Source organism: Nerophis ophidion, linkage group LG17, assembly GCF_033978795.1.
Source record: "Nerophis ophidion isolate RoL-2023_Sa linkage group LG17, RoL_Noph_v1.0, whole genome shotgun sequence".
NCBI classification, from domain to species: domain Eukaryota; kingdom Metazoa; phylum Chordata; class Actinopteri; order Syngnathiformes; family Syngnathidae; genus Nerophis; species Nerophis ophidion.
In genome coordinates this window covers 37,825,943-37,898,031 of record NC_084627.1, presented here as the reverse complement: position 1 = coordinate 37,898,031, position 72,089 = coordinate 37,825,943, and the positions used below count along the sequence as shown (strand labels likewise).

The 72,089-nt window shown below is 41.0% G+C and overlaps 3 protein-coding genes across 4 annotated transcripts; all 3 read left to right on the top strand.

Annotated features, from left to right (window-relative positions):
• The first annotated feature begins 16,384 nt into the window (after positions 1 to 16,384).
• Positions 16,385 to 24,048, top strand: LOC133536406 (uncharacterized). 2 transcript variants are annotated; one of them, XM_061876898.1, is made up of 4 exons: positions 16,404 to 16,477; positions 22,330 to 22,442; positions 22,595 to 22,762; positions 22,924 to 24,048. In XM_061876898.1, exons 3-4 carry the CDS (start codon positions 22,712 to 22,714, stop codon positions 23,593 to 23,595), a joined length of 723 nt encoding a protein of 240 aa, XP_061732882.1. In that variant the 5' UTR covers positions 16,404 to 16,477; positions 22,330 to 22,442; positions 22,595 to 22,711; the 3' UTR covers positions 23,596 to 24,048. The 2 variants fall into 2 exon arrangements, with proteins under 2 accessions (XP_061732883.1, XP_061732882.1); XM_061876899.1 differs by lacking the exon at positions 22,330 to 22,442 and having other exon boundaries at positions 16,385 to 16,477.
• A 2,260-nt stretch (positions 24,049 to 26,308) lies between these two features.
• On the top strand, positions 26,309 to 30,868 carry LOC133536408 (uncharacterized). Its single transcript, XM_061876900.1, has 4 exons — positions 26,309 to 26,852; positions 29,732 to 29,830; positions 30,392 to 30,450; positions 30,625 to 30,868. The coding sequence occupies exons 1-4, from the start codon at positions 26,405 to 26,407 to the stop codon at positions 30,715 to 30,717; spliced, it is 699 nt and encodes a 232-aa protein (XP_061732884.1). The 5' UTR covers positions 26,309 to 26,404; the 3' UTR covers positions 30,718 to 30,868.
• Positions 30,869 to 40,182: 9,314 nt separating this feature from the next.
• taf1c (TATA-box binding protein associated factor, RNA polymerase I subunit C) lies at positions 40,183 to 65,538 on the top strand. Its single transcript, XM_061876897.1, has 15 exons — positions 40,183 to 40,545; positions 44,937 to 45,048; positions 47,945 to 47,994; positions 48,081 to 48,176; positions 51,358 to 51,425; positions 51,500 to 51,747; positions 53,437 to 53,568; positions 53,653 to 53,770; positions 53,835 to 53,906; positions 54,007 to 54,142; positions 55,921 to 56,049; positions 58,604 to 58,790; positions 58,939 to 59,076; positions 60,962 to 62,412; positions 64,313 to 65,538. The coding sequence occupies exons 1-15, from the start codon at positions 40,429 to 40,431 to the stop codon at positions 64,499 to 64,501; spliced, it is 3,243 nt and encodes a 1,080-aa protein (XP_061732881.1). The 5' UTR covers positions 40,183 to 40,428; the 3' UTR covers positions 64,502 to 65,538.
• The last annotated feature ends 6,551 nt before the right edge of the window (positions 65,539 to 72,089 follow it).

Below are 72,089 nucleotides of genomic sequence, written 5' to 3'. Positions count from 1 at the left end.
ATATTCGTAGACACCGCAATGGCTGCTGGGGCGGCAGGAAATTGAGCAGCCATCTTGAAAGGGGCATCTACTCGTAGTTCATAAACTGTAAAAAAATGCAACAATGCAATATTCGGTGTTGACAGCTGGATGTTTTGTGGACATGTTCCATAAATATTGTTAAAAAATTCTCTTTTTGTGAAAAAATGTTCAGAATTAAGTTCATGAATCCAGATGGATCTCTATTACAATCCCCAAAGAGGGCACTTTAAGTTGATGATTACTTCTATGTGTAGAAATCTTTATTTATAATTGAATCACTTCATTTTTCAACAAGTTTTTAGTTATTTTTTATATCTTTTTTCCCAAATAGTTCAAGACCACTAAAAATGAGCAATATTTTTGCACTGTTATACAATTTAATAAATCAGAAACTGATGACATAGTGCTGTATTTTACTTCATCTGTTTTTTTTCAACCAAAAATTATTTGTTCTGATTAGGGGGTACTTGAATTAAAAAAATGTTCACAAGGTTTATACATCACTGAAAAAAGGTTTAGAACCACTGCCATATACCATCAGTATGCTCAAAAGCAGTGGTCCCCGACCACCAGGCCGCAGAATAATTTTTTATTCATTTTTATTTAAAAAAAAAACGTTTTTGTTTTTATTAAATCAACATAAAAAACACAATATACACTTACAATTAGTGCACCAACCACAAAAACCTCCCTTTTTCATGACAAAGGAAAAAAAAAAAAAGGATTTCCCCGGGACAAATTATGCGTTGACCGGTTCGTGGATACAAAAAGGTTGGGGACCACTGTTCAAAAGTGCTGCAGTATTTACATAAGTGTGTTAATTCCCACACAGCAAAAACACCCGCGCTTTCCGGAACAGACCCGCAAAACTGGACCTGCATCGGGATCCACCTGTCCTCAGGAACTGATTCGCCACGGAGGCAGGTCGCGGACCCGCTGTGGCTCCGAGCTGGATCCGCTCCGCATCCATGATCAGAGCCTTACCTCCGCGGTGGGTGTGCTTGAACCCGCACATACATCCACCACTTGGGGCGGCATAGCTCGGTTGGTAGAGTGGCCGTCCCAGCAACTTGAGGGTTGCAGGTTTGATTCCCGCTTGTGCCATCCTAGTTACTGCCGTTGTGTCCTTGGGCAAGACACTTTACCCACCTGCTCCCAGTGCCACCCACACTGGTTTAAATGTAACTTAGATATTGGGTGTCACTATGTAAAGCGCTTTGAGTCACTTGAGAAAAGCGCTATATAAATATAATTCACTTCACTTCACCACGGACCAGCAATAGGCTCATAAAAACCCTGGCTCTATAGTGTTAGTTTACTATTTTATCCTAGTGATATATCACTAGGCCCTACTACAGCAATATAGGCCTAAGCTTATAAGCTTAGGCAATGCATATTTATAAATATGCATTGCCTTGTATTTTTAAACTAAAAATATTGTCAATAGGCAGAAACAGAAAAACGGTCAATTCACTCTATAAAGTAAATATATAAATATATAAACAGTAAATATAGTACATATAAATATTTAATCTATTAGGCTACAATTTAAAAGCAATTTTTAAGCACAGCTAACATATCGGAAAATTAATAACTGTTGAATGACAAGTTCAATAAAAGGTTTTTTATTGATACATATTTCTATTCCTCTGTCTGTGGAGGTGGAGGCGGGACTCGTCTCCTCGCTGCCCGATCCGCCGCCAGGTTGAACCACCTGATCGCGTGTTTGGTGACCTCAGCGTCTGTGGCTGACCACATTTTTTCTCACATCACCTGTAATCAAACAAGATTACAAGACAAAAACGTTTGTTTATGGTACGTTGCATCCAAAGCAAAGTATGCTTACACAATACAAAATATGAGATAGGTATTAAGGAGATTACATTTGAAAAAGAAACATGACTTAGTTACAGGAAGTGGTTAAAACAAGAGGTGCGTAAACTGAATTTGTGATCAGGGTTTAGGTGTGCAAGACATCGAAAATGTTCAAACAATATCGTTATTTGGTTTCTTGTGTATGTGGATAAATCTGGGAAGTCGACATTGTTTTCTTAATATATTTCTACGATCATTCTATGTTTGTATTCGTGTAGGTTTATTAACGAGACCTCACATCATAAAAAAAGCCGAGTGCGGACCCGAACACACGACACTGAACTTGTAACCAATAGGAACCATTCCGCTGTGAAGAGGGGTTGGCGAGCCGGTTGCAGTCACAGGCCGCACTGTCTCACACTACAAAAGGAACCATAGACAAGGAACGCCTCCTGAAAACTTGCTCCCGCGATGTAATGCGGCAGGAGTGCCCATTACGTCGATCGCGATCGACTGGTCGATCTCGGAGGGTGTGTCAGTCGATCTCAAGCCAGGTATTAAAAAATAAACATAAAAATTAGCAATCGTCAATCATACCAAGACTTCACTTTCGTCAGTTGTTTGACATTCTCGGCACCCGAGGATCTTGTGAGATGACGCTGGCTGCTGCGAGCTCATATTTAAGAAAAAAATCACCAACAGGGCGGACGCAGAGAAACACATTTTATTTCTAGAGACTCCGTACCTACTGTCAAAACTCTAAAGACCGACAGCACAGTTCCTGTCTTCACCATAAAAGACCTGTTTCATCCTGCCTGTGCTAACAAAATAAAGAGTCTCAGAAAGCTAGCGTGCACAAGCTACGGAGTTTGATGCCATTGTATTTCTCCCCCGCCCTCAGCGACCGCTTTCTCACTTGCTTGCCCACCCGCACAGTCACTGACGTCACTCACCTGCTGCCAGACATTAAAGGGCCACATACATATGCTACTCTCATAACAAAGTGTTTAAAAACGAGTATGCAAGTTGGACAAATGAGATGCCAAATCCAACCACTTTCATGTGGTATTGGACAGAAAGGAGGACTTTTTTTTTTTCCTCCATTTGAAAATGCGGACGTTATCAGCACCACTGTCTAATTCCAATCAATGCAAGTCATCACAATCAAATACACCAACTTATATTCTTGTCTTCATGAAAGAAAGGAATCTATGTGTGTTAAACATGCTTGTATTATCATTAAACACCATTAACTTGTTAACAAAAATGTCTTTCATAAATAAATAAATATAAATTATAAATAGGAATGAGGTAGATCTCCTCGACTTGGTCAATTGAAAAGTAGCTCGCCTGCAGAAAAAGTGTGAGCGCCCCTGGGTTACGTGATATGGTGGCGACACTGACGTCGGCTTAGAAGTCGGACACAATTTTTCAACTCCGAACGTTTCACGTTAGGTAACCAGCAGCGAACGAGGCAACGTGAACAAGTCCAATTAACTACTCAATTAGAGGCGGAGAGAATCGCGGCCATTGTCAACGCCGGTTACAGTGCCAGCGACAAAAGGAATCGAAAGGAGGGAGTCTCACAGCAAAGTGCATGTTGTCAGAAAGGTAGCATTTTTGTTGTTATTATTCAGATAGTTAAAGGGGAACATTATCACCATTTTAGAAGGGTTAAAACCAATAAAAATCAGTTCCCAGTGGCTTATTATATTTTTCAAAGTTTTTTTCAAAATTTTACCCATCACCCAATATCCTGAAAAACGGCTTCAAAGTGCCTGATTTTCACCATCGCTATATCCACCCCTCCATTTCCTGTGACGTCACTGCGTGATAACAATACAAACAAACATGGCGGATAGAACAGAAAGATATAGCGACATTAGCTCTGATTCAGACTCGGATTTCAGCGGCTTAAGCGATTCAACAGACTACGCATGTATTGAAACGGATGGTTGGAGTGTGGAGGCAGATAGCGAAAACGAAAATGAAAAAGAAACTGAAGCTATTGAGCCATATCACGACAGACAGCGGCAACGAGGACAAATTCGGCGAGCGCCTTCGAACCAACGCTTGCATCTTTTGACCACTTGTGCAACTTAAATCCGTCGATTGGTATGTGTTTGTTTGGCATTCAATGTGGGTGGAGGGAAAGGCTGGATTCAAATATAGCTACAAATGAGGCACAGTATTGCAATATGTACATACAGCTAGCCTAAATAGCATGTTAGCATTGATTAGCTTGCAATCATGCCGTGAGCAAATATATCTGATTATCACATAAGTCAATAACATCAACAAAACTCACCTTTGTGATTTCGTTGACTTTATCGTTGGAAATGCATCTGTTTTGAGTGTCGCAGGACATCCACACATCTCTGTGCAATCTCTGTTGTAGCATCGCTATCGTCAAAGTGTGCAGAACAAAGGAGGGACTTTCGCATCTTTTGACTGCTGGTGCAACTTGAATCCGTCGATTGGTATGTGTTTGTTTGGCATTAAATGTGGGTGGAGGGAAAGGCTGGATGCAAATATAGCTACAAATGAGGCATAATGATACAATATGTACATACAGCTAGCCTAAATAGCGTGTTAGCATCGATTAGCATGCCGTGACCATTGATATGTCTGAATAGCACACTCCACGTAAGTCAACTTGAACCCGTCTCTGTTCGTGTTGTTACACCCTCCGACAACACACCGACGAGGCATGATGTCTCCAAGGTACGAAAAACAGTCGAAAAAACGGAAAATAACAGAGCTGATTTGACTTGGTGTGCGTAATGTGTTAAAGGGTTAAAGGTCATTGCTCTGAAAGGCGTTTCAATCGCCAAATTCACCCTTTTAGAGTTCGGAAATCGGTTAAAAAAACAGTCTTTTTTCTGCAACATCCAGGTATATATTGACGCTTACATAGGTCTGCTGATAATGTTCCCCTTTACCTCATGATTTTGTATTACTTTATTTCAGTTTTTTTTTACGGTGTCGTCAGTGTTGAACATGCAAAGAAACGCAATAAAGGAAGTCGACAAACATCAGTTGTAGCGTTACGTTAATCCGACCAAGAGAATAAGTTTGGGAGCAGCTACAGGTATGATGGTTGTTACGAATTTTAAGGCTGCCCCCACTATTGACTTTGAACGTATGTAATATTACTTTGAATTATATACGTACTGAAAAGCAAGGTCTTTGTTGCCATCCCGCTAAAGGTCTTTTTGTTGTTGACACCCTTCCAATTGATCTGATGTGAAACGTCATCTGTGAAGATCCTGCCCAGGAAGTTCCAGGTCTCCCGCTTTACATCCTAGCCTCCAAGGGTGGCCAAAGAAGAAATCTAAAAGCCATAGACATCTCTTTAAACAAGCAGGTAAACATTTTTAAGCTTAAGTTGCATTTAAAATGTTTTTGTTCCTGTTGAAAGCGTCCTGAAATGTAAAAAAAACCGGAACCTGTTCTCTTGGCTCATGGACCTAAGCTACCTTTACACACGATGTCAAACCAGGCAGATTGTGGCTCACTGACATCATCTTACCACTGGGAAAAGGCGGTTCAGGACAGGCCTGGTTGTCAGGGCTGACAGAAGGGCTGTCAGGGGTGTCAGAAGTGACTCAAATGCCTCCAACTGTTCCAGTGGAAACTGGATATTGGCCGGCATTTCCACTTCTGGCCCCGGGGTACTGGTCAACCTGCTGGTTAAGAAGTTGACCTTCACCATCAGCTGGTCTTGGGTGTGTTTAATAGTTTCCAGCAGGCTAAGGATCTGGACTTCAGCCGCTGTTGACAAACAGCAATGTTAGTTAATGACAAAAGTTATTGACAAAATTTGTAGAAAATATGTGATTGGTTGTGAATTTGAATGCCATCCATCCATCTTCTTCCGCTTATCCGAGGTCGGGTCGCGGGGGCAACAGCCTAAGCAGGGAAACCCAGACTTCCGTTTCCCCAGCCACTTCGTCTAGCTCTTCCCGGGGGATCCCGAGGCGTTCCCAGGCCAGCCGGGAGACAGTCTTCCCAACGTGTCCTGGGTCTTCCCCGTGGCCTCCTACCGGTTGGACGTGCCCTAAACACCTCCCTAGGGAGGCGTTCGGGTGGCATCCTGACCAGATGCCCGAACCACCTCATCTGGCTCCTCTCGATGTGGAGGAGCAGCGGCTTTACTTTGAGTTCCTCCCGGATGGCAGAGCTTCTCACCCTATCTCTAAAGGAGAGCCCCGCCACACGGCGGAGGAAACTCATTTCAGCCGCTTGTACCCGTGAGCTTATCCTTTCGGTCATGACCCAAAGCTCATGACCATAGGTGAGGATGGGAACGTAGATCGACCGGTAAATTGAGAGCTTTGCCTTCCGGCTCAGCTCCTTCTTCACCACAACGGATCGGTACAACGTCCGCATTACTGAAGACGCCGCACCGATCCGCCTGTCGATCTCACGATCCAATCTTCCCCCACTCGTGAACAAGACTCTTAGGTACTTGAACTCCTCCACTTGGGGTAGGGTCTCCTCCCCAACCCGGAGATGGTACAGAATGACCATTTGTCAGTTATTGCTCACCAGAGCAGGAAATGTCGGCCATTCTTCCCCGATGCCATGTTTGCCTGTAAGCCAGGCGGGATCCAGGATCCTCTGTCTGCCACATGTTGAGGGAGTCGAAGAGGGACTGCTGTTCCTAGTGAGGCGGGCATTGTGAGAGAGTCATCAGTTAACCATGACTGATAATAAACAAGGGGCCTATCTAATATTTCAGAGATAAGTCCCTACCTTGTGTAACTCTCTGCATGTTTAATACAGGTGCTGGTGAAGGCATATGAATACGTCCTCCCCCATGGTGAGGTGCTAAGGGAAATAAATTGGTATTAAGTGTTGTGACCTGTTAACCATGGTTACTGGATGCTGAGATATTATTTCGGAGATCAGTCTTTACCTAGAAAGTTATCTCCAGTTGAAAAGTTGAGTTGACAAGTACCGGTACTAATGACTCTTGCTGGCACTCGGCGAGACGGTGGAGCTGAGAGAAGGTATATAAGGAGAGGGGAATATCTTTGGCACTAAGAATGTTAACCGTATCTTTAATATTAATGTAGTGGTTTCATTTTTTAGATGTTAAGAGATTATTCCTTACATTGCCTGTGCAATTGGCTTGACAACCCCAGAGATGCAAGGTCACCATTTCCTGGGTCTTCTTTGCTATCATCAGAGTCCCCGAGACGATGGCTTTTGGGTAACCATATCATTAGGATTATTGCGTTACCAAAATTGCCAAATATACATATAGTACAAGCATCTCTAGTCTATTTTTGAATGCTACCGGAAATAACCTTCCTATTACTGTAGAAACATGACAAAAACAAGACAGAACACACCTGTTCCTTTTTTCTGGCAGCTCTTCATTCTCTGCCTCAGATTGCAGGTCTGAGGTGTTGCAACCCTTTCCACCAATCCATCCATTTCCTACCGCTTATTCCCTTTTGGGGTCGCTGGCACCAATCTCAGCTACAATCGGGCGTAAGGCTGGGTACACCCTGGACAAGTCGCCACCTCATCGCAGAGCCCTTTCCATATTGTTGCATTATTTTTAATGCGTCTTTGTAGTTGTCTAAAATTGAATATGTTAATATGAACATGAGTTTCAAATTAGCTGTAGAGCTGAACAGAATACTATTATTATTGATGATGTATCAGGTCTCTCTCTTACAAGAGACCTGGTCAGAACATAGACAGAATAGGTTATTCCAAGCAGAAAGAGAAGCAACTATGACATTTTTTTTAAACAAGAAATTTATGAATTTGCATACCACAAGTTCGGACAACAGAAACGTCATATCTTGGCCAGCCTTTTTTGAACGTCTACACGTGTCCTTTGTCTTAAGGTTGATAAAGAGACAGGCACAGTCTTTCTATTCATGTTTGCACTATAAGTAAAGTTTATCATTGATCATTGTTTCTAATGTTATATTTAAATAAATACATTGTTAAATGATGGTGCTGTCTGTTTCATTGCTACAAACTAGACAAGATATAGGGCAACGTTAAATTGATTCAGCCCCATGAATATGCCAAGAGCTGCGAGAAAAATGTGTAAGCAACATTACATTTTAACAAACCAGAAAGTATCTTACTTGATTAAGCGAACACACCAGGAACAACTGTAGGCAAAAATCCAGGCAATAGATGATGCTGCAAAACACACAATTGAAGATGGGTCCAAGTTCCATACAGTAGCATAAGAAATGATGAACAGGCGCAAAATACATTAGTTGTCTGAACCGACGTAAACAATGATTAAAATAATTAATTTCTAATTCATTCATTTTAATTATAAAGATTGCAGATAGACACTTTACTTTATACATTATATATGTGACAGTCACTGTTCTGCGTTGTGTCCTTTATAGCAGTGGTTCTCAAATGGGGGTACACGTACCCCTGGGGTACTTGAAGGTATGACAAGGGGTACGTGAGTTTTTTTCATGAATCCATATGGATCTCTATTACAATCCCCAAAGAGGGCACTTTAACTTGGTGATTACTTCTATGTGTAGAAATCTTTATTTATAAGGGAATCACTTTTCAACAAGTTTTTTTTAGTTATTTTTATATCTTTTTTTCCAAATAGTTCAAGAAAGACCACTACAAATGAGCAATATTTTGCACAGTTATAAAATTTAATAAATCAGAAATTGATGACATAGTGCTGTATTTTACTTTATCTCTTTTTTTCAACCAAAAATTATTTAGTCTGATTAGGGCAGCATTTCTCAAAGTGTGGGGCGGGCCCCACCTGTGGGGAATAGAGACATGACAGGTGGGGCGCGAGGAACGGGAGGGAATTTCACTTAAAAACATTTTTATTATTATATTCTTGAGGCGGCAATGACCAAGAAGAACACGGGGTTGGAATATAATTACAACACTTTATGTACATATTAATATACATATTTATGTAATATGCAACTACAAGCTCCATTCACAGACAGAGTCCCACTGCTTTTATGAGCGGTCAAGCGAGTCAAAAGCCAAAAACATTTTTAATTTTTTATTTGTGGCGGCCGTAATTCTTTCGTGGCGAGCCGCCACAAATAAATGAATGTGTGGGAAACCCTGACTTGAATGTTACTTGATGTTCAATAAATTTGAAAATGTTAAGCTTGGCATTAGCGTTCTGTTGTGGCGATGGGAGCAGGTGGGGCTTGAAAACTCCCCCTTGTCCAAAGTGGGGGATGACAAAAAAAGTTTGAGAACCACTGGATTAGGGGGTACTTGAATTAAACAATGTTCACAGGGTGTACATCACTGAAAAAAGGTTGAGAACCACTGCCATATAGCATCAGTACACTCAAAAGTGCTGCAGTATTGACGTAAGTGTGTTACTTCTGGAACAAAATTAACAGCAGTGAACATTTGCTTTCGGTAGATCGACAGTAGATAAGCTGGTGAACATATCACAATGTAACCTATTAATACAGTGCAATGTTACAAATCAGGTTATTTTCTTCTTCTCTTTCTAATATATATATATATATATATATATATTAGATAGATATTTTTTTTTTGTTTTGTTTTAGGGCAGCGATCCGCTTACACCCTTTACAATCAATTATAAATTGAGGACTTGCCTCGGCCTTATGACACGTCCATACCTTGTGCGTTGGCAAGGCTCGGTGTGAGCAGGTTCACACACAGAACTGGTGTGATTATGTTGCACACCTGGGTCCACTGGTGTAGTGTTGGAGTCATCATAGCTGACATCCGTCTGCTATGTGATGGGTGTGTGGTTGTCTAGCAGGTGCCGTCGGTTGCGTCTGAATGACTGTCCATCGGCATTCTCGATGTGGTAGCTCTGCGGTGTCTCAGCTGGTGGGATGATTGTCGCTGGTTTTCACGTGCCATCACCCTGCTGGAAATGGATGGGTGCTTTATTAGATAAATAGTTAGCGTTGACAGCGGTCTGGTAGATCTGTCGTACTGTTGTTTCTGGTGCTGCTGGCAGTTCTTTCTCTTTGCACGTACAGTAGCCTTGGGGGTCACCTGAGGTCGAAGTTGTATTGCTGTCGTGGCCAGGATGGAGCGCAGTTTGCGGCTCATCAGGATCTGTGCTGGGGATTTTAGTCCGTCAACTGGTGTGTTCCTATACTCCAGAAAACGGAGATAGGGGTCTTTCTTGTCCTCTTTGGCCTTGGTGAGGATTCGCTTTGCAGTTTGAACAGTCTTTTCTGCTAAGCCGTTGCTCTGCGGGTAATGCGGGCTCAAGGTGATGTGCAGGAAACATCAAGACTCTGTGAACTGCTTGAATTCACTCGAGTTGTAACATGGCTCGTTATCACTGACGAGTCGGTGGGCGATTCCTTGCCTCGAAAACACCGCCTTCATTTTGTGAATGACAGCGGCTGTGGTGATGTTATGCAGGCGCTCAAACTCAAAGTATCTGCTGAGGTAGTCACAGATGATGATATAGTTCTCAGAGTTCCATGAGAATAGATCTGTTGCTACAGTCTCCCATGGGGTCTCTGGGATGTCATGTGAGAACATGGGTTCTTTGGTGTTGGCACTACAATGTGATTGGCATGTGTCGCATCTTTGGACTGTTTCCTCAATCTGTTGACCCATGCCAGGCCAAAACGTTATGTCTCTTGCCCTGTGTTTGCTCTTCTCAACTCCTAAATGTCCTGTGTGGATGCATTTTAACATGTATGGTCTGAGCTTGTGGGGAATGATTATTTTCTCACCCTCTAGGAGGGTCCCATCGGCTTCTGTGATCTCGTCACGGTGGTTCCAGTAATCGCTGACGAGTGGGTGACATCGTTTTCGTGTCTCCGGCCAGCCTGACCGGATGACTTGCTTTAGCTTGGAGAGCTGCTCGTCCTGAGCAGTCTCCATTTCGATGTTGTCCAGCTTGTCAGTGCTCACTGGGGCTGTGCTAATGACAGTATGCACTTGTCTCCATATCCTCGGATAGAGACTCGTCCTCTTCATCCATAGATTTTCTCGACAGTGTGTCGGCTACAGGGATTTCTTTTCCTGGTCTGTGGGTGAGAGTTATGCGGTATTTTTGCAATGCAAGCATCATGCGCTGTAAACACAGTGGAGCAAGGGCTAGGGGTTTGCGTAGAATGGTCTCTAGCGGTTTGTGGTCTGATTCCACAGTTATGTTTTGCCCATAGAGGTACTCATGGAACCTGTTACACCCATACAGGACTGCATACAGCTCCTTCTCCATTTGGGCGCAATTTTGCTCTGTGCTGGTGAGCAGCTTGGATGCATATGCTACAGGTCTTCATTCCTGCACAATGGTTGCACCCAGGCCGTATTTTGACGCATCTACTTGCAGTGTCACTTCTTTTTCAGGATCAAAGTAAGCCATCACTGGCCTTGGCTCTACTGTGATGATCTCTTTCATCTTCTGGAACGCATTATCATGAATAGTGCCCCATATGAACTCTATGTCCTGTCTTGGCAATAGTCTGAGTGGTGCACACACCTCAGCTAGGTTGGGTGCACATCTTGCTAGGTAGTTGACCATGCCTAGCACAGTTTCGAGCTCTGCCTCACTTGTTGGCGGTGGCATGTCTCTGATGGCTCCCACCTTAAGTGGGTCTGGTTTCAAACCATTGGCTGTGAGCTTGTGGCCAAAGTAGCCCACCTCAGAAACACAAATGCGACATTTATCTGGATTCAGGCGTATGCCTCTCTCTCTGGTGCGGTTGAGCATGGCCCGGAGATTGCTTTCGTGTTCCTGCTTGTTTTTCCAAACATGACGATGTCGTCAACGGTGCCAGGTACTCCTCTCAGGCCTTCGTATGTCTCATCCACCCTCCTCTGGAACTCGTCCTAGGCGGACACGATGCCGAAGGGCAGCGTGAGGAAACGGTATCCTCCGAACGTGGTGTTAAATGTAGTGAGCAGTGAGGATTCCTCACTTAACTTGATTGCCCAATACCCTGATCTTGCGTCGAGGATGCTGAAATATTTTGCCTCTGCTAATTTGGATGTCACGTCCTCCAGTGTGTGTAAGGGGTAATATGGCCTCATTATTGCCTTGTTTAGGGGTCTTGGGTCTAGGCACACTCTGAGTTTGCGTGTCTTGGGCTTTTCGCACACTACCAGGGCATTAACCCACTGGGGGGGCCTCTGTCACCTTGCATATTATTCTATCCCTTTTCATGTTGTCTAGCTCTGATTTTAAGCGGTCTTTAAGAGCAAATGGTACCCTCCGTGGTGGGCAGACAACTGATGCAAGTTTGGGGTCTATTCTGAAATTGCATTCGCCTGGAAATGTGCCGATGCCTTTAAAAACATCTGAGTACTCACTTAGGATGTGGTCTGACTGGGTGCTGTTCCCTTCGTCACTGATGATTGTATACACTACTTTGATGAGTCCCAGGGCCTTCCAGGCTTTGTAGCCTAGAATGGGTGGGCCTCACTATGTAGAACTTTTCTGTGGTTGACTTTGCTTTGTATGTACTCGCTATTTTGCAGTAGCCGTTCACTTACGGTCAGCAGTCATTAATTGCTTACTGGGCATTAGCGCATTAAAGTCTTTGCTTGTGCCCCAGTATCTAGCTTAAAAGACACATTTCTGTTCTGTGGCCCCAATCCAATAGCTGCATACTCACTTCCCTCATCTTCTTTCTCTGTAGTGACAGTGTCCACAAATAGCTCTGAGCTATCATCTTTATCATCACCAACTGTATGGATTTCTCTGTGCACTGTTCTACCTGGGGTGTGGGACTTAGTTTTGCACACTTTTGCATAGTGATTGAATTTTTGACACTCTGAACATTGTTTACCTTTTTGTGGGCACTCTATTGATTTATTGTGGTGTCCTCCACACTTGCTGCAGGCTTTTTCATGCATTTTTGGGCTGTCATGGTGCTTGCTTGCTCCCTTTAAGAAACTTGGCCTTCCAGGTTTATGGTGGATTGTGTGTACTTCATGGCTACAGTTAGCCATAGCCTTTAGCTGCACTTGTGATAGCTCATGTGAGCGGGCTACATCGATAGTATTTTCGAGCGTGCGCTCCGGTGTTGTGCCGTATTATGCACCCCCGCCGTAGAATGCACCGGTGTTGTGCCGTATTATGCACCCCCTGGCGGGAGCGCGCTTACGTCACTCGTCTAGAAAAGTATATCCAAACTCGGCTGTAATGACCGAAGTGGCTGAAATCGCCTCTTTAGGCATAAAAAAAGTACATAAGAAGGTAAAATAATCCAAGTTTTCCTTACTTGTGGATGGATTAAAAATTGTGAGCCTTTAATGATTTAGCCGTCATTCAAGTGGCTGCAATCGCCTCTTTCGGCATAAAAAAGTACATAACAAGGTGAAATAATCAGAGTTTTCCTTACTTGGTGATGGATTCAAAATTGTGAGCTTTTAATGATTTCGCCGTCATTCAGGCAATTCAGATAAGGCGAAAACAATAACCATTTAACATTGGAATATTTGCTGTCCCGAAAATATAGTATTGTCCACCTTGACAGCTTACTGTAAAGAATATATACACAATAGTAAGCCTCTATATGTACTTTTTTAGAGACATCAAGGAGAACGAATTCATTCGACGTGTTGTCGTTATCCAATCCTTGTATTTTAAAAATATGACATTTTCTTTAACTTTAAGAAGCTCATGGGTGGAAGGATGAATAAATAAATGAATGCATCTGATATCTACCATTGATTTGGTTTTAATAAGTTTCAAATTGAACATTCACAAATAACGTTACCAAAAGTACCCGAAGTACCAGAGGCGGAGTTATGGTGGGGGTGCATTTTCAGGCAAGACGTTGATTCCACCTGCCTGAGAATGCACCCGGCGTCTATCTCTGGCTAGGAACCTCCTAGAGACATGACACTCACCCAGGTGACTCATCCTTACCAGTGTTTTCACCTTTTCAATTTAGTAGTGGAAATGGATCCTTCACTGTACAGAGCTATTTTGGACTACAAAACAAAATGTATTTATTCAGCGGCCATCTCCAAAATACAAAAAAATTAAATGCGCTGAAAGGCTGCAAAGTATAATGTTGAAGGTGAGTGGCATTTTCAGAAACTTTTATATTCAAGAGATTTGAAGAAGTAATTTTACATCCAATGGCACAGGCCTTCGTAGCGTCCCAGAAAGTGTTCAGAACGGACTCGTTGACTAAAAATTACTCACACATTTTGCTTATTAATTTCTACTGTTAATCGGGAAGACGGTCATAAATTAGATAACCTAATGTCAAATCAGTCTCCAGAATGTATTTTTCTCTCTGGGTGCTTCCTAGGGTGGAACGTTTAGGACGACAGATAAACCTATTCCTGTCAGGCTTGCCCCTGAAAGTTTGTTTGTGTTTTTGTTTTTTCCTCTGTATGTGTAGTATTTCCTATCAGCACTCTTATTTTGTCTGTTTCCTGTGTTTCTCCCTGAGCGCTGTTTCCGCTCAGCTGCAGCTGATTGGCACCTGGCCACAACTGGTGTCAATCAGCCCGCTCTTATATTTACCTGCTTTGTCCTCCAGTCAGTGCTGGATTATTGTCGCTGCTGTCGTGTCGTGTCATTGCAGCGTAGCGGTAAGCTATATTTCGGTAGCTGTTTGTAGCTTACTGTCTTTTGTTCCCTGCTTCCGTTTTGTTTTCATACTACAAGTAATGACTTTGTTTCCTGCTCGCTCCCATGCTAGCTCTTTTAGTTTATTTGCCTCGTGCGCACTTTTTGTTAGTACCCTTTTGTTGGTTCTTGTTCTCTTGCTAGCTTCCACGCTAGGCTTGTTATCTTTTAGCTCCCATGCTAGCTCTTTTAGTTTGTTATCCGCCTCATGTGCGCTTTTTGTTAGTACTTTTTTGTTTGTTGTTGTTGTAGTATTTGAATTAAATCATGTTTCCCTATTCAATATGCCTGCTTCCTTCTCTGCATCTTGGGCTTCGTCAACAACAAACTGACAATTCCCAAAATGCATAATAAAAATTATGCACATGTAATATTGGCCTACTTTTAGCTATGAAACTATGCAGGATTGACTCCCCAAGTATTATCCAAGACACATAGTAAACTACTTAGAACGATATATATTGGCGCTAGAGAGTTTTTCTGACAAGTTTGGCATCTGATCGCATGTTCTTTCTGACATGTGTTTATGTTATTCCCCTGGGAAAGTGAAAAAAAAATGAAAACCAGTAATACATTTGCAGATACAGAACTTGCACACTGTGAGAATAAAAGGTATTGTATAATTGTGTTATGAATCATTTTTAAAGATGTTATATTGGTTTACTTAACTTCCCTGTCATTGTATTTTAAATCCACTTCCAAATCCTTCATATTATTTTATTAGAAGACACTATTTAAAAGTAGGCCCTTAGGTTTGAACGTGTGAGTCAATTGTGTGTGTGTCCTGTGATGGACTTGTTACCTGCCCAGGATGTTTTCCTACCTTGCCCAATATTTGCTGGGATAGGCTGCAGCACCACCTGTGACCCTGATTAGGGGTAATTTGTGCCTAAGGTAAGGATGGACAATGGTTATTGCAGGAAATCTTACACAATAATCTCTTGTTGCAATAATATTTCCTTTACCTGTGTCTCCATTTTTTTCTTTTATTTTGCTACAGGTTTCTCTGCAAATCATTTTACATGATACAACTTTTCTTCAGGAAATTTTAAACAATTCATGCAGTTGCAGCTGAAAATGGATCCTCAATGGCTACTTTTTATTTATACAATTCATCTTTAACATTGGGTAACATGATAGCAAACCCATCTGGCTGTAGAAAAATTGGGGTTGATATATTTTCCAATGTATTTCTTAGGATAGGAACTGTACTACATCGGTGTGACCAGATCCTCCAAAACTAAGGTAGTGTGTGGACAGAAAAAGGCCAATGAGGTCTTCACTGAGTTCCATGCCAGTGCCATAGGAGCCCACACGGGACAAAAAAAGACCCGAGAAGCCATTTCCAGGCGATATTTCTGGCCTGGAATGGCCGTGGACATTGATAAATTGGTAATTTAATGACACTTGAAGCAAATACGCTTTATATATAATCCGACCAGAAGTTTCCTTTGTCACACAGTTTTATAACTGGTCCTTATGTTATTTCACAAAATATGAAATGACAGTCACTAAATATTGCCAGCTGATGTTAACGTTCATATGAATTGTGTTCTTGGCAGGTGGCCGATTGTATTGTTTGACAGGCCAGCCAGCCCATTATAAAAAAGGAGGTGGAATACACACCTATAAAAGGTAAATATATTTTATATATATTTTTTCTTACATGGCTTTGCTCTGAGTCCAAGGGTCACAGAGGTTAATTACTACTACACAACAGCATGTTAACGTATTAAAATAGATTTTGATAATTGTATTTATTTACACCCAATAAATTATTAAACTGTCTCCAATGATCCTGCTCCCAATCTGATGTTCTTTATTCTACTTTTTTTAGGTCAAACACCCATTTCAGCTTGTTATGCCTCACAATGTTATTTTCCAAGACACCTAGTGGTGGAAATGAGTTTGCAGTTTGTGTTCTATTTTGACCCTCCTGTCTTGCCTTAGTCAGTTTAGTGTGGGTGTGGTCAGAGAGCAGTTCAGGGCAGATGTCAAACAAGCAGCATTGCACTGCGGGCTTTAAAGCTTTCTTTTCGACTATGAAGCTCTAAACCTGTAAGTGTATTTAAATACAATATTGTGGCACATTATTTGTGCATTGTCAGTTTAAGACTGTTAGTAAGATATTTGTGCACATTGTTGAAAGCTAATTACTGGCAGTATTTGTTGTTTTGGATGTTAAATAGGCTATACAGCAGACTTCTATGTTGGTTTATATAGCTATATACACATGTATGTTGTATATAGACATATGCTAAATGTAAATGTTTGTTTATGTGTTTATGTGTTTTTGTTCACAGTTTTACAAATTATACGATTGATCCTTCACTAAAAAGGCCTAAACTACACTACAAACGCTTGGGACTCTTTTTTTCATCAAGGATTATATCATGTTAGCTATCTGCTAAGATATCCAGCAAAAAGCAACAGCAGAATAGAGCTTTTAGGCATGGACCTGGTGGGAAAATTAACCAAGACAAAAAATGACAATCAATATGTCTGTGTCATGATTGATTATTTTACTAAATGGCCACAGGCTTATCCACTAAAATCCAATAATGCGGCAGAGGTGACTGAATGCATTATAAAAAATGTTCCATCAGTTTGAGGCACCAAAAAGGATATTGACGGACCAAGGCACAGAATTTGTCAATACGGTAAATATGGAAACCACGACTATTTGACTGAATTCATGTGTACATTGTAACAGCTTCCAAATATTGGTGTTCCTACATTCATTTTTACACAAACTTTTCTGTGTTTAATACAAAATGCTACATATCCTGGCAAAATGCTCCCTTTTATAATCCCGCACCTACCAAACAATATATATAAACCAAGCTATTTTATTACTGTGTAAGACGTATGTGCACTCTACAGATGTATGCGGATGACACAGTCGTATATACATCTGGTAATACCTCTACTCTAGTTGCGGAAAAGCTAAATTAGACAAAATAGCATCTTTGCTGGCATCATCCTGTTTAACGCCAAACACTAAAAAGACTAACTCTGTCTGCCCATTCCCGTCGTATCAATTCCTAGATATGGTCGTAATTATACTGAATGCACTGGGCATAATAAACACAACATTATTAATATTGCTACTACGGATAATTTGATCAAAAATTCCCTAAAACAGCCCACTACCTATAATATAGGTTTTTCAAACATAAGATCATTGTCTCCCAAAACGTTGTTAGTTAATGATATCATCAGAGACAACAATCTTAACGTCATCGGTCTCAGTGAAACCTGGCTTAAACCAAACGACTTTTTTGCGCTAAATGAGGCATGTCCTCCTAACTTTACACATGCGCATATTGCCCGTCCGCTTAAAAGGGGTGGGGGGGTCGCACTAATATACAACGAAAACTTTAACCTTAGTCCTAACATAAATAATAAATATAAATCGTTTGAGGTGCTTACTATGAGGTCTGTCACACCGCTGCCTCTACACCTGGCTGTTATCTACCGCCCCCCAGGGCCCTGTTCGGACTTTATCAATGAATTCTCAGAGTTCGTTGCTGATCTAGTGACACACGCCGATAATATAATCATAATGGGGGACTTTAATATCCATATGAATACCCCATCGGACCCACCGTGCGTAGCGCTCCAGACTATAATTGATAGCTGTAGTCTCACACAAATAATAAATGAACCCACACATCGCAACGGTAATACGATAGACCTAGTGCTTGTCAGGGGTATCACCGCTTCCAAAGTTACGATACTCCCGTATACTAAAGTATTGTCCGATCATTACCTTATAAAATTCGAGGTTCAGACGCATGTTCGTCAAACTAATAATAATAATAACTGCTATAGCAGCTGCAACATTAATACAGCCACAACGACAACTCTTGCTGACCTACTGCCCTCGGTAATGGCACCATTCCCAAAGTATGTGGGCTTTATTGATAACCTCACTAACAACTTTAACGACGCCCTGCGCGAAACCATTGATAACATAGCACCGCTAAAGTTAAAAAAGGCTCCAAAAAAGCGCACCCCGTGGTTTACAGAAGAAACTAGAGCTCAGAAATTATTATGCAGAAAGCTGGAACGCAAATGGCGCACGACTAAACTTGAGGTGCACCATCAAGCATTTAGTGATGGTTTAATAACTTATAAACGCATGCTTACCTTAGCTAAAGCTAATTATTACTCAAATCTCATCCACCGTAATAAAAACGATCCTAAATTTTTGTTTAGTACGGTAGCATCGCTAACCCAACAAGGGACTCCTTCCAGTAGCTCCACCCACTCAGCTGATGACTTTATGCAATTCTTTAGTAAGAAAATTGAAGTCATTAGAAAGGAGATTAAAGACAATGCGTCCCAGCTACAACGGGGTTCTATTAACACTGACACGATTGTATATACGGCGGATACTGCCCTCCAAAATAGTTTCTCTCGTTTTGAGGAAATTACATTAGAGGAATTGTTACAACGTGTAAATGGAATAAAACAAACATGTTTACTTGACCCTCTTCCTGGGAAACTGATCAAGGAGCTCTTTGTATTATTAGGTCCATCAGTGCTAAATATTATAAACTTATCACTTTCCTCGGGCACTGTTCCCCTAGCATTCAAAAAAGCGGTTATTCATCCTCTTCTTAAAAGACCTAACCTCGATCCTGACCTCATGGTAAACTACCGACCGGTGTCTCACCTTCCCTTTATTTCAAAAATCCTCGAAAAAATTGTTGCGGAGCAGTTAAATGAACACTTAGCGTCTAACAATCTATGTGAAACCTTTCAATCCGGTTTCAGGGCAAATCACTCGACGGAGACAGCCCTCGCAAAAATGACTAATGATCTATTGCTAACGATGGATTCTGATGCGTCATCTATGTTGCTGCTCCTCGATCTTAGCGCTGCTTTCGATACCGTCGATCATAATATTTTATTAGAACGTATCAAAACACGAATTGGTATGTCAGACTTAGCCCTGTCTTGGTTTAACTCTTATCTTACTGATAGGATGCAGTGTGTCTCCCATAACAATGTGACCTCGGACTACGTTAAGGTAACGTGTGGAGTTCCCCAGGGTTCGGTCCTTGGCCCTGCACTCTTCAGCATCTACATGCTGCCGCTAGGTGACATCATACGCAAATACGGTGTTAGCTTTCACTGTTATGTTGATGACACCCAACTCTACATGCCCCTAAAGCTGACCAACACGCCGGATTGTAGTCAGCTGGAGGCGTGTCTTAATGAAATTAAACAATGGATGTCCGCTAACTTTTTGCAACTCAACGCCAAAAAAACGGAAATGCTGATTATCGGTCCTGCTAGACACCGAACTCTATTTAATAATACAACTCTAACATTTGACAACCAAACAATTAAACAAGGCGACACGGTAAAGAATCTGGGTATTATCTTCGACCCAACTCTCTCCTTTGAGGCACACATTAAAAGCGTTACTAAAACGGCCTTCTTTCATCTCCGTAATATCGCTAAAATTCGCTCCATTCTGTCCACTAAAGACGCTGAGATCATTATCCATGCGTTTGTTACGTCTCGCCTCGACTACTGTAACGTATTATTTTCGGGTCTCCCCATGTCTAGCATTAAAAGATTACAGTTGGTACAAAATGCGGCTGCTAGACTTTTGACAAGAACAAGAAAGTTTGATCACATTACACCTGTACTGGCTCACCTGCACTGGCTTCCTGTGCACTTAAGATGTGACTTTAAGGTTTTACTACTTACGTATAAAATACTACACGGTCTAGCTCCATCCTATCTTGCCGATTGTATTGTACCATATGTCCCGGCAAGAAATCTGCGTTCAAAGGACTCCGGCTTGTTAGTGATTCCCAAAGCCCAAAAAAAGTCTGCGGGCTATAGAGCGTTTTCCGTTCGGGCTCCAGTACTCTGGAATGCCCTCCCGGTAACAGTTCGAGATGCCACCTCAGTAGAAGCATTTAAGTCTCACCTTAAAACTCATTTGTATACTGTAGCCTTTAAATAGACTCCCTTTTTAGACCAGTTGATCTGCTGTTTCTTTTCTTTTTCTTCTATGTCCCACTCTCCCCTGTGGAGGGGGTCCGGTCCGATCCGGTGGCCATGTACTGCTTGCCTGTGTATCGGCTGGGGACATCTCTGCGCTGCTGATCCGCCTCCGCTTGGGATGGTTTCCTGCTGGCTCCGCTGTGAACGGGACTCTCGCTGCTGAGTTGGACCCGCTTTGGACTGGACTCTCGCGACTGTGTTGGATCCATTGTGGATTGAACTTTCACAGTATCATGTTAGACCCGCTCGACATCCATTGCTTTCCTCCTCTCCAAGGTTCTCATAGTCATCATTGTCACCGATGTCCCACTGGGTGTGAGTTTTCCTTGCCCTTATGTGGGCCTACCGAGGATGTCGTGGTGGTTTGTGCAGCCCTTTGAGACACTAGTGATTTAGGGCTATATAAGTAAACATTGATTGATTGATTGATTGCTTCTCCATAAAAAAGCAACCTCAAACAAACCTGAATATAAAAATGAATGATGAGGTCATTGAACAAGTACCTGAAGTCAAATATTTGGGCATAATCATAGACTATCAGCTGAATTTTAAAAGTCACATTAAGAAAATGTGTAAAACCCTGAAGGCCAACCTAGGCTGTTTTAAGATTAAAAGAAATTGGCCCTAGTGTGTGAATGTGAGTGTGAATGTTGTCTGTCTATCTGTGTTGGCCCTGCGATGAGGTGGCGACTTGTCCAGGGTGTACCCCGCCTTCCGCCCGATTGTAGCTGAGATAGGCGCCAGCGCCCCCGCGACCCCGAAAGGGAATAAGCGGTAGAAAATGGATGGATGGATGGAAACTGCTTAGCTCTCAGCTGTGCTTTTACTTTTATGAATTCAATGATTCTTTCACACACATCTTATGGCTTAACTACATGGTCCCAGGCACACCAGTCATCAATCAAAACCAATGAGTGTCTTTATAACCGCGGCTTGAAAGTCCTAGACAAGAAGAGTATACGATCTCATCATTGCCAAATTTTAACCAAATTCAATATTTTAAGTGTTACCAATCCTTATTTTGTTACATAAAGTCAAACTGGTTTTTAAATGCTTGGATAACTCTGCTCCTCAATTGCTTGGCAAGGCAATTACAAGACTGCAAAGTGGAACCAGATCTACCACCAGAGCAATGTCAAAAGGCAACTGTTGCGTTCCATTTCGTAGAACATCTTTTGCCCAGACTGCCTTTTCAATAAAAGGACCACAACTATGGAATTCTTTACCTGACACTTTGAAAAGTATATCTGCACTTGTCACTTTCAAAAAACAAACAAAATTATGGCTAGTTGAGCAGCAATTGTGTTCCCATGTTTAGTTTTTACTAATTGTTTTTATCTAGTCTGCACTTTGTGTTGTTATTATTATTATTGGCTTTTATCTAGTTTGCACTTTGTCTGTATTATTTCTATTATCATTATTATTGGCTCTTTTTTTTATTATTATTTTTATTTTCCTATTTAAATGATGTTGGATCTATGTTGTTGGGGACGAGTGTTGTAAATTAGCTTTGGCTACAAACACTATATCATCGGATAACTGTTTCAGATGTCTACGTTTTGTGTATCTGTCCCTATTTCACATAAACCTTAATATATGTATATATATATATATACATATATATACATATATATATATATATACATATATATACATATATATACATATACATATATATACATATACATATATATATATATACATATATATACATATATATACATATATATACATATATATATATACATATACATATATATACATATATATACATATATATATATACATATACATATATATATATATATATATATATATATATATATATATATATATATATATATATATATATATATATATATATATATATATATATATAGTTACAGATTAACAGGAGCGTGTGTGCCAAGCTGGGCATCCAGCAGAGCCTCTGTGCCCCCTACCATCCTCAGACTAATGGTTTGGTGGAGAGGATGAATGGGACCTTCCAAAGGTGAAGGAAATACAATTCCTACCTTTTCTGGGGTCAATCTATTCATTAAATATCATCTATGTGTTCTTCAGTTTACGCTAGTACAATTCAATTGTGGGTTTTTTGACAAATGCAAATTGTAATTTAAAATTTGAACATGTTTTATTTTCCAGGGCGTTCAGCAAACTTGTGGGCACAAAACCAGAAACTTGGGACGAATATCTAGATGCCATTATGTTTGGACTCCGAACCAAAAAAACAATTACGAGGTCATACTCACCTTTTTTTTTATGTTTGGGAGAGAGGCCCGCTACACATCAGAGGTCCCTGAGCACTACAGGGTTAGTGAAGAAATCCTACCATGATTTAATTACGAGTTTCAATATAAACGCTGCTCTGTAAATGCAACCGGAAACAGTGTTAATGCAAGGCAAACAAGCTACACTGTCTCCGGTGAAAAACATTTGAAAAAAAATCCTGCAAAATACATTTTTGTTCACAGCTGGACAGCAGTGTTGAGGCCATTGTGGGAGAGGAAGCTCTGTGGGAGGACATAGAGCGGCTGGAGAGCGTGAGGGATATTGTGCTCAGCAATGTGGCAAAGCAGCAGGAGAGCACCAGGCTGAGGCTGACAACAGGTGCACCAAAGGCAAATCTTAAAGTTGGAGAGCACGTCTGGCGACAGAACGTCAAGAACCAACACAGGAAGGGTGGGAAGTTGGAGGCAAACTTCCTGGGCCCATACACAATAACAGCACTGGAGGGCAAAAGTGCAAATCTGGAAGGAAAAAATGGTGCAGTTTTCCGGAGGGTGAACATTGACCACCTCATCAAGGTGAGGCATGAAGTGCCGCGTATACCTCATAAAACACAATCTTCCACAACCCCTTCTACACCACCTCAGACACCCGCTGCTTCATATCCAGCCAAGACACACTGCCCCACTGTCCTTTGTCTGGCCAAATCCATCATAAAAGCACCTCCACCAGCCTTCTCACTTCCAGCTGCACCAGCCTCCTCACCTCCAGCTGGACCAGCCTCCTCACCTCCACCTCTATACCTCATAAAATACAATCTTCCACAACCCCTTCTACACCACCTCAGACACCCGCTGCTTCATATCCAGCCAGGACACACTGCCCCACTGTCATTTGTCTGGCCAAATTCACCATAAAAACACCTCCACCAGCCTCCTCACTTCCAGCTGCACCAGCCTCCTCACCTCCACCTCCCTCCTCACCTCCAGCTGCACCAGCCTCCTCGCCTCCACCTCCACAAGCCTGTTTTGGAGATGTAGAGGAAAAAACTCCAAAACACAAACTTCAATCCAAATATATAAGTTTTTTTTCATTCTGTGCTTATTACTCAGTTGGAAAAAAAAAACAGAACTTATAATTTTCAGAAAAGGAAATCGTAACATTTTTAAGAATTGTGGTTGAAATGGAAAATATGTTTTTGAGATGGGGTTTTATGTTTTAATAAAAGGTTAATGAATACAGCATGTTTCATGGTTTGATAATGTTCATCTTCTGCAGATGTGAAAGAGGCATTTGCAGGGAAGAAGGCCCACGTCCTTTTTTCAAGGATTGAAAAGTTTAATTTGTATTTTTGGGACATCGAGAGGGTTGGTCCCAACCAGGAGCTTGAGAGTGAGGTATTATGCTGTCATTTTTTTCTGATGCCTTTACATCACTTCACATATGAATCCTGAATGTCAACAAGACCAAGGAGATCATCGTTGGCTTCAGGAAGCACCAGTCCAGCCACGCTCTACTCTACATCAACGGCACAGCGGTGGAGATGGTAAGCAACACCAAGTTTCTGGGGGTGCAGATCACTGATAATATAACCCGGTCCCTACACACCGGAGCTCTTGTAAAAAGAGCTCAGCAGCGCATGCACTTTTTGCGTTGGATGAAAAGAGCACAGCTCCCTATCCCCATTCTCACCGCATTCTACAGAGGCACTATAGAGAGCCTGCTGACAAACAGCATCTCTGTCTGGACTGGAGCCTGCAATGCCTCAGACTGGAAGTCTCTCCACAAAGTGGTGAGGACGGCGTAAAATATCATCAGGACTCCTCTTCCTCCTATCCAGGAGATCGCAAAAAGCCGCTGCCTGACCAGGGCTCAGAAAATGTGCAAAGACTCCTCCCACCCCCACCAGGGACTGTTTTCACTGCTGGACTCTAGAAAGAGGTTCCGCAGCCTCCAAAGCAGAACCTCCAGGTTCTGTAACGGCTTCTTCCCTCAGGCCGTAAGACTCTTAAACGCATCATAATTCAACTCCCCCCAAAATTGATTAACTCGCTGGAATAAAAGACAATATAACATACATCCATTAACGTGGCTGCATGTCAAAAAGTGCAATATATTTATCTGTAAAGTAATCTAATCTATTTATATATATATATTTATTTCATATATATATATTTATAATTTATATACTGTATATTTATTTAATTATATATACACCTTATTGCCTTTTTTTTTATCCTGCACTACCATGAGCTTATGTAATGAAATTTCGTTCTTATCTGTGCTGAAAAGTTCAAATTTGAATGACAGTAAAAAGGAAGTCTAAGTCTATATGTGCATTTCTGGACTATACACATTTTAATCAGGGTTATTTTCTATTAAAAAAGTTAATAATACATAAATTGCAATTTGATGACCAGCAAAATTAGTTGATAACTGATCCTCGATACTGAATATATGTAGCATTTACACACAGCCACTCAACATATGGAACTGCATGTCTCACGCACAATTATTTTGTTTTTCAATCTTTCATAGGTAATCAATGCCTACCTCACCTGTCTTGTGAGGAACTACAATAAAACAAGTGCATGAGAGGCTGGTGTCGACAGTTTTTCGATGACGGCAATTTGGCAAGAGAAAATACCAAGACTCCAAAAAGTATATTGGGGACTGTTATACACATGGAATTTGTTTCTTTGATTATGCAATACATTTTCATTAGTTCATCTTATTTACAGCTCGATCCAATAGTATTCTCCATCCTTGTGGGAATAATGAATGAACATCACCAGTGGATGTTGACGGTGAGATGAGAAGTACTGTGCAAATCTTGCTTTTATAAGATCTGTATTAGGGGTTTTGAAGGCCCTATATACTTTCAAGGGTTGAACTCCCTTTCAAATGCCATTTCTGAAGTCGAAAACATTTTCATGTACCATTTCAATCTTACACATTAATCGGTCCAATAGTAGGTTTGTGCCTCACTTATTTTGTTTCCATGTTAAAAATACAAATGTCATCTACCCACATGAGAGGAGATGCCTTTTTTGGATCCATTGGGGGAATCAGAAAGGAACATTAAGAGATGCCTGGAGTCAACAAGGTATTTTTTTCCATTAAAGGATGATGTCTGATACATAGTACTTGCACTATATATAACGTGAGACAAAAAGCAGCTCTAAGAGCTGCGAAGTGACAATGGTGCAATGGTTTAATAGTTTTTTACAAATAATATTTCGAGCGTTAAGGGCCTTTATGCGAAAGAAAGGCTGCAATGTGACAAGGTGGGCATGCAGCATCCTGGCCCATGCACGCCAGCAAGATGGCACATCATGTGGTGTCCTGGCCTTAAAAGTAAGTGTACTGTACACTACTGAAACAATGTGGACAACCTCAAGGTCATTACCTTTTTCCATAAGAGAAATCCATGACCTGGTTTCTTACATGTTTGTGATATGTACCATTAAGTAGCCCAAAATTTTGATGTTAACAAGAATAACTTGAGTATATTCATAAGTTGCTCAAAGTAAAAACATGGATTTTAGCATCTTGCTAGTTTATGTATTCATCATAAGATGCTTATGATGAGTCAGAGTGCGCCTGAAAGAGTGGGAGCACATCACAGTAGCTCCTTTGAATTCGTTCTCTTTACTTTATTTTTGGTATTAATCTCAACTTTTCTTTCTTTCTTTTAATCTGTTACCTTTCGATAAACCACTAATTATGGTTCTTGGGCGCTTTTGTGTGTTTTCGCTACTTTTCTTTTTCTTTTCGGGCCGTTTTGTGTTTGGCTGTGATCAACGGAGCAGCAGGAATTTTGTTTACACACGCGAGGAACTGTTTGCGCTCTCCTTACCAGCGCTGTGGGGAGCGCGGCCCGACCTTCCCGTGGAACTACGGAAAAAGCGCAGGGGAAGCCGTGCCGGCACAAAGATGAGGGAGCGGAGAAGGAAATTTAAACCTGCAATTCCCTCTGTCCTCATGGGGAACGTGCGGTCTCTGGCAAACAAGATGGATGAATTGTCCGGGCTCGTCCGAACTCAAAAGGAATACGCCGTGTGCAGCATCATGTGCTTTACAGAGACTTGGCTACACGCGGACTTCCCGGACCACAGCGCGACTCTACCCGGCTTCACAACCTCACGGGCGGATAGAAACACGGTCCTGAGCGGTAAGAAAAAAGGCGGCGGGATTGCCATCTTGGTGAACGAGAGGTGGCGTAATCCTGGACATATTACTGTTAAGGAGTGTGTTTGCATGCCGGACATTGAAATTCTAGCTGTGGGAATTCGACCATATTATTTGCCAAGGGAGTTTACTTCTGTAATCTTCATCGGAGTGTATGTCCCTCCTTCTGCTGACGAAGCTGTTGCGTGTGACACCATTCACGCCACTGTTGCTAAGCAACAGACCTAACATCCCGATGCCCTCTGTCTCATTTCGGGTGACTTTAATCATGTTTCCTTGGACTTTTTTTTTTTACCCACTTTCCACCAATATGTGCACTGTGCAACCCGGGAAAATAAAACTCTGGACCTACTATATGCTAATTCAAAAGATGCATGCAGAGCCAGTGCACTGCCCCCCCTTGGACGATCTGATCACAACCTATTGCTTTTAACACCTCATTATGTTCCTGCTGTGAGGAGGCAGCCCATCTCAACAAAATCCGTGCAGATGAGGAACCAGGAGGCATGCATTGCCCTGCAGGACTGCTTTGAGTCTACAGACTGGGAAGTACTCTGTAAACCCCAGGGGACAGATATCGACAGCATCACAGACTGCATCAATTTCTGTGAGGACTCCATCATCCCTACAAAAACTGTCCATTGCTACCCAAATAACAAGCCCTGGATCACCAGCCAGCTAAAGGTGCTGCTGAATAAAAAGAAGCTGCCTTCAGATGCGGTGACCGGGACGAGTTGAGGAGGATACAGTGGCAGCTTAAAAGTCCAGCTGCAAGAAGGGAAAGATGCCTACAGGAGGAAGCTAGAGGCTAAACTCCAGCAAAACAACATTTGTGATGTGTGGAAAGGCATGAAAGCCATAACAGGCTTTAACAACAAAGCCAAACTGCTGGAAGGGGGTGCAGACAGAGCCAACGAGCTGAATTTGTTCTTCAACAGATTTAGCAATGCACCCATTACTGGCCCACCCCCCACTACTCCTGTCTTCACACCTCCCCTGAACATCTCTACACAAAGTCCTTCTCTGATACCTGCCACTGCTGTTCCCCCTCCCCCACTGAGAAAGCCAGCCCGGTGTACCTGACACCAGGACACGTGAGACGACAGCTGGAGAGAGTCAATCCAGCCAATTCAGCAGGCCCTGACCGAGTCAAGCCCTGGGTAGTGAAGGCTTGTGCTGCTCAGCTGACTCTGATCCTCCATTTCATCTTCAACCTGAGTCTGAAGCTAGAACGGATACCAGTGCTATGGAAGACATCCTGCATAGTGCTGGTGCCCAAGAAGCCCATCCCATCGGGCTTGAACGACTTCAGACCTGTTGCCCTAACGTCCCAGGACATGAAGGTCCTCAAAAGACTTTTACTGGAACAGCTGAGACCCCAGGTGGCTCCTTCCCTCGATCCTCTACAGTTTGCATATCAACCCCATGTAGGATTGGATGATGCTGTTATCTACCTGCTGCATCGTGCTCACTCTCACCTGGATGGTGTGAAGGGCACTGTGAGGATCATGTTCCTTGAATTCTCCAGTGCCTTTAACACCATTCAGCCAATTCTGATGAGTGACAAGTTACTCAGGATGGGTGTCAGTTCATCCATTGTCTCCTGGATCACTGATTACTTGTCTGACAGGCCCCAGTTTGTGTGACTGGGGGGCTCCCTGTCAGATACTGTGGTCAGTGGTGTAGGGGCTCCACAGGGGACAGTCCTGTCTCCTTTCCTGTTCACCCTGTACACCTCAGACTTCCAGTACAGTTCCAGGTTCTGCCACCTGCAGAAATATTCTGACGACTCTGCTGTGGTCGGGTGTGTCAGAGAGGGACAGGAATTGGAGTATAGGACACTGATTGCTGACTTTGTGGAGTGGTCTCAGGCGAACCATCTGGTCCTTAACGTGGACAAGACCAAGGAGCTGGTCATCGACGTCAGGAAGAGTAGGACCCCGCTGGAGCCCATCAAGATCCAGGGCCGGGAGGTGGCAGTGGTGGGGCAATATAAGTACCTGGGAGTTCATTTGAACAGCAGACTGGACTGGAAGGACAACTGCAATGCTGTTTACAAGAAGGGAATGAGCAGACTCTTTTTCCTGAGGAAGCTTAGGTCCTTTAATGTGTGCAGCAAGCTGTTGGAGATCTATCAGTCTGTTGTGGCCAGTGCCCTTCACTTCGCTGTGGTTTGTTGGGGGAGCAGCACCAGCAAAAGGGACTCAAACCGGATTGATAAACTGACCCGGAAAGCCGGCCAAACTATTGGCTCGCAGTTGGAGGCGTTTGTATCAGTGAGGGACAAGAGGACACTGGACAAACTGCTGGCCATCATGGACAATCCTTCCCACCCACTCCACCAGACAATTGAGGGACAGCGGAGTTCATACTCCAACAGGCTCCTTCAGCTTACTTCCCGCACCGTGCGATTCAAGAACTCCTTCATTCGACACTCCATCCAGCTGTATAATAACTCCCAATACAGCAACAGATAATATCCGCCTATTACCTGACACCTATGTCTGCTACTTCTTTTTGTTGTTAATGTCTATATTTCATTTTCTGCTGGACTTACTCTTTTTTTTTTATGCTGGGGCTGCCAAATATACTGTGATAGTGTACATAGCATTTGGTATATATGTTACAGACATATATCTGTATATATTGTATACTGTACACATGATAAGAATATATTGTATATATTCGCAGATATGTTATATTTTACATTGCTATACCTAGTCTATTTATACCTGCATTGTCCTTTCCATCCTTACACTTTCCATCATTGTAACTAAGCTACTATGTTGAACAATTTCCCTTGTGGATCATTAAAGTTTGTCTAAGTCTTATATCCTAACCACATGTTTTGTTTGTTTGCAGAGAAAATATTGAAATGGCAGCCAATTAACATCAAGACAAATCTTACGGCTGTGAACAAGTTGAGACTTGATATTGCCATTGTCCTCCTGCAAGAAACAGGTGCATTTTATTTTTAGCAGATCAATATTAATTACTTCATGTTTGAGCTGTTTTAAACCCATGCCCTTCAGTTGAAATGACAGGGGAGGGGGTAAATCATTGAAATAAGGTTTTGCCACTAACATTTTTAAACCATAACAAATATTGATGGCACAGATTAAATCAAATGATCAGGACAGCCTGATACAATTACATATTACTGGTGTTTATTTTGGCCTTCACGGTGGCTGTATGGGTTCCCTCCGGGTACTCTGGCTTCCTCCCACTTCCAAAGACATGCACCTGGGGATAGGTTGATTGGCAACACTAAACATTGGCCCTAGTGTGTGAGTGTGAATGTTGTCTATCTGTGTTGGTCCTGCGATGAAGTGGCGACTTGTCCATGGTGTACCCCGCCTTCCGCCGGATTGTAGCTGAAATAGGCACCAGCACCCCTCGTTACCCCAAAGAGAATAGGCGGCAGAAAATGGATGGATGGATGGAGGGAGTTTATTTTAATTTCAACAAGATATTTGAAGAAATTCGAGAGTGAATATTGATGCATACTCTTTTTTGGAACAGATGATCTCAGCAAGGTCTGTCATAGCTGTGGGATGGAGGAGAGCGATAACCCTCACTGGGTACGTTTTCACTGTGCAATACAGTCAGGCTGTGAAATAGCAGGGCATAGATAACATAATTATTGTAGTAAAATAGTAACAGTGACAATGATGAATTATTTTAATCCGGAATTTTTACACATTTAATGGCCCAACTTATCTGCCTTCTCTCCTCCATCCTCATCCTCACCTTAGATCTGCTGTGACATCTGTGAGAGGTGGTTTCACCACGAGTGTGTCCTGAGGCCAGATGTGGATGGGGATCACCTGTGCCCTGCATGCTTATGATGAGGGATGAGGTATTGCACAATATTTATATTATAATATTTCTGTTTGTATAGTTTCTTATGAGGATTTATATTTTATTACAAAAAAGTGTTCTATATTGATTGTCTTTGTGTTCACTTTATTTGACGTTTGACTTTGAATATTGTATATATAAATTATTTAACTATGTGTGGATTTTGTTATTTGTTTGTATTAAAAGAAATTGTATTATACCTTGTTTGATAAGAAATTGTATTTCTTCTCCTCTGACCTGAAAAAACCTATTTAATTACAAGACTAGTTTCTGATTATATTATAGTAATACCGATGTATTTATGATGTTTGGTGTGACAGGGACTTTATCTCTATTGTGAGGTAAACTTTGTTAGAGAAGTCCCATGTACCAAGAGCTGGGGACACTGTACATACCAAGAAAAACATTGGGGGTGCATCCTCAGGCAGGTGGACTCAACGTCCTGCCTAAAAATGCACCCCCACCATAACTCCACCTCTGGAGGTCTGATCATCACATTGTTTCCACTGTACACGGGGGGTGAGGATGAGTCACCAGGGTGAGTTTAATGTCTCTATGAGGTTCCTAGCCAGAGATAGATGGGGGGTGCATTCTCAGGCAGGTGGAATCAACGTCTTGCCTGAAAATGCACCCCCACCATAACTCCGCCTCTGGTACTTCGGGTACTTTTGGTAACGTTATTTGTGAATGTTCAATTTGAAACTTCTTAAAACCAAATCAATGGTAGATATCAGATGCATTCATTTATTTATTCGTCCATGCACCCATGAGCTTCTTAAGGTTAAAGAAAATGTCATATTTAAAAAATATGGAGTATTGGATCACGACAACACGTCGAATTAATTTGTTCTCCTTGATGTCTCTAAAAAAGTACATAGACGCTTACTTTGGTGTATATATTCTTTACATTAAGCTGTCAAGTAGGGCTGGGCTATATTGCCTTTTCTTAATATCGCGATATTTTTAGGCCATATCGCGATATACGATATATATTACGATATTTTGCCTTGGCCTTGAATGAACAATTGATACATATAATCACAGCAGTATGATGATTCTATGTGTCTACATTAAAACATTCTTCATACTGCATTAATATATGCTACTTTTAAACTTTCATGCAGAGAGGGAAATCACAACTAAGTCAAAGTGTATTTATCAAAGTTATTAAGCAATGGCACAAACATTCAAGTCATTTCCAAAACATAAAACGCATGATTGTTAGAGACATTTTAAGTGTCAAATAAAAATGAGCTGCATTACAGGAAATCAAATAGTATTCGTCCTTCACTATGTGGTGTATTACTACGGACGTTAGGAAATTCTCTAGCGAGTGACTTTACGAATGATGCTACATATTAGCAGTAATGCAAATTTTTATAGTAACGCTTTTTCCCCCCACACTTGACATATTCCCACTTGAAGCCTAACCACTGCCAGACGATGGAAACCCTGCTTATTTTATTGGGAATAAAGTCTTCATTTGTTACCAGATCTGCAGCATCTTTCTCTCGTACGGCTACGTTGGCAGCTAACATTAGCCACGCCCCTAGCTCTCTACCCTGCGACTGCGATGGCGTGTATGTGACGTGTGACGTGACAGTTTGTGACGTATGTAAGAATGTGCGCCTGCTTTTCTGCGAGAAGGAGAGACAGGAAAGAGCGAGTAGAGCCTGAAGTGTACGCCCGCAGCTAAAAGTCCTGCGTGTGAACGTATATTCGAATATTACGATATAGTCATTTTCTATATCGCACAGAGACAAACCCGCGATATAGCGTATATGTCGATATATCGCCCAGCCCTATTGTCAAGGTAGACAATACTACATTTTCGGGACAGCAAATATTCCAATATTAAATGGTTATTGTTTTCGCCTTATCTGAATAGCCTGAATGACGGCAAAATCATTAAAGAATCACAATTTTGAATCCATCCACAAGTAAGGAAAACGTGGATTATTTCACTTTATGTACTTTTTTATGCCGAAAGAGGCGATTTCCGCCAGTTGAACTAGGGCTGGGCGATATATCGATATATCGCTGGTTTGGCTCTGTGCGATATAGAAAATGAATATATCGTAATATTCGAGTATACGTTCTCCCACAGTTGCTTTTAGCTGCGGGCATTACACCTCAGGCTCTAGTCACTCTTTCCTGTCTCTCCTCACAGACAAGCAGGGGCACATTCTTACATACGTCACATACTGTCACGTCATACGTCACATTCGTATACGCCCTCGCCCAACAGAGAGGTAGCAGACTGGGCTACGTTAGCTGCTAACGTAGCCGTACGACTGGGAATACGAGAGAAAGAAGGTGCGGATCTGGTAACAAATGAAGGAAGACTTAATTCACAATTAAAAACAGCAGGGAATCCATCGTCTGGCGGTGGTTCGGCTTCAAGTGGGAATATGTCGAACAGACAACCGTAATTTGTCAAGTGTGGGGCAAAAGCGTTGCTATAAAATGTAGCATTACTGTTAATATGTAGCATCATTTGAAAAGTCACTCGCTAGAGAATGAAGAGAATTTCATAACGTTCGTCGTAACCTACCACACAGTGAAGGACAAATACTATTTGATTTCCTATTATGCAGCTAATTTTTATTTGACACTTAAAAAGTCTGTAACAATTTTGCACTTTAAGTTTTGGAAATGACTTGAATGTTTGTGCCATTGCTTAATAACTTTAATAAATACACTTTTGGTCAATTGACTTAGTTGTGATTTCCCTCTATGCATGAAAGTTTAAAAGTAGTGTATATTAATGCAGTATGAAGAAGAATGTTTTAATGTATACACATATAATCACCATACTGCTCTGATTATATGCATCAAGTGTTCATTCAAGACCAAGGCAAAATATCGTAATATATATTGTATATCGCGATATGGTCTAAAAATATTGCGATATTAAAAAAAGGCCATATTGCCCAGCCCTACCCTGTGATGTACTCTATGCCGAAAGAGGCGATTTCAGCCACTTCGGTCCTTACAGCCGAGTTTAGATATACTTTTCGAGACGAGTGACGTAAGCGCGCTCCCACCAGGGGGTGCAATCTAAGGCACAACACCAGCCCCTGGCTGAGTAATTTTTCTCGCTCTCTAGGTGAGTTGGTTGCGAAAATTATACGGTCTCTGACCATCTCGTCGCTGTCTGTGTAGTTACAGTCTTTAACTAGTAACTTGAGATCTGTCACAAAGTGCTCAAATGACTCCGGTTTCCTTGCGTCTTTCCCTGGAATTTATATCTTGTAAATATAGGATTTGCTTTTGGGGTTAGGTATTCTGAGAATCTGTCGTAATATGGGGCTTCACGGTAGCAGAGGGGTTAGTGCGTCTGCCTCACAATACAAAGGTCCTGAGTAGTCAGGGTTCAATCCCGGGCTCAGGATCATTCTGTGTGGAGTTTGCATGTCCTCCCCATGAATGCGTGGGTTCCCTCCGGGTACTCAGGCTTCCTCCCACTTCCAAAGACATGCACCTGGGGATAGGTTGATTGGCATCACTAAATTGACCCTAGAGTGTGAATGTTGTCTGTCTATCCGTGTTGGCCCTGCGATGAGGTGGCGACTTGTCCATGGTGTACCCCGCCTTCCGCCCGATTGTAGCTGATAGAGCCACCAGCGCCCCCCGCGACCCCAAAGGGAATACGCGGTAGAAAAATGGATGGATGGATGTCGTATGTTTTTAGCAACTTAGCTTCATCTTCAGTCAGTGTCCATGTGTTGCTGATGTCCCGTCTTTTGGCGCCGACCCACAGCAGAAGAAAGCTGCATTTTTCCTCTTCTGTTCTCTCTTTGAGCGGTCCTGTGAACATGAGTTGTGCATGTTGCTTGAATCTCCGCCACGCATCTGGTAGATTAGATCAGTGGTTCTCAACATTTTTTCAGTGATGTACCACTGTGAAAATGTTTTTAATTCAAGTACCCCTAATCAGAGCAAAGCATTTTTGGTTGAAAAAAAAAAAAAAAAAGAGATAAATAAGTAAAATACAGCACTATGTTATCAGTTTCTGATTTATTAAATGGTTTATCAGTGCAAAATATTGCTCATTTGTAGTGGTCTTTCTTGAACTATTTGGAAAAAAATATATAAAAATAACTAAACACTTGTTGAAAAATAAACAAGTTATTCAATCATAAATAAAGATTTCTACACATAGAAGTAATCATCAACTTAAAGTCCCCTCTTTGGGGATTGTAATAGAGATCCATCTGGATTCATGAACTTAATTCTAAACATTTCTTCACAAAAAAATACATCTTTAACATCAATATTTAAGGAACATGTCCACAAAATATCTAGCTGTCAACACTGAATATTGCATTGTTGCATTTCTTTTCACAGTTTATGAACTTACATTCATATTTTTTTGAAATATTAGTCAATAAATATATTCATAAAGGATTTTTGAATTGTTACTACCGTATGTCCTTGAATTGCCGCAGGGCATATAGTATGCGCCTGCCATTAATTACTCGCTTCCCAAAATAATTAGCGCATGCTTAGTATTACCGCCTGGTCGAACTCGTAACGTCACGAGTGACACTTCCCCTGTCATCATTTTCAAAATGGAGGAGGCTGATTTCAATACCGGTAATTTGAAATCACATAAAGGGAAGAAGATTAAGAGCTATTCAGTAGGATTTACGGTCCAAGCTTACATCACACAAAATTTTTTTACTGCATACCTTTGGTAAGTGCCGGAGTGAGAAGAGGTTTTAAAATAATTAGCGCATGCTTACTTTTACCGCATGCCTTTGATAAGCGCTGGAGTGAGGAGATGTTTTAAATTAATTAGCGCCCAGGCGGCAATTCAATATAATACGGTATTTTTTAAAAATCTCACATACCCCTTGGCATACCTTCAAGAACCCCATTTGAGAATCCCAGTCCATCTTCGGGGTAGGTACGCCAAACGCTTCCATTGTTGACTTTTTCCCGCCTTTTTTTTTTTTTTGTTCGACTAGTTTTCTTTTTCTCGCGGGTCCGCCGTCTTATTACTTTCACCCTGACACTCTTGTGATTAGCTATTCACGAGAAGTATAATATACTAATCTGGATAATAACTGGACACGGAAAACTCTTAATTCTCAGTTTAGCCCGGGAGCTTTGTTTGTTTTACCTCTTAGTCGAACACTGGCAATTCCCACCTGCACTTCCGGTTCAGGAAGCGCAACATCCTTTTATAGCAGTAAGGATTCTTTCACAATAAAGGTTTCAGCCGTAAACATTACAGACATCATCTTTTATAGTTTGGGATTTGACTTAAAAGCGTTATCAATCATTATTGAACAGGAAATGATTAAACTTAAGAGATGGTTTGATGTCAATAAATTATCATTAAATATAAAAAAAACAAAGTTTATGATTTTTTGTAAGAGGAAAAGGGAGTAAACCATCAAACTGTCAATAGATGGAATCGATATTGGAATAGTTTCTGAACTTAAAGGCCTACTGAAACCCACTACCACAGACCACGCAGTCTGATAGTTTATATATCAATGATGAAATCTTAACATTGCAACACATGCCAATACGGCCTTTTTAGTTAACTAAATTGCAATTTTAAATTTCGCGGGAAGTATCCTGTTGAAAACGTCACGGATTGTGTGACGTCACGGATTGTAGCGAAAATTTTGTTCCAGCCCCATCCCAGCTATAAGTCGTCTGCTTTAATCACATAATTACACAGTATTCTGGACATCTGTGTTGCTGAATCTTTTGCAATTTGTTCAATTAATAATGGAGACGTCAAAGAAGAAAGATGTAGGTGAGAAGCGGTCTATTGCGGCTGCCTTTAGCAACACAAACACAGCCGGTGTTTCCTTGTTTACATTCCCGAAAGATGACGGTGAAGCTTTACTATGGAACAGAGCGGTCAAGCAAACATGGTTCCCTACCAGAGGTTTCGGTGAGAAAATTGTGGTAGTAAGTCGGATCTTACCGTAGACATGAGCGGAGCATGCGTCGTTCTTCGTGCACCTGTCTAAGAGGCAGCTGCGGACTCTCTTGCCTCCTCCCACCGGCCGCCCCTGAACGTGGGATGCTTCCACCGTGGAGGAGGGGGAAAAAAAGCTCAGCCCAGCCCCAACGACTGCCTTTGCTTCGCCTCGTCGAGAAACGTCGAGACACTGGGGGTCACCACACCCGTGGCCACACCCCTCCGACTTTTAGGTACGACCATATAATCTGACTAAAACACTGGTAACACAATAAGCAGATAAGGGATTTTCCAGAATTCTCCTAGTAAATGTGTCTAATAACATCTGAATTGCTCCCACTGCCCTCGTCTTTTTTCTTTTCTTTTTTTTTTCTTTCTAGTCCTTCACTCTCACTATCCCCATCCACAAATCTTTCATTCTCGCTCAAATTAATGGGGATATCGTCGCTTTCTCGGTCCGAATCGCTCTTGCTGCTGGTGGCCATGATTATAAACAATGTGAGGATGTGAGGAGCTCCACAATCAGTGACGTCACGCGGACATCGTCTGCTACTTCCGGTACAGGCAAGGCTTTTTGATTAGCGACCAAAAGTTGCAAACTTTATCGTCGATGTTCTCTACTAAATCTTTCCAGCAAAAATATGGCAATATCGCGAAATGATCAAGTATGACACATAGAATGGACCTGCTATCCCCGTTTAAATAAGAAAATCTCATTTCAATAGGCCTTTAGATTTTTACGCGTGATACTGGATGATGGTTTGACATGGAAATCTCATATTGCACATGTACGGAAAAAGATGTCTAAGGGTATTTTTATATTGAACAAGGTAAAATATGTGTTGGATTATATAGGGCAATGCGTATATTGTATTGTGCACTTATATTGCCATATAAGTGTGGAAGTGTTGGGGAACACATATAAGAGTAACATAAAGGCATTGTATCAACCAGGGGCGTCACTAGACCTAATACTGTACTGGGGCACAAATAATTCATGTGAGCGTGCAAAGCGCGCAAGCAAAAACATTTTTTAGCACTTATTTATCATAAAAAATACATAAAAAGTGCTTCAAACTATGAAATCATATCAGATTATGTTGTATGGATCTTTGATTAACCACCTGAAATTAACTAATGCATTTGACCTACTTGTGAACTTTTTTACTCCAGACTTCTAAACTGGTACTTGTAAAAGCAAAAAGGAAGATCAATTAATCTTTTTGAAATATTTATTGCATTAATCATCTGCAAATGTAACATCTACAAAAGTAAAACAAAAAATAAAGCACCCCTACATCTCTGGGTTCTTTTATATTATTTAATTTCCATTTATGGCAATGTGGCTAATCCTATTTCCGATACACAAAACTATAAAATATACACAAAACAATAAAGCCACAGTAGTAGACTAAATGAACAACTGTTGTGTGTCTGTTCAGGGAATCATTTTCTGAGAAGTAAACTGTAACGTCTCGTTTTCATTTTTGCAAAGTGGTCAATCACTCTAAACCAGGGGTGCCCACACTTTTTCTGCAGGCGAGCTACTTTTCAATTGACCAACTCGAGGGGCTCTACCTCATTTATATATATCATTTATATTTATTTATTTATGAAAGAGACATTTTTGTAAACAAGTTAAATGTGTTTAATGATAATACAAGCATGTGTAACACATATAGATGTCTTTCTTTCACGAAGACAAGAATATAATTTGGTGTATTACCTGATTCTGATGACTTGCATTGATTGGAATCAGACAGTAATGATGATAACGCCCCCATTTTCAAATGGAGGAGAAAAAAAGTTGTCCTTTCTGTACGATACCACATGAAAGTGGTTGGTTTTTGGCATCTAATTCATCCAGCTTTCATACACTTTACAAGAAAAACATTGGCAGCAAATTCCGTAGCTTGCTTGATTGACATTCACGGCACCCGAGGGTCTTGTGAGATGACGCTGGCTGCTGCCAGTTCATTATTATGAAAAAATGACAGAGAGGAAGGCGAGAAACACTTTTCATTTCAACAGACTTTCGCGCCGTCCCTTCCGTCAAAACTCTAAAGGCCGACTGCACATTTCCTATCTTCACAATAAAAGCCCTGCTTCATGCTGCCTGCGCTAACAAAATAAGAGTCTCGGAAAGCTGGCGTGCACAAGTGATGTGCACGCCAGCTTTCTGAGGGATCGCTTGTGCACGCCAGTTTTCCGAGACTCTGTACCACCCAAAACGCTGAAAGAGCCACACAGGACCAAAAATACAAAAAAAAAATCTGTCTGGAGCCGCAAAAAATGAAAAGCCGTATATACAGTATATTTATTGAATAACACTTCAACAAAATATGAATGTAAGTTCATAAACTGTAAAAAGAAATGCAACAATGCAATATTCAGTGTTGACAGCTACATTTTTTGTGGACATGTTCCATAAATATTGATGTTAAAGATTTCTTTTTTTGTGAAGAAATGTTTAGGATGAAGTTGGTGAATCCAGATGGATCTCTATTACAATCCCCAAAGAGGGCACTTTAAGTTGATCAATCAATCAATCAATCAATGTTTATTTATATAGCCCTAAATCACCAGTGTCTCAAAGGGCTGCACAAACCACAACGACATCCTCAGTAGAGCCCACATAAGGGCAAGGAAAACTCACCCCAGTGGGACGTCGGTGACAGTAAAAATGATGACTATGAGAAACCTTGGAGAGGACCGCATATGTGGGCAACCCCCCCCTTTTAGGGGACCGAAAGCAATGGATGTCGAGCGGGTCTAACATGATATTGTGAAAGTCCAATCCATAGTGGATCTAACATAACCGTGAGAGTCCAATTCAAAGTGGATCCAATATAGTAGCGAGAGTCCCGTCCATATAAGGAAACCATCCCAAGCGGAGGCGGATCAGCAGCGCAGAGATGTCCCCATGCAGCCGATACACAGGCGAGGGGTCCATCATGGGTCCCGACTCTGGACAGCCAGTACTTCTATGTGTAGAAATCTTTATTTATAATTTAATCACTTTTTTATTTTTCAACAAGTTTCTAGTTATTCTTATATCTTTTTTTCCAAATAGTTCAAGAAAGACCACTACAAATGAGCAATATTTTACACTGTTATCCATCCATCCATCCATCCATCCATTTTCTACCGCTTATTCCCTTTTGGGGTCGCGGGGGGCGCTGGCACCTATCTCAGCTACAATCAGGCAGAAGGCAGGGTACACCCTGGACAAGTCGCCACCTCATCGCAGTTTACACTGTTATACAATTTAATAAATCAGAAACTGATGCCATAGTGTTGTATTTTACTTCTTTATCTCCCTTTTTCAACCAAATATGCTTTGCTCTGATTAGGGGGTAATTGTGTTAAAAAAAAATTCACAGGAAAAAAGGTTGAGAACCACTGATCTAGCAGAACTTTGGTTCACACTCTCATACAGTAGGTGGCGGTAGTGCAACTCTTGGGTTGCGTGCCGCCGCCTTAACTAAAGAAGAAGAAAAAGAAGAAGTAAGGCTTTGACATCTTACTCGTACACGTGTTGACCATGCTTTACGAATTTTGTTGGAAAACAGCAACAAACTGGACGTTTTTGTTATTTCTGTTACATTTCGAGTTAAAGAAATGTCACGATAATATGAAGAAAAGAAAACCTGTTTATAGGATATAGTTTAAGTGTTATCAGCAACATGCATAATCTATGGGACAGCCTCCATATGTTTTGTGTTGACATTTTTTTAATTTAAAAACAAAAATGGATTACCAGTTTCCCCAGCAGCTTTTTTCTTCATTCTACAACTGTGGACCACCAGACTTGACGCTGAAACATTGTGCTGGAAACTGGGGCAGCTACGATCGTGTCAGACTTCAGGTTGGTTATAGATAGATAGATAGATACTTTTATTAGTAGATTGCACAGTACAGTACATATTCCGTACAATTGACCACTAAATGGTAACACCCGAATAAGTTTTTCAACTTCTTTAAGTCGGGGTCCACGTTAATCAATTCATGGTACAAATATATACTATCAACATAATACAGTCATCACACAAGTTAATCATCATAGTATGTACGTTGAATTATTTACATTATTTACAATCCGGGGGGTGGGATGAGGAGCTTTGGTTGATATCAGAACTTCAGTCATCAACAATTGCATCAACAGAGAAATGTGGACATTGAAACAGTGTAGGTCTTATTTAGTAAGATATGTACAGCCAGCAGAGAACATAGTGAGTTCAGATAGCATAAGAACAAGTATATACATTAGAAGTACATTTGAGTTGTTTATAATCCGGGGAGATGGGATGTGAATGGAGGAGGGTATTAGTAAAGTGTTGAAGTTGCCTGGAGGTGTTGTTTTAGAGCGGTTTTGAAGGAATATAGAGATGCACTTACTTTTACACCTGTTGGGAGTGCATTCCACATTGATGTGGCATAGAAAGAGAATGAGTTAAGACCTTTGTTAGATCGAAATCTGGGTTTAACGTGGTTTGTGGAGCTCCCCCTGGTGTTGTGGTTATGGCGGTCATTTACGTTAAGGAAGTAATTTGACATGTACTTCGGTATCAAGGAGGTGTAGCGGATTTTATAGACTAGGCTCAGTGCAAGTTGTTTTACTCTGTCCTCCACCCTGAGCCAGCCCACTTTGGAGAAGTGGGTTGGATTGAGGTGTGATCTGGGGTGGAGGTCTAAAAGTAACCGGATTAGTTTATTCTGGGATGTTTGGAGTCTAGATTTGAGGGTTTTGGAGGTGCTGGGGTACCAGGAAGTGCAAGCGTAATCGAAGAAGGGTTGAATGAAAGTTCCCGCTAGAATCCTCAAGGTGCTTTTGTTGACCAGAGAGGAGATTCTGTAGAGGAATCTCGTTCTTTGGTTGACCTTTTTGATCACCTTGGTTGCCATTTTATCACAGGAAAGATTAGCCTTTAGAATGGAACCTAGGTAGGTGATCTCATCCTTCCTGGTGATAACAATGTCACCCACTTTTATAGTGAAGTCCCTGACCTTCTTAAGTTTGATATGGGACCCAAATCGGATGGATTCCGTTTTATCTAAGTGTATGGATAGCTTGTTGTTGTTGCTGATGTACAGTTGCTGATGTACATTCGTGGTCTAAAGTTGACGTACACTTGTAAAGAACGTAATGTCATTACTGTCATGAGTTTCCAATCATTTCTACAAATCGTATTTTTTTTTTTTGTGATAGAGCAGGACTGGGCAATTATTTTGACTTAAGGGGGCCAAATTTAGAGGAAAACATGTGTCTGGGGCCGGTGCATCTATATTTAGGAACACTAATACAAAACCTCACAATAATGTCTGAATGCTAAAAACGTTATGACAGACCGCCTTAAAAACGGAATGGCATTTGAATTTTACTGAATGAGACACCCAGAATGTACATCCCCCGTTTCCATAAGAGTTGGGAAATTGTGTTAGATGTAAATATAAACGGAATACAATGATTTGCAAATCGTTTTCAACCCATATTCAATGGAATGCTGTTGGGTTTCTTCTTTCTTCACTCATCTTCAAAAACTCCAGGTGTATATAAATGAAAGATCATGGTTTATTTTAAGGATGGTTCAGTACAATGCCAGGGAAACAAAACATCGGTAACTGTGGAAAATAGAACACAACTCCATCGCGCTTCTTTCTTTGAGTATCACGTCATTTCCTGTCTCGCATTGAACCGGAAAAGATCACGTGACGATAACACGGGCGAGCCTGCACTACCGTATATAACCTGTTGGAGGCGCAAAACAACAATGGCAAGCCTCTCTCTTGATACACAGAAGCAGCATTAATAACAATGAGATCACATTTACTCAACAAATGCACTTCAAAGACCAGATATTTTATGTTCAAACTCATAAACTTAATTTTTTTTGTGCAAATAATGATTAACTTAGAATTTCATGACTGCAACATGTGCCAAAGTACAAACCCCGTTTCCATATGAGTTGGGAAAATGTGTTAGATGTAAGTATAAACGAAATATATCCATCCATCCATCCATCCATCCATTTTCTACCGCTTATTCCCTTTTTGGGGGCGCTGGCGCCTATCTCAGCTACAATCGGGCACAAGGCGGGGTACACCCTGGACAAGTCACCACCTCTTCGCAGGGCCAACACAGATAGACAGACAACATTCACCCTCACATTCACACACTAGGGCCAATTTAGTGTTTCCAATCAACCTATCCCCAGGTGCATGTCTTTGGAAGTGGGAGGAAGCCGGAGTACCCGGAGGGAACCCACGCATTCACGGGGAGAACATGCAAACTCCACACAGAAAGATCCCGAGCCTGGATTTGAACCCAGGACTGCAGGAACTTCGTATTGTGAGGCAGACGCACTAACCCCTCTTCCACCGTGAAGCGGAAAAAAAAACGGAATACAATGATTTGCAAATCATTTTCTACCCGTATTCAGTTGAATATGCTACAAAGACAACATATTTGATATTCAAACTGATAAACTTTTTTTTTTTTTTAAATAATCATTAACTTTAGAATTTGATGCCAGCAACACGTGACAAAGAAGTTGGGAAAGGTGGTAATAAATACTGATAAAGTTGACGAAGGCTCATCAAACACTTATTTGGAACATCCCACAGGTGTGCAGGCTAATTGGGAACAGGTGGGTGCCACGATTGGGTATAAAAGCAGCTTCCAAGAAATGCTAAGTAATTCACAAACAAGGATGAGGGTCACTAATTTGTAAGCAAATTGCCGAACAGTTTTAGAACATTTGTCAACAAGCTATTGCAAGGAATTTAGGGATTTTACCATCTACGGTCCGTAAAATCATCAAAAGGTTCAGAGAATCTGGAGAAATCACTGCACGTAAGTGAGGATATTACGGACCTTTGATCGGTACTGCAACAAAAACCGACATCAGTGTGTAAAAGATATCACCACATGGGCTCAGGAACACTTCATAAAGCCACTGTCAGTAACTACAGTTGGTCGCTACATCTGTAAGTGCAAGTTAAGACTCTACTATGCAAAGCGAAAGCCATTTATCAACAACACCCAGGAACTCCGCCGGCTTCGCTGGGCCCGAACTCATCTAAGATGGACTGATGCACAGTGGAAAAGTGTTCTGTGGTCTGACGCAGAGAAGCCGGCGGCGTTTCGGGATGTTGTTGATAAATGGCTTTCGCGTTGAATAGTAGAGCTTTAACTTACACTTACAAATGTAGCGACCAACTGTAGTTACTGACAGTGGTTTTCTGAAGTGTTCCTGAACCCATGTGGGGATATCCTTTAGAGAATGATGTCGTTTTTTGATACAGTGCCATCTGAGGGATCGAGGGTCACGGTCATTCAATGTTGGTTTCCGCCCATGCCGCTTACGTGGAGGGATTTCTCCAGATTCTCTGAACCTTTTTATGATATTATAGACTGTAGATGTTGAAATCCGTCAATTTCTTGCAATTGCACTTTGAGAAATGTTGTTCTTAAACTGTTTGACTATTTGCTCATGCAGTTGTGGACAAAGGGGTGTACTTCGCCCCATCCTTTCTTGTGAAAGACAACATTTTTTGAGAAGCTGTTTTTAAAGTTAATCATGGCACCCAGCTGTTACCCATTAGCCTGCACACCTGTGGGATGTTCCAAATAAGTGTTTGATAAGCATTCCTCAACTTTATGAGTATATATTGTCACCTTTCCCAACTTTTTTGTCACGTGTTGCTGGCATCAAATTCTAAAGTTAATGATTATTCGCAAAAAAAAAATGTTCATCAGTTTGAACATCAACTATGTTGTCTTTGTAGCATATTCAACTGAATATGGGTTTAAAATGATTTACAAATCATTGTATTCTGTTTATATTTACATTTAACACAATTTCCCAACTCATATTGAAACAGGGTTTGTACTAGTATCTTGAAGCACATCAAACGGTGCAGCCTACACTTATCTCTTATGTTTGACTGCCATCTACTGGTCACACTTATTACACCATGTACCAAATAGAATTGCTTCGGGGTGGGTAAGCTCAACAAAACTTATTCCTAACATTAAGCACACCGGGTTAAAAGGAGCACTAATGAGTTTTGTGGAGAAAAAAAAGATTTTTTAGTCCGGAAAATACGGTATATGTTGTGTATGTGTATTGCATCATACATTGACAGATGAATGCTCCTCAAATAGTGGGAGAGAGAGCCCTACAAAAAGTCTAGTTTGTCTACTGTTTTGTTGGTTGTGTTCGTAAGAATGTCTTTTGTTTCCTTTCTGGGTTGCAGGGCACTTCTGCAACTCCCAGCAACTGGACTTTCACATCCAGACATCAGGTTAGAGGCGAGGTATGGTGTCACACAGAGCCAATACCAGTTCCGCTCTTCAACCCTAAGAAATGTAAGCAGTTGAAAGTGGTGTCATTGAATTCATGTGATTACGTCTCTATCTGCGATACAAAGAGCAGAAGAGAATCCATCCACAGAAAAGACAAACTGTTACTTAAATATTTAAAAAAAAAATCTGTTATTATCCTTTAACTACCTGCTGATGTTCGTATGTTGTAATGTTAGTTTTTTTCCATGGTCTGTGAACACACAGTGTCAGCAGAGAAAAAGGAAGTGTGTGTTTAGGAGTTTAGTTGTTAGTCGGACTTTATGTCTTTCTGGACGCTACAATAAATTATATTTTTATTTCTCTAGTAATAATACTTCTCAGAAATTGTCTTAAAGGCCTACTGAAATGAGATTTTCTTATCTAAACGGTGATAGCAGGTCCATTCTATGTTTCATACTTGATCATTTTGCGATATTGCCATACTTTTGCTGAAAAGATTTAGTAGAGAACATCGGCGATAAAGTTTGCAACTTTTGGTCGCTGATAAAAAAGCCTTTACCGGAAGTAACAGACGAGGTGCGCGTGACGTCACGGGTTGTAGGGCTCCTCACATCCTCAAATTGTTTATAATCATAGCCGCCAGCAGCAAGAGCTAGTCGGACCGAGAAAGCAACGATTTCCCCATTAATTTGAGCGAGGATGAAAGATTTGTGGATGAGGAAAGTTAGAGTGAAGCACTAAAAAAAAAGAAAAGGCGACGGCAGTGGGAGCGATTCAGATGTTATTAGACACATTCACTGGGATAATTCTGGAAAATCCCATATCTGCTTATTGTGTTAATAGTGTTTTAGTGAGATTATGAAGTCATACCTGAAAGTCGGATGGCTGCGGTGACCGCCAGTGTCTCTGAGAGAAGCCAATGGAGGAGCCAAGATCACAGCTGCCTTTTTGACAGCTGCAGGAGGAGGTCGCATAATCCGCTAAAGTCTTCGGTAAGAGCCGACTTAATATCACAATTTTCCCATCCAAAAACTTGCTGGTTGACATGTGGTAGAGAAACATTTTCGCTTGGTCGTTCTGTGTTAAAGCTTCACAACAAACAAAGAAATATCGGCTGTGTTTCGGTTGCTAAAGACAGCTGCAATACACCGCTTTCCACCAACAGCATTCTTCTTTATAGTCTCCATTATTAATTGAAAAAATTGCAAAAGATTCAGCAACACAGATGTCCAAAATACTGTGTAATTATGCGATAAAAACAGACTACTTTTAGCCGTGACTGGTGCTGGGAGAACATGTCCGCTCCAACCAATAACGTCACAAGCACACGTCAATATAAGCGTCATTATTCAGGATACCTCGCGGGAAATTTAAAATTGCAATTTAATAAACTAAACCGGCCGTATTGGCATGTGTTGCAATGTTAATATTTCATCATTGATATATAAACTATCAGACTGCGTGGTCTGTAGTAGTGGGTTTCAGTAGGCCTTTAATTGGCTGCAATGGAGGTGATAATTATTAACTTATGGAAGGCTCTCCACACTGTGTATGAACAAACACATTTAGCTGCTAACAGTGTTGGTCAGAGGGGATCGGCTTTTGTTAGGTTTAATATTCAAACAAATGAGATTTAATATGTTGGTTTTTGTTTTTTTCTTAAATTCATAACTAAGGCTGGGTGATATGGCCTTTTTCTAATGTCTTTTTTTTTTTTTTAGGCCATATCGCAATACACGTTATATATCTTGATATTTTGTCTTAGCCTTGAATGAACACTTGATGCATATAATCACAGCAGTATGATGATTCTATGTGTCTACATTATAACATTCTTCTTCATACTGCATTAATATATGCTCATTTTAAACTTTCATGCAGGGAAGGAAATCACAACTCAGTCAATTGACCAAAATTGTATTTATTAAACAGTTATTAAGCGGTGGCACAAACATTCATGTCATTTCCAAAACAGAAAGTGCAAGATGGTCAGAGACATTTTAAAACAAGCTATTAGTGCACTTTTGTGCATGATGTCACTAAGATGACATATCAAAACAACACTAAATTAAAGTGCACTTTTTGTACAGAACGCCACTACAATAGTTTAAAACAAATATAGTGCACTTTTGTGCATGATGTCACACAAGATATTTCAATAACTGTCAAATAAAAATGAGCTGCATAATAGGAAATCAAATAGTGTTCGTCCTTCGCTACGTGGTAGGTTACTCTGGACATTATTTTTTTTGTAGTTGACTATTTTTTTCATACGGTGTTAATCTGGAAATGGTTACCTCAGCATTTTAATGCTGTGGGCGTGTGGCACCGAATGGAGATGTTGACATGCGGAGTAAGCACTCTTCATTCTCTAGCAGGTGACTTTTCAAATGATGCTACATATTAGCAGTAATGCTATTTTTTGTAGCAACGCTTTTGCCCCACACATGAGAAATTACAGTTGTCCGACAGATTCCCACTTGAAGCCAAACCACCGCCAGATGATGGACCCCCTGCTGTTTTTCTTTGGAATTAATTCTTCCTTCATTTGTTACCAGATTTGCACCTTCTTTCTCTCGTATTACCACTCGCATGGCTCCGCTAGCATCACAGCTAATGTTACCTCATGCTGCTTTCTCTCTGCTCTGCAAGGGCGTATACGTATGTGACGTATGTAAGAAGGCGCGCTTGCTGTCTGTGAGAAGGAGAGACAAGAAAAAATGGGAAGAGTCTGTAGTGTAATGCCAGCAGCTAAAAGCAACTGCGTGAGAACGTATACTCGAATATCACGATATAGTCATTTTCTATATCGCACGGAGACAAATCCGCGATATATCGAGTATTTCTATATATTGCCCAGCCCTATTCATAACTGCATTGTGCTTAATGCATAATATTATTTTCTCTCGATTATACTTTTCAAAGAGTTTAATTTCTATTTTCCGTTTTAAACTTTCAGCCTTCCTCTGGTCTTCATCTCCTCCGGATCCCCTGGACTTCACGGAGCATGTGAGTCCATTCTTCGATCCAGCTGCGCTACTTCGCACCAACATTTTTCTTCTTTGATCGTCTCCAACCACCTGACGTGTGTGCAGATGCAGAACTTCTTCTTCGATCATTGCCAAGACGCTTTTGGGTGCATGACTGAAATTCTGGGGAACGATTTGTATTCCAAGAAGGGATTGAAAAAGGTAAGTTTTGCCTCTGCGTTAGTTGGATTTAACAGTTGTCAGATGAAAATAACTAATTGCAGTTTTGTTCAAGTTTAATACAGGCTGGAAAAAATAATATATTCTCCGATGGATTATGATTGGGGTATTTTCCGGACTATAAGGCGCACTTAAAATCCTTTTTTTCCTCAAAACTCGACAGTGCGACTTATAACCCGGTGCGCCTAATGTACAAAATCAGATTAGAATCACAATAGTTTTATTGCCATTGTTTGAGAACGGGTTCACAAACTAGGAATTTTTCTTGGTGTAATCGTGCAACATCAAACACATATAGATATAATAATAATAATTCTGGTTTTGTTCACCAACCTTGAACCAATTTTATTTGGTACATGGTGTGAGAATATGCGTTACCGGAAGATGGCAGTCAAACATAAGAGATAGGTGTATACTGCACTATGATGGCAATATGACTCAAGTAAAGAACACCAACATTTTATGTGGTCCATTGAAAATATAGAACATTACACACAGCGCTCAAAAATCTTTTAACATGTTTTACTACGACTTTGGTTAGCTATGAAGCCACACCGCTTGATGGATTGTCGGCTCATTAAACATACTAGGAGTATTTTGGTGTGTGTATAAGGTAAGACATATTATCTGGTGTTTTTTTTCGCAATATTATGTAAAAGCAACTTTAGTTATTAGAGTTCCGGTCGGATGGAAAGGAGATGCTCCGTAATTAATTCAAGTGAAGTCTGGATGTCATTAAAACAGTTAGCTCCATCTTTTGACACTTCTTCCACGCCCGTCCTTGCACGCTACACCGCTACAACAAAAATGACGGGGAGAAGACGCTGCCGAAGGTGAGCCACGTAAATAAGACCGGGCACAAAACGGCGCATCCTGAAGCGACTGTCAGAAAGCGGGGCTGTTTCCGCGCTACATAAGCTGACTCTTTTTGTTTGGATTTAGACGTCTTCTTGCTGATGCTATTGTCGCGTTGTAAGGGCTGGTCTCCTAAAGCTTAAGTATAACTTGGCCAAGTACTATTCTGTTTCGGTGGTCCTTCTTACTCAACATATATGTAATCCAAAAGAACTTGGCCAATACAAGACCAGTGTGTTTTATTCCCTGAGAGGAAGACTGGTCGCGCGAAACTATAGCAAGACACATAGATTGTGCTTGCTGTAGGAGCGCGCTACATTTTGTGAATAAGATGAAATGGAAATTTGCTTGAGCCATCATTCCTTGGAATGTTACAATATGACGACACAGATAGACGACACACTTCTTTAAGCCATAAATTAATGGTGACTAGGGCCAAAGTGAACATTTTGATTATGTCAATTTACTTGCACTGTGTCATGTTATGTGGACAGTACATCAGGGGTCTCAGATATGCGGCCCGTGGGCCAATTGCGGCCTGCGAGAAAGGTTATTTTGCGCCCCCCGCTTTAATATGAAAGTTTAATGTTAGTGCGGTTGTCACGCCAAATTTCTTCCCCCCTACAAAAACCTTCCCCCCGGAAGAAATTTGCCGTGACAGCCCCTCTAATGCTTGAAGGACCCCAATGAGGGTGAAAGGACCTTAAAGCAGCCCACACAGCTGCCTGTTTTAAAAGAATTATAATTGGCTAATTCTCATTGGTGAAAATTAACGGTGAGGAAAAAATATTAGCATTCCAGCATGGTAACCTTTCAAGCTATTTTTGCTTTGCTAATCTTGCAGCTGTAACCCTTAACGGTGAGGAAAAAATATTAGCATTCCAGCATGCTAACCTTTCAAGTAATTTTTGCTTCGCTAATTTTGCAGCTGTAACCCTTAGATATAACTTGGTTTTGTCACGCCCTCATTGGGGTCCTTCAGGCATTAGAGGGGCTGTCACGCCAAATTTCTTCTGGGGGGAAGGTTTTTGTAGGGGGGAAAAAATTTGCCGCGACACGGCTCGCAAGTTTTATATGAATGCCGCTTGACTGCGTTGTTATTTTGTTCCAAAATTGCTCTTTCAACATTCTGGGTTGCCTACCCCTGCGTTAGTGGAAAAGCGGCAAATGAGTGAAAGCGACAAAAACGTTGCCGTGGAGACGAGGGTTTTCTTACTTGCTTGGCTGTAGTCACATCTCGACACCTGTCCGTCAGTAATAAGAGTCCCCGATAACCTGGACCAATTCAAACCAGTATTTGTTTTTTTTATTGTTTAATTTGCATTGCCTCACACAATGAACACGACATATATTTCTATATGACGCCGGATAACACTACGGGAGCCGTCACTTTTTTGCGCTCGCTATCTCGTTACTTTCCCGGCTGTCATCTGCCAACCGCCGTGGAAAAGCGGAATGGCACCCATTGCGGGAATAACATTATTGTCCGTGCGTCGGCTAAATAAAAAATATATTCCACAACCCCAAACATGTCTTTTTCAAAGCCTGCAGTGAAGAGAAAGGTTAGTGATGAGCAAAGACAATTCCAGGAAAATTGGGAGATGCAATATTTCTTTGTTGAGCAGAGGGGCACCCCGACGTGTCTTATCTGCACAGAGAAAGTTGCGGTGCACGAGGGATACAATTTGAAACGTCATTATACAACTAGACATGCTGAGGAGTATGCAACATTTTTTTTTAAGAAATCTTTTATGCGGGCCTGCCTCACCCAAACTCTGCATGCAGTGGCCCCCAGCTAAATTGAGTCTGAGACCCCTGCTGCTGGGCTTCACGGTGGCAGAGGGGTTAGTGCGTCTGCCTCACAATACGAAGGTCCTGCAGTCCTGGGTTCAAATCCAGGCTCGGGATCTTTCTGTGTGGAGTTTGCATGTTCTCCCCGTGAATGCGTGGGTTCCCTCCGGGTACTCCGGCTTCCTCCCACTTCCAAAGACATGCACCTGGGGATAAGTTGATTGGCAACACTAAAATTGGCCCTAGTGTGTGAATGTGAGTGTGAATGTTGTCTGTCTATTTGTGTTGGCCCTGTGATGAGGTGGCGACTTGTCCAGGGTGTACCCCGCCTTCCGCCCGATTGTAGCTGAGATAGGCGCCAGCGCCCCCCGCGACCCCGAAAGGGAATAAGCGGTAGAAAATGGATGGATGGATGGACCCCTGCTGTACATGACTCCACAGAATATATTACAGGAGGCTAAACCAAATGTGTGCTGGAGGCTAAGAATTTACACTAAGTTGTATTGTTTATGTGCAGTGTCAACCAAGACATGCCGTAAGCACAAGGAAGATAAAGCGCTTCATCGAGATGCTGGATTTTCCAATGTGAGTGCCTGCATGCACAGAGTGTTTTGGAATAAAAACAAACATCTGACGGGTTAATGACGTCACTCTTTCAGATGCCACCAGACGTACTCCTCCACAGCAGCGCAGGCGTACAGTGCCCTGCTGTCAGACGTCTTGCCGAATGTGCCATCAGAGCTGCTGGGCTCTCTGTTGTTCGAGGAGCTGACCAAGCAGAGGGACAGTCTGCTTTTTTCTGAAGAAGCCACAGGGGGCGCTCTTGACTTTATTCTCTTTTCTGAGAGCGGAAACTCTCAGCGGGGCTGCCTCATCTACCCTGGAAACCAAGGACTAGACCGCCTCAGTATCCTACCTTTAATATTATGTTATACAAAATCCAAAACCAGTGAAATTGGCACATTGTGTAATAGGCAAATAAAAACATAGTACAATGATTTGCAAATCATTTTCAACTTATGTTCAATTGAATAGACTGCAAAGAAAAGATATTTAATGTTTGAAATGAGAAACTTTTTTTTTTTTTTTTTTTTTAACAAATAATCATAAACTTAGAATTTAATAGCAGCAACACATTGCAAAAAAGTTGGGACGATGGCGTTTTTACCACTGTGTTACATGGCCTTTCCTTTTAACAACACTCAGTAAATGTTTGGGAACTGTGGAGACCAATTTTTTAAGCTTTTCTGGTGGACTTATTTCCTGTTCTTGCTTGATGTATAGCTTAAGTTGTTGTCATATTTGACGCTTCATACTGCGCCACAAATTTTCAATGGGAGACAGGTCTGGACTACAGACCGTCCAGTCTAGTACCCACACTCTTTTTACTACATAGCCACACTGTTGCAACACGTGGCTTTGCATTGTCTGGCTGAAATAAGCAGGGGCGTCCATTATAATGTTGCTTGTATGGCAACATATGTTTCTCCAAAACCTGTATGTACCTTTCAGCATTAATGGTGCCTTCACAGATGTGTAAGTTACCCAAGCCTTGGGCACTAATGCACCCCCATACCATCACAGATTCTGGCTTTTTGAACTTGGCGCCTTTGTCAACCCGGATGGTTCTTTTCCTCTTTGTTCCGGAGAACACAGCGTCCAGAGTTTCCAAAAACAATTTGAAATGTGAACGATTCAGACCACAGAACACTTTTCCACGTTGCATCAGTTAATCTTAGATGAGCTCGGGCCCAGCAAATCCGGTGGCGTTTCTGGGTGTTGTTGATAAATGGCTTTCGCTTTGTATTGTAGAGTTTTAACTTGCACTTACAGATGTAGCAACCGACTGTAGTTACTGACAGTGGTTTTCTGAAGTGTTCCTGAGCCCATGTGGTGATATACTTTACGCACTGATGTCGCTTTTTGATGCAGTTTCGCCTGAGGGATCGAAGGTCACAAGCTTAGCCGCTTACATGCAGTGATTTCTCCAGATTCTCTGAACCTTTTGATGGTATTACGTACCGTAGATGGGGAAATCCCTAAATTCCTTGCAATAGCTGGTTAAGAAATGTTGTTCTTAAGCTGTTGGGACAATTTGCTTACGCATTTGTTCACAAAGTGGTGACCCTCGCCCCATCCTTGTTTGTGAATTACTGAGCATTTAATGTAAGCTGCTTTTATACCCAATCATGACACCCACCGGTTCCCAATCAGCCTGTTCACCTGTGGGATGTTCTAAATAAGTGTTTGATGAGCATTCCTCAACTTTCTCAGTCTTTTTTGCCACTTATGCAAGCTTTTTTTAAACTTGTTGCAGGCATCAATTTCCAAATGAGCTAATATTTGCAAAAAATAGTTTTCCAGTTCGAACGTTAAGTATCTTGTCTTTGCAGTCTATTCAATTGAATGTAGGTTGAAAAGGATTTGCAAATCATTGTATTCTTTTTTTATTTACGATTTACACAAGGTGCCAACTTCACTGGTTTTGTAGTTTAGTGGTGCTTCAGTAGTCGTTAGTACAGTTGTAAACCAATGAAAACTAAAGCAAAAATGTCTGTTGATTGCATCTTAGATGATCCTTAATGCAGTATATCAGACTTCCACATGGTGGCCCTGGAGCAGCACGGAAATGAACGTGTCTCTATGAACTCCAGCATTAGCAAACCATTCAGCTTCCAACTGAAAGGACCAATCAGACAGATCAGCTCCGCATCTTTGTGCAACGATTGTAAGTAATAGAAATGATTACCCAAAATGTCATCAGGACACACGGTGTGGCTTTATAATTGCTTGGATTCGTCTCGGTCTGCAGGTTGTGTGGCGGTGAGGTCTGATCACCTGTATGGAGTTTGGAAATGCAACGAGCAAGAAAAACCGCGTTTGCTGCAAGTTATTAAGAGCAGAGATGTTGCTACCTGTGTCAGTGTCAGGTAAGATCGTGACGCCAGAAACACTTTCGGCTCTAAGAAAAATAAATGTTTCCTCTGTCATCAGTCCTCACGTTTTAGGTGAAGTTCTGGTAGCGAGTGAAAGTGGAGCAGCAAGTTTGTGGACTGTTGGGAAAGGGTGAGGAAACGTTTACAGTTAGTCCTTCTACATCAAGAAAAAAAGTTGCGTTATTTTTTATTTTATCTTATTGAAAAAAAATGTTTCTCCGCTCCGTCAGGATCCAGAAAGTTCGTGAAGATGACAGCAACCTTTACTTCAATGCCAAATCGTCATGGCGATGGTGTGAGTTCTCTGCTCACCCTCGAGTCATGTTGTACGCTGACAGAACTGGTGCTGAACTCTGCGATATTAGGGTGAGACCAAATTAATAATATAAAATATTAAGGGTTACGCTTGTATCGCGCTTTTCTACCTTCAAGGTACTCAAACTTCAGTTTACTGATACTTACATTTTTATGAATGTTTTATTGCAAGCGTGAGAAAGATAATTGGAATATTTTTTTCTGCTATACTGTCTATACCAGGGGTCTTGAACCTTTTTGAAACAAAGAGCTACTTCTTGGGTACTGATTAATGCGAAGGGCTACCAGTTTGATACACACTTAAATAAATTGCCAGAAATAGCCAATTTGCTCAATTTACCTTTAACTCTGTTATTATTAATAACTAATGATATTTATCTTTGTGGAAACACTGATCATCTTAATGATTTCTCACAATAAATATATATAGAAACAGATAAATATCAATATGCAACACTTTGTTTTTATATTTTCTGTAAGTGTACATTTTTCAAATTGAACATTTTCAAATGATCACTTCTAAGACAGTCTAGTGAAATCACAATATCCCATTTTGACTAGCTAGCCACTAACATTTTTTAACAAATCATGAATTAATTTGCACCATGTTTGTACAAATAATAACTCATGTAAAATACAAAAGTAAACTCTCAAATTTTTAAAAAAATCATGTCACACTTTGAACTGGACACCAAATCTGTTATCTGTTGCTTTGTCAGTTAGTTGGAAGCCTTGCATTGCATGCTGTTAACTAGTGTGTTGTACTCTGGTGTGTAACTTGACACTGCAACTCTGAGTGAGTCTTGCAGATGTGCATCAGTGAGGCGTGTTCTGTGTTTGTTCTTAATGAAGTTCATGTCAGAAAAGGCTGATTCACAAAGATAAGTTGAACCAAACAGGCTTGCAACCTTCATAGCTGCTGTGCATACACCACTGTACTTTTCTGTGTCAACAAGGCACCAAAAGTTTGGTGCAGCATGGTGGGCTTTACATTTTAAATTGTCAGGAAAGAAGAGGAAGGAATTTAAAAGGTATATGTGTTTAAAAATCCTAAAATCATTTTTAAGGTTGTATTTTTTCTCTAAAATTGTCTTTCTGAAAGTTATAAGAAGCAAAGTAAAAAAAGTAATGAATTTATTTAAACAAGTGAAGACCAAGTCTTTAAAATATTTTCTTGGATTTTCAAATTCTATTTGAATTTGTCTCTCTTAGAATTAAAAATGTCGAGCAACGCGAGACCAGCTCTCTAGTAAATAAATAAAATGTAAAAAATAGAGGAAGCTCAATGGTAAGTGCTGCTATTTGAGCTATTTTTAGAACAGGCCAGCGGGCTACTCATCTGGTCCTTACGGGCCACCTGGTGCGGTGACCCCTGGTCTATACTTCAAAGTTAAAGTAACAATGATTGTCACACACACACACACACACACACACTAGGTGTGGTGAGATTATCCCCTGCATTTGACCCATCACCCTCATCCTCTTTGAGGTGAGCAGAGCAGTGAGCATCAGCGGTGGCCGCGCCCGGGAATCATTTTTGGTGATTTAATCCCCAATTCCAACCCTTGATGCTGAGTGCCAAGCATGGAGGTAATGGGTCCCATTTGTGTAGTCTTTGGTATGACTCGGCCAGGGTTTGATTTCAGGGCGGACACTCTAACCACTAGGCCACTTAGTAATTAGTAATTGCTTGCAATGGGTAAATAACATCTTAATGAGTCAGACTCGAGACCTGAGGGTTCTGGTTTATTCCACGGCTTCAGCCATCCTTAAATGTATCTTAAAGAAAATGTATTGTTACTCTCATTACTGTTGTTCTGTCCCCACAGGTGAGCCCGGCTTCCAATCACACTCTTTTTCGCATCGGCAAAACCACAGAATGTCGCAGTGGGGAGAGGCTCATCTTAAGTAAATACCTGGGAGACACCCACTCCTTTCACCATCTCTTCACAACGCAGGTACATCAGGCAATTTTAGCAGATCCAAAAAGTTTCCAGGATTTCAGAGTTCCCTAATGACAAATTAATCTCTTTTTTTCAGTTCATAGTATTTATGATGCATTTGGCAACACTAAACTGGCCCTAATGTGAGAATGTGAGGGAGAATGGTTGTTTGTCTATATGTGTTAGACACACACATATAGACAGGGGCGTCCATTATATAGGACAGTGGTTCTCAACCTTTTTTCAGTGATGTACCCCCTGTGAACATTTTTTTTTATCCAAGTACCCCCTAATCAGAGCAAAGCATTTTTGGTTGAAAAAAAGAGATAAAGAAGTAAAATATGGTACTATGTCATCAGTTTCTGATTTATTAAATTTTACAACAGTGCAAAATATTGCTCATTTGTAGTGTTTTTTCTTGAACTATTTGGAAAAAAAGATTAAAAAAATAACAAAAAACTTGTTGAAAAATAAACAAGTGATTCCATTATAAATAAAGATTTCTACACAAAGAAGTAATCATCAACTTAAAGTGCCCTCTTTGGGGATTGTAATAGAGATCCATCTGGATTCATGAACTTAATTCTAAACATTTCTTCACAAAAAAAGAAACCTTTAACATCAATATTTGTGGAACATGTCCACAAAAAATCTAGCTGTCAACACTGAATTATTGCATTGTTGCATTTCTTTTTCACAGTTTATGAACTTACGTTCATATTTTGTTGAAGTATTATTTAATAAATATATTTATAAAGGATTTCTGAATTGTTGCTATTTTTAGAATATTTAAAAAAATCTCACGTACCCCTTGGCATAACTTCAAGTACCCCCAGGGCTACTAGGGTGTACCCTGCCTTCTGCCCGAGTGCACCTGAAATAGGCTCCAGTCCCCCTGCGACCCTGAGAGGGACAAGTGGTAGCATGTGGATAGATGCATGGATAATTGACATGTCAAAGCCAAAAGGATGAACATTTTAAATCTTTCATCTGAAGTCACATGGACTTCAAAGTATCATTAGGATATCCGATGTATCATTAGTTTGATATCAAACATCTGCTATGACAGTGTTTTTCAACCTTTTTTGAGCCAAGGCACATTTTTTTCATAAAAAAAATACGCAGGCACACCACCGGCAGAAAAGGTTAAAAAATGAAACTCCACCAGGTTGTCTTGCCTTATTTTGAGTTTGTTGTTGTTTCCTGTGTGTAGTGCTTTAGTTCCTGTCTTGCGCTGTTATTTCCATGACCCTTCCTGTTTTGTTCTCCTGTAGAAGCTTCACGCCTTCCTTTGAGCGTTATTGCACGCACCTGCTTTGTTTCCGCAATCAAGACTATTTAAGTTGTGCGTACGCTATCTTTCTTTGTGGGGACATTGTTGATTGTTATGTCATGTACGGATGTACTTTGTGGGTGTTGTTTTTGCTCCACACGCCGTAAGTTTTTGCTGTCATCCAGCATTCAGTTTTTGTTGACTTTGTAGCCAATTCAGTTTTACTTTTGTTTTAAATAGCCATCCCTATGCTTTAGTGCTTTTTCCTAGCGGGACTTGCCTTTTGTTAATTTTTTGTTTAAGCGTTACATACCTTTTTACCTGCACGCTGTCTCCCACTGTGCTCTGCATATTGGGGTCACGACAAACCTTCCTCGACGCGTTCCGACTCCTACAAAAGCAATGAACTCCCTGCTGCCACCTACTGATATGGAGTATTACAAGATTACCCTGCCAAGCTCTACACAGCACAGGCACTAGACAACGGCACATTATTATCATTATTGATTTGCAAAAAATGTTTTTTGGACCAATTAGGTCCAAAAAGCTGTTCACCCACTCATCATCTACTGTTCAATGTTACTTCACTACTGCATCTACTGCACTTGTACCCCTGAATGCCAAGACTCAAATAAAAAGGTGGAAAATTGTGAGCTGAGTAATTCCCATACACACCGTCAACCCTTTCCATGGGGAAAACGGAATAGGCACCATTTAGCCACTATGGCCCCCACTTGTGGAACACAGCCTGCCAGAGAGCCTCAGGACTAGAGAGAGTTGACATTTATAAAAAAAAAAAAAAAAAGGCTAATCACACACTTTTTTAATCAGGCTAATAACTGATCATTTTAAATTCTTGTGTTTTTGTTTTTTTGATAATTTAATTGTGTTATTTTGTGTTATCTGTGTTTGCGTGCCCGTGTGAATGCGTGCGTGTGTATGTATGTTTTATTTTTTTTATTTTTCAAACTGCTGTTTATTTTTGGTTATCCTCATTAGCATACATGATAGCATACAAAAAAATATTTTGGCTTTTATAAGCCAAATATGACAAATCAGATTCGACAATGAAAATCTGTAGTCAAAGATGGCCCTATAATTACCTCTCCCTGACATAACAACTGTAAGTTACATACTTTACCTGTTACATTACGTGTTTAGTTAACTTTTTTCCGAGCTTTAAGGAAACAAAATGCCCCAGTCCCACCCGACCCAGTGAGGTAGCACTCTGCAATGCAGGGAAGCTATGTTTGTGCATACGTTTGTAAAAGCCCCATTACCCCTTTTTTCTTCTAGTACTCAGCCTATATCATGGATGAGCGGTTCCCTAGCCTGCCCATGCTAAAGATGGATCACATGATGGAGTTTCCACCCATGTTTTGTCATATCCTTCCTGGTGTATCCTCATCTGGTCCAACCGGAACCACAAAGGTCCTTCTGTGTTCCCAGAGTTCTCAGGAAATCACAATGCTACAGTACTCAGGTTTGTTTACAATATGAAGTTAGTAGACTATTATATTATTTGTATCTTTAACTTATTGGCATATAATTTAGTTGGAGCTTTCAAAGGTTATTTATTAGGTACGAATTTTCCTGCTCAATAATCTGTGTGCCTTTTATTACATTTGCAGGAGGAAGAGCAGATCCATGCGTAAGTGTTGGCCCTCCTCAAGCTCTACTAAGGCCTTGTGATAGCCTCAAACACCTTCCAATCCAGATCCCGCACCGCATGGACATGACTAGTAACAGGCTGTCTTCACCTGCTGCAGGTATGGACCACAGGCATTAAATATTTTGTTGTTTGGAAATAAGCTCTCTTTAACACATGTAAACGCTAAATGCAAGTCCGCTTACAGCGGACCCAATTGGAGGTCCTTTATTAGGCCCATAAACCCAATAAAAAAACATCCAAAAACTGCCAACAATACTCCATTTACATTTTGTGATTTGAATATTAAGCAAGTATTAGTGATATTGTTAGTATAAACGCTAATGCAGACAAATTATTTATAGCGGCGACTGTGTGTCCCTATGTTTACGTCATCGAGTGGTCTGCTGTTTCCTTGCTTCCCTGCTCTTTGGAAGTTTATTGTAAATCAGAAATCATGCCTCTCACCTGGACAGAAGACGTCTGAGTAGGTATTCCGACAAATTCGTACTCATTGACATCCAATACAGACACAGAACTGGCGAGAACGACACAAAAAGACGCTTGGCCTAAAATGATCAAAATGCGTAAAACATAATTGTTATGAATGCGACCATTACTAAATTACATATTTACAGTGTGTATATAAAACCTTAATGGAGTTGTTTAGATGTTTTTTTTAGGTGATTTATAGGCCGATTAGAGCGGCTCTCTTGGGCTCCTCTGTAAGTGGACTTTTGAATAAATGTATTTAATAGTTAGAATGCATAAAGTAAAAATTAAATCCATCATGTCTGTCTTGATTGTGAATGATAGGCAAAATTCCCAAAAAAAGTTCAGTTCCCCTTAGGGCTGGGCGATATGGTCTTTTATTGATATCTCAATATTTTTAAGCCATATCACAATACACAATATATATCTCGATATTTTGCCTTTGCCTTGAATGAACACTTGATGCATATAATCACAGCAGTATGATGATTCTATGTGTCTACATTTAAACATTCTTCTTCATACTGCATTAATATATGCTAATTTTAAACTTTCATGCAGAGATGGAAACCACGATTAAGTCACTTTACCAAAACTGTATTTATTAAACAGTTATTAATCAGTGGCACAAACATTCATTTCAAAACAGAAAGTGCAAGATTGTCAGAGACATTATAAAACAAGCTATTAGTGCACTTTTGTGCATGATGTACTAAGATGAAGTGAAGTGAAGTGAATTATATTTATATAGCGCTTTTTCTCTAGTGACTCAAAGCGCTTTACATAGTGAAACCCAATATCTAAGTTACGTTCAAACCAGTGTGGGTGGTACTGGAAGCAGGTGGGTAAAGTGTCTTGCCCAAGGACACAACGGCAGTGACTAGGATGACATATCACAACAACACTAAAGTGCACTTTTTGTACAGAACGCAACTACAATAGCTTAAAACAAATAAGGTAAACTTTTGTGCATGATGTCACACAAGATATTTCAATAAGTGTCAAATAAAAATGAGCTGCATAACAGGAAATCAAATAGTATATGTCCTTTGCTATGTGGTAGGTTACTACGGATGTTATTAAAATCTGTTGTTGACTATTTTTTTCATACGATCTGGAAATGGATGCTTTGGCATTTTGTGGGTATTGCACCGAACGGAGATGTTGACATGCAGTTTCAAGCACTCTTCATTCTCTAACGGGGGACTTTTCAAATTATGCTACAAATTAGCATTGGGTGCTACTTCTCCTGACACTACCTCTCATGTGAGGGCGTATGACGCGACAGTATGTGAATGTATGTAAGAAAGTCAGCTTGTCTGTGAGAAGGAGAGACAGTAAACAGTGAGAAGAGCCTGCAGTGTAATGCCTGCAGCTAAAAACAACTGTGTGAGAACATATACTTGAATATCACGATAAATTGATATATCGCCCAGCCCTAGTTCCAGGATTTGACGAGCAGCACCGTAGATACATTTCCTGTGCTGATTTTCTAATTTCACATTTGTTTTTAGGTCTGACATGCATCCAGAAGAGTAACTGCGTCGGTGGACGTAGTAAGGATTGCTTCTGTGTGCTTCAGCTGACGGTGGCAGGTGATATCTTCTACCAGACCCTTGAACCTGAGGGGTCAGAGACCTCTTCACCCTCAGCTAAGGAAGATGAACCCCAGCCTCAACAAACTCCCAAAATCTTACCTCAATGTTTGGCACAGACTGACTCTCAGTTGTTTGTGCATGACACACCCAGTGATGAGGACATGATGGGGCCAACTCAGGGTGCTCCTCTTCATACATTCATTGACGAAACACCACAGTGGAATTTACAAGACGATGCTTCTTCTGAAACTGGTTCAGAGGAGTATCAGACACGAGGGAAAGGACCAAACCTAAAGAAGTTGAACCTCCAGGTGCTCGTCAATGATGACCCAGTGCATGATCATGGACTAGATACAGATGGTGAGGATGGGAAGGAGACAAACAATAAAGCTGATGATCCACAGCAGCCAGACGGGAGTCATGAGACAACCAGTACCTTGGCTTCTACTTTTTCACCTACACAGAAGACTGCAGTAAAGCTTAGTGAGTCTGCTGTCTCCGTGTGGAAACACTGGCTCGTAAAACTGAGGCACATTAGCCACAAAAAGAAGCCACGCCTGCATCATCTCACATTGAACTCAGGTGGCCTCCTCTCTCTGTCTCGTGACAAAATGAAAGGGTTATCAGAAGAGGAGAATGTCAAGAGCATGAGAAACCAAATGAGAGATTGCATGTCAAACCATTCACTGTTAGTGAGAAGTGCTGACTCTGCGGATATAGTGCCAATTCCAGACCAGGTGGACACATCATCCTGGATGGATCCACTCAGTCAACGTCTGACAGCCTCCTGGCAGGGCGAGGAACTATGGCGAGCCTGGTGGCATGATCGGTTGGGCCTGAACAAGGACGAGAAGATGGATGCCCTCAGGAGAAAGAGGAGGAGGGAGAGAGATGTAAGAAGGTCATCTGGACGACGACTCAACCTCACCGGAAGTTTCACTTCATCCGTCAGCTACCAGTCAGAGATGGACAGTTTCTCAGACTTCACGGGCTGGTCTTCTGCAGCAAGCCAGGGGGCGTGGTCGGATACAGAAAGGGTTGAGTCGTTATCGCAGTCGGGGGACATGGCGGAGAGCGGAGGGCCAAGAGCTCAGACCACTATGCTCACAGGATCCACATTCCCTACGCAAACCACCAGTCCTCGATATGGTAAAGATACTCAAGATGGTATGTGTGTGTCCAGCACATTCCAAGCCAAGACACTCAACACTGAGTTCACGCAATCTGAAATTCCTGCGGCAACAACGCTTACCAACTCAAAGGTCGTCAGCCAGTCAAAAACTATCCAACTTGAGTCCACCCCATCCAGTCAGAGGAAGAGAAAACGCTGTGCAGATGACTACCTCGCCTCTCTGTTTGGATCACAGGTAATATGATGCTCATTAGTGATGGTAAATGGGATTGTTTTTACTGACTTGGTTTCCTGTGCTTCAAACACCATACTAAACCATTTTACTATAGTCACTCATTACAGCATGCTAAGACTCTGCCCCACTCAATTCACTTATTTTGATAAAGATGGAGAAAGACATGCAAAATTTTAAACGGCACATGCAACAAACATGGCTGTAGATGCTAAGTTAAATCTTGAAATGCAACCTTGCCCGACCAAAGACGATGCCTATTTATCCGTGAGAGCGTTGATACCAATTTCCTTGACCCAGCCACACAGATAAGTTGTAGACCTAACAGAATACAACAGCTCACAAAAACGCAAATTCCGTTTTCAAACATTCCTTCCTGACTTGGCGCCTCAATGACCAGCATACTTGCCAACCCTCCCGATTTTCCCGGGAGACTCCCGAATTTTAGTGCCCCTCCCGAAAATCTCCTGGGGAAAGCATTCTCCCGAATTTCTCCCGATTTCCACCCGGACAACAATATTGGGGGCGTGCCTTAAAGGCACTGCCTTTAGTGTCATCTCTCACCTGAAACGTTCACCCTTTACCAGTTGCATGCTGTCCAGGCGTCCGCTTTTCCTCCATATAAACAGCGTGCAGGCCCAGTCATATCATGATGTAGTGTTGGACGGGTTTAACAATGGTCTTTACTCGAAGATGTCAAGAAATGCTGACACGTTGTATGATCTTTTAACAGATTTAATGATAACGTTAATTTTAAGCACACACACACACAAGTGAATGCAACGCATACTTGGTCAACAGCCATACAGGTCACACTGAAGGTGGCCGTATAAACAACTTTAAATCTGTTACAAATATGCGCCACACTGTGAACCCACACCAAACAAGAATGAAAAACACATTTTGGGAGAACATCCGCACCGTAACACAACATAAACACAACAGGACAAATACCCAGAACCGCTTGTAGCTCTAACTCTTCCGGGACGCTACAATACACATCTACGGCTTTTGGAGCTCAGTGCACAGCTGCACACACAACAAGAAGGAGACGAAGCAGAAGATCGAAGAAGAGACATGGCGACGACGAGTAAGAAGAAGAAATACGCTTGCAAGTTCCAAAATGATTGGAAAAAAATAATTTAATTTCATCCAGGACAGCTCAAAGCAACCATGCCCCTAACACCCTCCACCCCATCTCCCGATTTCAGAGGTCTCAAGGTGGGCAAGTATGATGAGCAGTAAGTTAGTGTCCCTGAATCATTGTACTACTGTACCATTTTATCTGTCGGTATAGTTACTAAAGATGATGCACATTTGCAAGTAGCAATGATGGTTATGGCCTATGTAGCATCATAAAGTGTAATGTTTTCATTTTAAAACCTCTTCATTATCCTCAACCATGCAATATGTTTATTTTTTGGTCTTGTATCACTAAACAAACACTAAAAACTGTAAAATAATTCAGTGTTTTTTTTTTATATTAGTTTTACTGTTTTACTATTGTCTATGTTCCATCCATTCATCCATCTTCTTCCGCTTATCCGAGGTCGGGTCGCGGGGGCAGCAGCCTAAGCAGGGAAGCCCAGACTTCCCTCTCCCCAGCCACTTGTCTATGTTGTCCTTAATTAATTTGCCTGATTTACTCTGTATGTTATTTAGAAAAAACAACAACTACTCTCTCATTTATTTAGTTTTTAGGTCAAATACTTCAAAACTGGCAGGTTAAAATCAATACAAAATACTGATATTAATTGATTGGCTAAAATTGATTGTGATCTTTTTTTTGCCATATTGCCCAGCCTTGCATTATACAGATAAATCTGATAACAATAAAAAATAACTGGACAAATGTGACCACTAGATATGCTGCATGTTATAATCCTCCTTGGGTTGTGTGCAGGATGGTCCCTCTCAGCACGACAACTACTTCCTAGATGAAAGTGGCCAGGAGCAGGACTCACGTCCACCTATGACCTACTCATCTCAGCTCCACAGTTCCCAGTCCATGCCAATCTCACAGAATTCACGGCGGCGGCCGGGGTCGCAGTTGTCACAACCGAAGAAAAAGAAGTCGCAGATGGGATTTTGATGTTTTTCCACAGAACGGATCAAAGTACAGCCTTGGCATTTTCGGGGAATGTTTTAAGAGAAAAAGTTGGATCATGTCCAGTTTGACAAAGGACAGCCAAGTCTTCATGGATGCTCATTTTGACTGCTGACCTCAAGACATGCGACTCTAAATATTCAATGAAGGATCTAAATATGCCGTCAGCAAGGATTTTTTTTTTTTTTTTAATGAACATATGACCCAAGTGGATTTCTTCTGGTAGAAGAATCAATCATGTTTGAGCTTGAGATCATCACATGGTGGAAGAGGACCGAGTTGCTGCAGTTTGGTAGGACCAAGCTATAGTTTTTTTTTCCATTTCATTCAGGAATGTATGTACAGTACAGGCCAAAAGTTTGGACACACCTTCTCATTTCAATGCATTTTTTAAAATTAAACTCTACTATGCAAAGCGAAAGCCATTTATCAACAACACCCAGAAACGCCGCCGTCTTCGCTGGGCCTGGGCTCATCTAAGATGGACTGATGGAAAAGTGTTCACGACTATTTACATTGTCGATTGTCACTGAAGGCATCAAAACTATGACACCTGTGAAGTGAAAACCATTTCAGGTGACTACCTCTTGAAGCTCCCCGGGAGAATGCCAAGAGTGTGCAAAAAAGTAATCAGCGCAAAGGGTGGCTATTTTGAAGAAACTAGAATGTAAAACATGTTTTAAGGTATTTCACCTTTTTTTGTTAAGTACATAACTCCACATGATTATGTTTATAGTTTTGATACCTTCAGTAGAAATCTACAATGTAAATAATCATGAAAATAAAGAAAACCCATTGAATGAGAAGGTGTGTCCAAACTTTTAGCCTGTACTGTATGCATGCATGCTATGTAAGTAAATGATCCATAATAATTCATAATGCTGCCAGTTTATTTTAGTAAATTGACTTAATTAACTTATTGGTTTGCCATGTACGATAAAACTAGGGCTGTAGATATTGATTGTTTTCGAGTAATCTGTCGATAAATGTGTTTGATTAATTGAGTAATCAAATAGAAGACACTTTCTAGCCTCTATATGTATTTTAGTCATCCCATGTTTACCGCTGTTAATTGGTGACAGTGATGAATTAATTTCTGCAAGGTAGGAGTCATCAATTATAAATCAAATATTTTTATAGTTGAGTCATAAAAAGCCTGTTTACAACTTTCTAAATAAGTTTTTATAGACATGAAATAACAACCTCTATGCGGTGCGATACGACCGGCTGGATCCGTGTTAGCTTGAAAACGCTTAAAATGCACACACAGGCACAGAGACTGACATGCACCCTTGGGGTGGTATAGTAAGATTAAACATAGAATCTATTAAATCGCCAACATTTTTTAGAAATAATCAAATAAATAATTGTACACATGGAGTCAAAGTACTAAAACTGCCAAGAGTTAATCAGTAGTCAATATACCAGTGTGCATCTTTTTAAACATCACACAATTTATTTTTGAGGAAGTTAGATTTAGTTTTTTTGTTTGTTTTCATTGCTGCTATTTTAAAATGTTTTTTTAAAATACATAAGCAAGGATAATTATTTTTTTTACCACTTTGCCTCTCGCTTATTTTAAAGGCCTACTGAAACCCACTACTACAGACCACGCAGTCTGATAGTTTATATATCAATGATGAAATATTAACATTGCAACACATGCCAATACGGCCTTTTTGGTTTACTAAATTACAATTTTAAATTTCCCGCGGAATTTCCTGTTGAAAACGTCGCGGCATGATGTTTGTGACGATATTATTTGGAGGGGACATACTAGCCCAGCACCACTTAAGGGTAAAAGTAGTCTCTTTTAATCGCGCAATTACACAGTATTTTGGATATCTGTGTTGCTGAATCTTTTACAATCTGTTCAATTAATAATGGAGACGTCAAATAAGAATGCAGTTGGTGGAAAGCGGTGCATTGCAGCTGCCTTTAGCACCGAAACACAGCCGGTGTTTCTTTGTTTGTTGTGAAGCTTTAACACAGCGGTCAAGCGAACATGTTTCTCTACGTCAACCAGCAAGTTTTTGGATGGGAAATTTGTGATATTAGGTCGGTTTTTACCGGAGACATGAGTGGATTACGCGACCTCCTCCTGCAGCTCAAAAAGGCAGCTGTGATCTTGGCTCCTCGGCTTCTCTCAGAGACACCGGCGTTCACCGCAGCCATCCGACTTTCAGGTATGACTTTATAATCTCACTAAAATACTATTAACACAATAAGAAGATAAGGGATTTTCCAGAATTATCCTAGTAAATGTGTCTAATAACATCTGAAACGCTCCCACTGCCGCCGTCTGGAGCCGTCGCCTTTTCTTTTTTTACTTTTTAAAAAAAAAAAAAGTTTAACTTTCCTCATCCACGAATCTTTCATCCTCGCTCAAATTAATGGGGAAATCGTCGCTTTCTCGGTCCGAATTGCTCTTTCTGCTGGTGGCTCACATTATAAACGGTACAGGCAAGGCTTTTTTATTAGCGACCAACAGTGGCGAACTTTTTTGTCGATGTTCTCTACGAAATCCCTTCAGCAAAAATATGGCAATATCGCGAAATGATCAAGTATGACACATAGAATGGACCTGCTATCCCCGTTTAAATAAGAACATCTCATTTCAGTAGGTTTATAAATCAGTTGTGTCAAAGTCAAGGCCCGTGGGCCGTCAAATTAATTATCTATGGCCCCCGGGATGATATTTGATTAGTATTAGACGCGGCCCTGCGATGAGGTGGCGACTTGTCTAGGTTGTGTCCCGCCTTACGCCCGATTGTATCTGAGATAGGCACCAGCTCCCCCCGCGAACCCAAAGGGAATAAGCGGTACAAAATGGATGGATGGATAGTATTAGAAGCGGCCCGCTGGCCACAGCCACCTGCTGCTGTTTTGCACTCACCGATACTCCATCAGTGTTGGCGGTAGGAATTTTCAAAACGGGGTACCAGGGACCCCATCAAGTCATACAAATGGGGTCCCACATTAAATTTTTGGGGTCGCACTTTTTTGTAACTTTTTTGAAAACAAATGATAAATGTATGCATTGTCCTGTTATATCACACATTTTATATTGTGTTTTGATAAAAGGTCATTAACGTTACTTGATATATAATATACCGTATTTCCTTGAATTGCCGCCGGGGCGCTAATTAATTTAAAACCTCTTCTCACTCCTGCGCTTACCAAAGGCCTGCAGTAAAAATTTGAGTGTGATGTAAGGATACCATCATGAAAAGCCCATTTAATTTAAAAAAAAAAACGTTATTATGGTCTTTCCTTTACTTATAAATAAAGTCCATGCCAGCTCCTGATCAAAAGCATCGATAACTTGTTTATAGAAGTCTTCCTGATCTTTCTTCAGTTTTAAAAGTCTCTGTCTCGTTGGAGATCTTCCTTTATTACCTTCTCCAGCACATATCACCTCACTCATTTCACTTTTTCTGCAGCAGAGTAGTCTCAAGAAGGATCACTAGCGCCCTCTACCACCAGGAGGCGGGAGTCATTTAATGACTCATTTTACAGACGTAACTACAGTATTGTGACGGTCTCAAGCCGTCGTCTTGCGGGTTCCCAGGACCACCAAGGAAGGACATGGCTTGAGCAGTTTGACTCTATTTTTCAAAAAAACCTCAGTCCAGGTCGCTCTTCCGCTCCTCACCGCTCGCTCTACCGTATTTTTCGGATTATAAATCGCTCCGGAGTATACGTCGCACTGGCCAAAAATGCATAATAAAGAAGGAAAAAAACATTTATACGTCGCACTGGAGTATAAGTCGCATTTTTGGGGAAAATGTATGTGATAAAATCCAACACCAAGAATAGACATTTGAAAGGCAATTTAAAATAAATAAAGAATAGTAAACAACGTGCTGAATAAGTGTACGTTATATGACGCATAAATAACCAACTGAGAAGGTGCCTGGTATGTTAACGTAACATATTATGGTACGAGTCATTCAAATAACTATAACATATAGAACATGCTATACGTTTACCAAACAATCTCACTCTTAATCGATAAATCCGATGAAATCTTCTTCCTCGATGTCGCTTCTAAACAACTCTGCCAACTCCAAAGGTATGCGCCGCTTCTTCTTGTCGTTTTCTGCTGCATATTTCACTACGTCCATCTTGTAATCTGCAGTACATGATTTCCTTTTCAGTGCCATTTTTGTTCAGCCCTTCTCATTTTTTACAAATTACCCCCAACGATGAAATGATCCATCTTAATGGCCTACTGAAATGAGATTTTCTTATTCAAACGGGGATAGCAGGTCCATTCTATGTGTCATACTTGATCATTTCACGATATTGCCATATTTTTGCTGAAAGGATTTAGTAGAGAACATCGACGATAAAGTTTGCAACTTTTGGTCACTAATAAAAAAGCCTTGCCTGTACCGGAAGTAGCAGACGATGTGCGCGTGACATCACGGGTTGTGGAGCTCCTCACATCCTCACATTGTTTACGATCATGGCCACCAGCAGCGAGAGCGATTCGGACCGAGAAAGCGATGATTTCCCCATTAATTTGAGCGAGGATGAAAATTTGTGGATGAGGATAGTGAGAGTGAAGGATATTGGCATATTTTTGCTGAAAGGATTTAGTAGAGAACATCGACGATAAAGTTCACAACTTTTGGTCGCTAATAGAAAAGCCCTGCCTTTACCAGAAGTATGTGCGCGTGACGTCATGGGTTGCAGGGCTCCACACATATAAACATTGTTTATAATGGGAGCCACCAGCAGTAAGAGGAATTCGGATAAAGAAAGCGACAATTTCCCCATTAATTTGAGCTAGGATGAAAGATTTGTGAATTAGGATATTGATAGTGAAGGACTAGAAAAAAAAAAAAAAAAGCGACAGCTCCGGGCAGCGGCAGTGTGAGCGTTTCAGATGTAATTAGACACATTTACTAGGATAATTCTGGAAGATCCCTTATCTGCTTATTGTTTTAATAGTGTTTTAGTGAGATTATAAAGACATACCTCGAGGTCGGATGGCTGCGGTGAACACGCAGTGTCTCAGAGAGAAGCCGAGGAGCCAAGCTCAGAGCTGCCTTTTTTGACATGACAGCTGCTGCAGGACGACGAATAATCCATTGATGTCTCCGGTAAGATATATATCACAATTTCCCCATCCAAAAACATGCTGATTGACGTAGAGAAAACATGTTCGCTTGACCGCTCTGTGTTAAAGCTTCACAACAAACAAAGAAACACCGGCTGTGTCTCGGTGCTAAAGGCAGCTGCAATCCACCGCTTTCCACCAACAGCATTGTTCTTTATAGTCTCCATTATTAAATGAACAAATTGCAAAGGATTCAGCAACACAGATGTCCAAAATACTGTGTAATTATGCGATTAAAGCAGACGACTTTTAGCTGTGTGTTGTGCAGCGCTAATATTTCCTCACAGTCCGTGACGTCACGCGTACGCGTCATCATTCCGCTACGTTTTCAACAAGAAACTCGCGGGAAATTTAAAATTGCAATTTAGTAAACTAAAAAGGTCGTATTGGCATGTGTTGCAATGTTAATATTTCATCATTGATATATAAACTATCAGACTGCGTGGTCGGTAGTAGTGGGTTTCAGTAGGCCTTTAATAGCTACGGCAGTAGCATATAGCAGTTAGCATTCCATGACCCACAATGCACTTCTGCCATGACCCTCCCACGCCGAATTCTTTTTTTTTTTTTTTTTTTTGTTTTGTCCAGCTTCTCAGGCAAATCATATACTTGATTTAGATGCCCATATCGGCTGTTCAGTTTTACTTTACAAAAGAGAAGTGTAGGATACTTCTCTTGTTGCCTTATTTGAATTTGACTTTATTAAATGTATTTATATTATCATTTGGTGCAGCCGGGCCGGAGCAGGAGGGGATAGAAAGAGAATAAAAGGAAGACAGAGGGGGAAATTGTGGGGATAAGAGGGGGATTAGACAGAGAGACAAAAAAAACAACAGCAAATTCAACAATAACAACAACAACAATAGAACAACACCAGTACATACATAATATGTACAAATATGATTGTAAAAGTGATAGCAAAACAGCAGTTAGTGAAATAAATAATATAGTAATGACAATGAGCATTTTTACACTAAAACCGGAGCAATACAAATACCAATAGAAAAAGCGCTATTGATCATAAACAAAACCAATAGTTGACCTCTATTATCAACAATACAGTTGTTCAAATGCAACAATACGTATACATAACGATAGCTAGAAAGATAGTTTAAAAATAAATAAATAAATAAATAAACATAAAAAAAGAAGGAATACCGAAAGATGAAAGGGAAGACAGAGAGGCAACCTATTTTAATCTTGTAGATTGTTATAGTAACAATGGGTTAAGCTCTGTCAATATGCCTTGTGTTACCCAGTTTACTCTAGGGCAGGGGTGCCCATTACATCGATCGCGAGCTACCAGTCGACCGCGGGGGGTGTGTCAGTCGATCTCCAGCCAGGCTTTTAAAAAAAATAGACCTAAAAATTAGTGATCATCAATCTTCACCAAGACGTCACTTAAATGACATTCACGGTACCGGAGGGTCTTGTGAGATGACGCTGGCTGCTGCAAGATCATTATTATTAAAATATGACCGAGAGGAAGGCGAGAAACACTTTTTATTTCAACAGACTCTCACGCCGTACCTTCCGTCAAAACTCTAAAGGCCGACTGCACATTTCCTATCTTCACAATAAAAGCCCTGCTTCATGCTGCCTGTGCTAACTTAATACAGAGTCCCGGAAAACTGGCGTGCACAAGCGATCCCTCAGAAAGCTGGCGTGCACATCACTTGTGCACGCCAGCTTTCCGAGACTCTTATTTTGTTAGCGCAGGCAGCATGAAGCAGGGCTTTTATTGTGAAGATAGGAAATGTGCAGTCGGCCTTTAGAGTTTTGACGGAAGGGACGGCGCGAAAGTCTGTTGAAATAAAAAGTGTTTCTCGCCTTCCTCTCTGTCATTTTTTCATAATAATGAACTGGCAGCAGCCAGCGTCATCTCACAAGACCCTCGGGTGCCGTGAATGTCAATCAAGCAAGCTACGGAATTTGCCGCCAATGTTTTTCTTGTAAAGTGTATGGAAGCTGGATGAATTAGATGCCAAAAACCAACCACTTTCATGTGGTATTGTACAGAAAGGACAACTTTTTTTCTCCTCCATTTGAAAATGTGGGCGTTATCATCATTACTGTCTGATTCCAATCAATGCAAGTCATCAGAATCAGGTAATACACCAACTTATATTCTTGTCTTCGTGAAAGAAAGACATCTATATGTGTTACACATGCTTGTATTATCATTAAACACATTTAACTTGTTTACAAAAATGTCTCTTTCATAAACAAATACATATAAATGATATATATAAATGAGGTAGATCCCCTCGAGTTGGTCAATTGAAAAGTAGCTCGCCTGCAGAAAAAGTGTGGGCACCCCTGCCCTAGGGCAACAAAGTTGATATATGTTTGATGAAACATGATTATGTGCATGAGTGTATGTACTTGTATATGAACAGAATGTGTATATGAATGTTTGTACAGTAAATGTATATTTACAGTATA

What these genes read in the sequence shown, in the direction of transcription:
- LOC133536406 (XM_061876899.1), top strand. Translation starts at nt 22,712, where the DNA reads ATGTTTGGGAGAGAGGCCCGCTACACATCAGAGGTCCCTGAGCACTAC. An exon ending in AGGTCCCTGAGCACTACAGG is followed by an intron (nt 22,763 to 22,923) that starts GTTAGTGAAGAA and finishes TTTTGTTCACAG; the next exon opens with CTGGACAGCAGTGTTGAGGC.
- LOC133536408 (XM_061876900.1), top strand. Translation starts at nt 26,405, where the DNA reads ATGGTTCTTGGGCGCTTTTGTGTGTTTTCGCTACTTTTCTTTTTCTTT. An exon ending in TAGAAACACGGTCCTGAGCG is followed by an intron (nt 26,853 to 29,731) that starts GTAAGAAAAAAG and finishes GTTTGTTTGCAG; the next exon opens with AGAAAATATTGAAATGGCAG. An exon ending in TGTCCTCCTGCAAGAAACAG is followed by an intron (nt 29,831 to 30,391) that starts GTGCATTTTATT and finishes TTTTTGGAACAG; the next exon opens with ATGATCTCAGCAAGGTCTGT.
- taf1c (XM_061876897.1), top strand. Translation starts at nt 40,429, where the DNA reads ATGGATTACCAGTTTCCCCAGCAGCTTTTTTCTTCATTCTACAACTGT. An exon ending in GAGATGCTGGATTTTCCAAT is followed by an intron (nt 51,426 to 51,499) that starts GTGAGTGCCTGC and finishes TCACTCTTTCAG; the next exon opens with ATGCCACCAGACGTACTCCT. An exon ending in GCTACCTGTGTCAGTGTCAG is followed by an intron (nt 53,771 to 53,834) that starts GTAAGATCGTGA and finishes CTCTGTCATCAG; the next exon opens with TCCTCACGTTTTAGGTGAAG.